General features: G+C 41.4%; 1 long non-coding RNA gene across 1 annotated transcript; it reads left to right on the forward strand.

Annotated features, from left to right (window-relative positions):
- The first annotated feature begins 9,885 nt into the window (after positions 1-9,885).
- Positions 9,886-47,872, forward strand: LOC140615224 (uncharacterized). The gene is made up of 5 exons (XR_012016018.1): positions 9,886-9,900; positions 10,594-10,720; positions 42,824-43,046; positions 44,364-44,493; positions 47,562-47,872. It is a non-coding gene; the product is annotated as an uncharacterized lncRNA (long non-coding RNA).
- The last annotated feature ends 24,217 nt before the right edge of the window (positions 47,873-72,089 follow it).

Here is a 72,089-nt window from a genome sequence, read left to right on the forward strand (position 1 = left end):
ACTACACCTGAAACTCCCAAGTCATTCCAATCGGTTTTGGTTACCAACAGCCTGCCTATACTCTGCACCCATTTCCTCCATAAGGGAGAGATTCTCTTCTCTTTTCTCCCTTCTTGCCCATGGCTTGTCAGTTTCCCTGTGCCTAGTTGCAATTCCTCTGATAGTGATGAGTCTAACCATTTTCATGGTAAAATAACCATTTCTTCAGCGAGTGAAATAGGATACTGAAATTCCAGTTTGTCCATTTGGAACTCAACATATTCCTGAGATGTGATGGTATTCTATTCCTTGGATTTCTGGGGTGGAGCTAGTAGACAGTATAGTGCACTTAATTAAGGTTTACAACTCAATGAATTTTGATGTATGTAGTGTAATGGAGATTCTTTTTTGTCTCTCCCTTTGGTTTTTTGCACATTGATTCAACGTCTATGGGTCTCCTAAGTGATCAACCTGCCCATTCAATGCCAGCGAGGTGTCTTGTCTTGGGCCCCTAGTAAGGGAAAGACCAAGTGCAGGAAGAGGTGCTTGTAACATGAGCCCAAATAACCTTCAGAGAGAAGAGTGGCTAGAAACCCTCTCAGGGCACACCTGGATGTGTCTTTGTAATACAATTGACAGTGTAAATAGATCAGTTTCCTTAGTTCCATAAATTAGTTCTGGGAAGTACTGAAACTGAGAAACTCCTGAATATATAGCCAGCCTGTCAGAGACTGTGGGGGTGGCATCCCCAAATGCATCTGGTGCCTGTTATTAGGACCATCTTCTGGGGCATTTGCCCTTATCTTCTGGGGTCTCATGCTAACACAATGTTCAACACAGAATCTACTGGAGTATGCCAAGATGGGGGGAGACAGCAGAATACTTTATGTCAGAAATCAGGGATGCTCACGGACTGGTTCATTGATGCATGTGGTTTAGAAGTAGGGATGAGACTTAGGGTAAGAGATACCTTTGATTTCTGTGTGGTCTGAATGTCTTAGATGGTACTGACAAGCAGTTGTGTCTCAGTCATTTGCATACATCCAAAGTTAAAATGAAAAGTAGAGTAAAAAAATTGGAAATGATGGGCCCAACTCGTAGGGAGCTGGGCTAGTGGAAAAGTGTAAGAAAGGTTGAATAATAAGGAAATAATAAGTATTCAATCCCTTGCTCATGATTATCGCTAGTAGCTCAAAGGACCCAGAGTGCTGGGTCAGATCTCAAAGTCAGACAAAGCTCAGATTTCCCTCATTCTCAAACCTTCCCCTCAAGGAAATAATAAACTTGGACAACATGGAGCACCTCTGAGACCTCTGGGATGCTAAAGGCATTCCAGTTTGGGGGGATGACCAAACCAAGAAATTACTGAAAGGAGGAGGTAGACTGTGATGAAGATGTTGCATTTTAAGCATGGGAATCATCAGGTCTCTGAAAACATTTATTAAAATGGGATGTGAGAGTGACTCATTTGGGGGCTGGGTCCTGAGTTTGGAAGGCTACAGTGTGGAAGGGAATCTTTGGGCTCATACATTACACACATCTCACTGCAGAACAATCACAGGTGGCTGTCAAAGATCCATACACAAGTTACTCTTAAGGAAACAACCCAGCCCGGGGACTGGACAAAAGGCACTGTTGGTTTTGTGTACTTTGAGGATACGGGGGCTGCTCTCAGGGCACCAGAGCAGACAGAAGCAGGCTATCCTCACTTCCTTCTGGGACAGGTGGAAGCTGGAAGGGCTCAAAGCAGTGGAAGCTCTCCTGCTGCTAGGCACCCTTCAGTTTGAAAAATCAGAGCCTCCACACTGGACTCCAGAAGATCTAAGCCAGTATGCACTTGGAGCCTACAGTTCGGTACACATGGAGCGCTCCTGGCTTGAGTGGCCATAGCCATTTTTTTATTTTCTTCTTTCATCTGTGAGAGTTTCAGCCTCTATGGAATTAAGGTGTCACAGGACAAACAGCTGTATGTGGAACCTGCCACCTGGCAAAGGACTGGGCATTTCACCCCAGGCACAGGCACATGAGAATCACTGCAGCAGGCCCCTCCTCAGATGGACAGCTGGAAGAACAGGGGAACAGGAAGTTTACTGAGCAGCACTGCAAAACTCCAGGGCTGAGGGAAAATAGTATAGAGACCTCAAAGATTTGTCCTTATAATTCAATTACCTGTCAGGTTAAAACTTTCCAATATTGTTTCTCTTTTCCTGCCTTAACTATAATATAATAATAAATCTTTGTTTTAAGACTTTCCTTTTTTGTGTTTCATATTTCTACAAGTACCTGTCTTAGATATATTCTTCATTTTCAAATTCCTTTCAATGTACCTAATTGATTTTTATAGATATATGAGTTATGGGTTTGGGTGGGTTGTCTTGTTTCATTTCATAATTGCTGAAGTTATTAGCTTCTAACATACTTATCAAAATACACTCAGAGCCATGTGGAGCCCCATGTTTGTTATTCTTCAGGTTTATCTTCTCTCTTCCTTTTGATTCCACCCCTCTCTTTTATTTTGGTTCTGCCTTTGTGGTTGCTGTTGTGTCTCTATGTACATTTTGCCTATTTATATAAATTTGGATTTAGCACCTACTATAATACAGAACATACACTCAAAACGGAAAGATCAACCTCTAGGTCCACTCTGTGAGATTATATTCTCTCCCACGCACCACAGCCTCCCCACCTTTTCTTTTTAAATTTATACTATCCTTGAAATTAGTTTTTCCCTCTTGTGGTCTTTCTGTTTTCTTTGGTTTTGTTTCTCTTTTTCCATTATTTTCCAGTCCTAGACATCTTCAGAATTATCTGGGTGTATTTTACTTAGGTCCTGGTTGATATTTTTGACTCTGCTCACTCATATAGCCATTCTGCACTACACAAAAGGAGGAGAAGTAGAATTGATAAAAACAGAAAGAACCAGAAGTAAAATTCTCTGACACAAACCTAAGGAATATCTATTTCAGTAACGTGTGTAACATGTCAAGGGTAAAATTCAGAGACGCAATGTTAAACCTAATGGTGGCTCTTCAAAAAAGCAAAGAGGACTCCTGGTATTTCCATACTGCAGAACTGGGAAAATCAGGCTGAAATTAAAAGTACACCCCTGACTTACAGTTTAAACTGGATGCTACCACTTAGGGATAAAGAGGTAGCAGGGACAGTGAGTGATATGGAAGACAAGTTCATGGAAAGGAAGGAAACTGGAAGAAAAAGACAATTCAGAAATCACAACGGCATATATCAGGATACAAGTGATATTTGGAGAAGGAATGATATTCATCTTACTGGGATTCCAGAAGTTATGGAGCACACGAGAGAGAAGAATAGAAAGCATATTGGAACGAATCATAGCTGAAAACTTTTCTGAACAGACATTCATATCCAAGAGACAGAGAGGAATCCCCCCAAAATCACACAAATGTGATCAACACCTGGACATATAATATTGGAGCTTGAAATTTCAAGTATTAATAGAAAGTTCTAAAAAAAATGTCGAGACAAGTGATTATAAACTTCTATGGAGAGAAGTGTCGATTAAAAGCAAACCTATTCAAAGGGATCTGGCCTGCCAGAAAGGGCCAGCGAGTTATATTTGGGTACTAAATGAGAAAAACATGCAGCCAGGAATCCTTTACCCAGCAAGTCTGGAGGGCAGAAGACATAAACAGACATTTCAGTGAAGAAGACTTACTATTGGCTCACAAGCACCTAACAAAATGCTCCACAACCCTTGCCATCAGGCACATATAACTCTAAACCACAAGGACATACCAGCTCTCACCCCCGAGAATGGCATTATTCACAAGACAGGAAACCACTAATGCTGGCAAGGATGCGGAGAAAGGCGACCACTTTTGTACTTCTGGTGGGAATGTAGGCAGGTGCAATCACTCTGGAAAACAGAGTGGAGGTTCCTGTGAAAGATAAAAATAGAGCTAATCTATGACCCAGCAATTGCACTAGTGGGTATTTATCACGAAGATACAGATGTGGTGAAACAATAGGACACCTGCCTCCCAATGATTATTTTATGGCACCAATGTGTAAAATAGCCAAACCATGGAAGGAGCCATGATGTCCTTCAACAGATGAAGGGATAAATAAGATGTGGTATATATATACACACACTAACAACTTATTATTACTCAAGCCTCATAAATGTTGTATACCTATCATTTGCTTGACATTAAAGGATGAGGAGGGTATTCTGCTGAGTGAAATAAGTCAATCAGAGAAACGACAATCATCATGGGGAGCCTGGCCTGGGACTCAATCCCAGACCCGAAATCATGCCCTGTGCTGAGGAAATTCCTCAACTGCTGAGCCACCCAGATGTCCCAAAAAAGACAAACTATAAATACCTTTTATTCAGTTATGTCAGATTAGGGATAGGTGAAAATGACAGTTAGAAATGGAAGGTACACCTGATATATTTATCCAGCTCAGATAGACAAAGAAATGGAATATGTAAATAAAGTAGTTAAACAACATGAAACCTGAATTAGAAGGTGAAAGATCTAACTTTGCTCCAAGAAGAAAATATGGAGAATGGAACAGACAAAGCATTTGAAGACAGAATAGTGGAACATTTCCTGTTTTTCAAAACCATGTATGGTTTCTCAGGATTATGGGACATTTTTTGGATGAACATTTTGGAAACCTATACTAGGAAAAGCCTAGTGAACAAGAAACATAATCGAGGCATTTAAATAAATAGTAAACTGGATATACATGGAGTCCTAAGCCGTCTTCTGACCTTAGAAGTTCAATACCACATAATAGTTTGTTCGCATAAAGGGAAGAATTCTGATTCTCACCTCCAAGAACAACTGGATGTGTGGACTCAGACAAATCACTTGCCTTCTCCAGACGTTATATTCCACATCTCTCATCGGGAATAATAACGCCACCTATCACTTGGTATGGTGTGGCCAAAAGGAGATTCAACATAGCAAGTCCTCTAGCAATTCCACCATAATGATGGGCCATATGAATTGACATGAGATCTCCCCCTGCTACCTGACACCAGTGCATTGCTCTGTGCCAGGAGGAAGTAGGTGCTCAGATTGCTGAAGGCACCAAATCCATTTCTATTGGGCTCTGGGCTCAGAGAGCCAAAGCATCTCCCAGAACTCCATCCCGGCCTGGGACGGCTATGGGGTGTTTCTCCATTCCACTTCCCGACTAGGTGCAAATGGGGCCATGACCCTGTCACAGCCTCTGTAATGAGCCTCAAGGAGGTGGGCTAGTAACTACTCCTCCAGGGATCACCTCTCCACAGAGCCTAAAAAGGAACTAGGGAAATTTGAGTGGGAGTGGAAGTACCTCCAATGAGAGAACTGTTATCCAATGGAAGGAAGCTACACAGAGAGGAGAGTGAGGCTCAGAATAGCATCACTACATCTCAGTTTATGCCTGTGGACACGTCACTCCACCGCTCTGAATAGGGGTTCCAGAACCAGGGGCTCCCTATGGCACTGGTGCCCATGAAATTGCCGAGAAGGCAATGAAGGCTGTACCATACAGTGTGCGCTGGATGAATAGACCAGGCACTGCTGTCTCAGTTATAGGAGTGAAGCTCCTACTTTCAACATAATGCACAAGCTCAGCCTGAGAGATGCCAGTGACATGTCCAAATTCTCATAGGTAGTATCTTGCTGGATCCAAGTGTGGCCTTAGCTATTCTTGCTGCTCTTCACTGAGACAACCATCAGGGCTGGGCATCCTGGTAGACCATACAGGGGTCTTCTAGGCCTGAGGAGACTCTTGGGAGGGGTGTGGATGAGAAATAGTTATAGGCTTTTACCCGGGCCTTGTTTTCTCATTAAATCCTAAGAACTCCAAGTGAGTGCTATTGTCCCCATTTAACAGCAGAGGGACACTGGGCTCAGAAAGTTGACTCTCACTTACCAAGAATACAGTGGAGAAGAGCAATTAATATCTCCAGCTTCAGAAGGCCCTTGCCCACAGCCCCACAGTAAGTTTTTGGAAGAATGTGATGAGAGGGTATAATACAGGGACATACAGTGAGTCTTTGGCCTCAGAAGATCAGTGGGCCTTCCTCAATCTGGAGATGATAAGAAGTCAAAATGCCCACATCTCTCAGCCTGGGGAGTCGTTACAAGACTCAAAGCTCTAGAGGGGAAACCTTCATGCCAAACACCCAACCAAGCCACCTCTGGTTGACAGAAGCCTTCCATGCCTTCATTCAGGTAGAGCACATTGGCTTCAGGATACCACAGGAGTTCCAGAGACAGGTTTATCTTGCACAGCCTTTCTTCCACCCACTCCACAAGGCAGCATACAGAGGCTCATCTGTCTTTCTCCCGAAGGCTACCAGTTGGGCTCCAGCAATCCACACAGGGATCTAGATAGAGCCTTAGCAGTTCATGTGGTCTTGGAGGGTCCTCTCCTCCCTTCCCGGAGGAGAGTGTGTCTCTTACTTCCCTGGATCTTCTGCACCCTGGTGCTCCAGTGTGGGTCCAGGATTTGGGGCCTGTGTGCCTCCCTCTCTCTAAGTGCACTGTCTCCATTGTGCCCCCCTGGGGAGCCTCCCATTCCCCCAGGGAGGACCTCTATTCCCAAGTTCCAACAGCAGATCCATCCTCCTCATTGGAACCATAGATTCCAGGGAAAGTTGTTTCATGGACAGAAAATTCATTCTCAGTTGTTCTGCTCTTGTGTCCTCTGACACCCGGTGAACTCCTGACCCTCTCTGACCCTCAATTTCTTTAACTCAGTTCATGTGGTCTTGGAGGGTCCTCTCCCCCCTTCCCAGAGGAGAGTGTGTCTCTCACTTCCCTGGATCTTCTGCACCCTGGTGCTCCAGTGTGGGTTCATGATTTGGGGCCTGTGTGCCTCCCTCTCTCTCTAAGTGCACTGTCTCCATTGTGCTCCCCCTAAGGAGCCTCCCATTCTCCCAGGGAGGACCTCTATTCCCAAGTTCCAACAGGTGATCCATCCTCTTCATTGGAACCACAGATGCCAGGGAAAGTTATTTCATGGACAGAAAATTCATTCTCAGTAGTTCTCCTCTTGTGTCCTCTGACACCCGGTGAACTCCTGACCCTCTCTGATCCTCGATTTCTTTAACTCTGCCATGAGTCATTGGACTTTCGCATTTTCACCCCTAAAGCTCAAAGGCAAGACTATATTTCATTGGAAGAAGGCCCTGCTGTGGAATAAGAATCAACTACCGGTCAGGGCATCTCCTCTCAAGGAAACAGGGTTTCAGAGTCCCTGCTCTGTGCTACTCCCTCCTGCTATCTGATCCCCACAGGAACTCCCAGGGAGGCGCTGTGACCTCATTTTACTGACATAAACAGTGAGAGTCCTATGTGAGCAGACTGGAGTGACAGAAATTGATACCCTCCCCCAAAGAGGTTCATCCACCATCTCATCAATAACTGGCACCATTTCCTGGGCTAGGGATGTCAGAAGGGGCCTCAGAGTAGGTTGTGGTGGACAGAGGTTGATTGTATGCTCTGTGGCTGTAGTGAAGCCTCACATTGCTCATCTGTCAAATGGGTGGTCAAGGCCATTGTGTTGGTTGTCTAATGCTGTGTAATATACCATACCAATGAGTAGTAAGTAGATGAGATCCACATTTATTTTGTTCTGCTTTTTGAGTTCTGGCTTGAGGTGGATTTCCTCCTGATTCTCTGGTCAGCTGGAAGGGAAGCTCAATGTCTAGGATGGCCTCCATCCTATACCCAGTGTTTTGGAGGTGTCAGTGTAGGTGATGGTGGTGTGGCTGGGCCCTGGGAGTCTCTTCATCCAATAGGCTAGCCTGGACTTGTCCACATGGCAGCTGGGGTGTGAGTGCTGCAAGAGAGACCAAGCTCCACAGTGAGGCACTTTTCACATGCAGGAAAAACTCTTCCATACACATGAGATTTGCTCATGTCCCAGAGGCCGGAGCAGCTCATACAAACAAGATTTTGTCATGGCATGTGGCATGGGGACAGGGCAAAAGGCATGACCATATGAACGAAAACGATTTGTGGCCATTGTATTCTACAACAGTGATGTGGAGATAGATTTTGAGTGGAGGAAATGTAAAGCGTCAGGGTTCTAAGTAGTAATAAATAGAAGGCAAACAAATATTTACACATACAAGGGATTCAAAAAGTGTAAAATTACAAATTCTCTTTCCTATCAAAGAGGTTGAGAGAGACTAAATCACTTCTCCAGATTGGCACAGCCAACTTGTGGAGGAGCTAGAACTTGCACTCAGAGTGTCTGTCAATGCCGGCGTTCATAGCTCCTGTCCGCTGCAGACCTACCAGCACATTGTAGACCAAAAGCAAATGCACGAGGTAATCAGAGCAATTAATATGCATAATGTAAAATATAGAATATATAACCCCTGGAAATAAATCGTGGAAGGAAATCAGGATCTAAGGGTCTCTTCGTGCCTTTCTCCCTTATTGCAATAGCATGGATAAACACCTTCTTTGCTTCCTTCACGTCCTCAGGTGAAAAGTTTGTCTGACCAAAGGAAACTGTAGAAGCCTCACAGTCCTTCATATTCCATTATCCTTTGTGATGATGCTCCAGTTGTCTCACGGATCATGTGCAACAGGAGGAAACCCCAGGCTCTGAGCCTGTGGTCTCATTTTTGCACTCAAAAACCATACAGGGGAATCCCTGGGTGGCTCAGCGGTTTAGTGCCTGCCTTTGGCCCAGGGCGCGATTCTGGAGTCCCAGGATTGAGTCCCACGTCAGGCTCCCAGCATGGAGCCTGCTTCTCCAACCTCCTGTGTCTCTGCCTCTCTTTCTCTCTCTCTCTCTATGTCTGTCATAAATAAATAAATCTTTAAATAAAAACCATACAGAGTTTGGAAGAGGAGAAAAGCAGAAGACATCATTTACCCAGTAAAACACTGGGTCCTTTTCTTCCTTTTCTTTTTGAGGTCCTTTTCTTCCTGAGGTTTCAAGAATCTCCCTTGTGCCATTTCACTCCATTCATTATAAGGCCCTTGTGCATCATTTAGTGTCCAATTTACCTACTGAGGGGATCCTGGGTGGCTCATTCAGTGAAGCATCTGACTCTTGATTTCAGCTCAGCATGTGCTTTCAGGAGCCTGAGATCCAGTCCCACCTGGGATTCCTCACTGGGCATTAAAGTTTTCTGATTCCCTGCCTCCCTCTCCTCAGCCTATTTCTTTGTCAATTTTTTAATTGGAGTTCAATTTGCCAGCTTATAGCATAACACCCAGTGCTCATCCCATCAAGTGCCCCCCTCAGTGCCCATCACCCAATCACCAGTCCATGACCAACATGACCAACTGCTAATGGGTACTCTGCGTCCTTCTCAAAGCACCCTATGATCCCTTATGAATTAAAGTGTTCATCAAGAACATCACAGAGGAAGATCAAATAAATATTGTCAAAGTGAGCTTGAGTATCTTTGACTGAGGAATGAATGCCACTTTCTTGGTTACTTTTTACACAAATTCTAATGAAATTCATACAGTGTCCATTTGAGGTGAAATACATCATAGTCCTCCTGGAAGAGTGCTGAGTGGTTGCCTCTTGCCACGATTACCTTATTTGAGGGATGCTATCATTGGCGACATCAAAGCTGGTTATAAAGAGTGTGATGGGGAACTTTCCCTCAACAAGAGTTTCTCCTGCTTTTTGAGGAATTTTGTAGTCACCATCCAGGACGGACCGGAGAAACACATCCTTCAGGACAAAGAACTTCATCAAGGTGTCCTTTCACTTACTTTGGCGCCATTATCTCAAACAATATGTTCCATCTGGCTTCCTACAGTCATTCAGAGTAGTAAAGATCACTTTTATTCTAGGTAATACCATCTATTGATTAAAGTTAGTGGTCAAGGAATTCGGCTTGAGATTTAAAGAGAGAACAGCTGGAATACTACAGTGAGAAGAGTTCGTGCTTCTATCAAGGTAGGAAGACGGGGGAAAAAAGAAATAAAGAAACAAAAAGCACCCATGGGGGAGGGGCCCCGCAAGGAGTTGGGCTAAAGCCACAGAGAGTGTCCCCAGGACAGGAATGCCCCATCCCGGAGAAGCAGGAGCTTCACCAATCTTCCCAGAGGGAAAGGCGCTCGCAGGGAGTTGGAGCAGGAGCCCAGGAGGGCGGGGATGCCCTCAGGCTCCCAGGGGCACTAACAGAGTTCCTGCATGCCAGGGAAAGCACTACACCCCGCGGCCGAGCTCCCTAAAGGGCTGCAGTGTGCTGGGTGGGGCGCAGGAGCAGCTTGGAGGCTGCTTGGGTAGAGGCTCTGCGTGGAGGGGGCTTCCCAGGCTCGGGAGCACAGGGTGCCAGGGAAACAGCCCAGGATCTGGTGCTCCACCCGGGACAGGCAGAGGCTGGGAGGGCCCAGGACAGCAAGGACGCTCCAGCCTCTGGGTGCCCCAAGCTAAGCAGATCAGCAGGCCACGCCCCCGGAGCATCCAGGCCCCTGCGGACTGAGAGCTCCTTAGTTACTGCAGGAGCTGACTTTAGGGCTGGAGAGCTGGCCACTACTACTGTTGCTGTTCCTCCTGGGGCCTCACAGGACAAACAACCCCCACTGAGCCTCACAGTGACCTCACTGGATAAACAGCTTAAACATCTTTCACTGATCCCTACACCAGGCAGGGGGCTGAGCAGCTCCCCCAAGTGCTAACACCTGAAAATCAGCACAGCAGGACCCTCCCTCAGAAGACCAGATAGACAGCGGAAAAACAAATTATTGACCAAGCAGCACAGGAAAGTTCCAGGGTAAGTCGAATGATTTACAGTATACAGAATCAAAGGATGCTCCCCCTTGTTTTTTTGTTTTTTGATATGTTTCTTCCCCCACTTTGTTTTCTTTTCTTCTCTTATTTTTTTCTCCCTTCTTTTTTTCCCTTTTTTTCTTTTCTTTTTATTTTCTTCTTTCTCTTCTATCTTTTTCTCCTTTTCGAATACAACTTGTTTTTGGCCACTGTGCACTGAGCAAAATGACTAGAAGGAAAACCTCACCTCAAAAGAAAGAATCAGAAACAGTCCTCTCCCACAGAGTTACAAAATTTGGATTACAATTCAATGCCAGAAAGCCAATTCAGGAGCACTATTATTAAGCTACTGGTGGCTCTAGAAAAAAAGCATAAAGGACTCAAGAGACTTCATGACTGCAGGATTTAGATCTAATCAAGGAGAAATTAAAAATCAATTGAATGAGATGCAATCCAAACTAGAGGTCCTAATAATGAGGGTTAACGAGGGGGAAGAATGAGTGGGTGACATAGAAGACAAGTTGAAGGCAAAGAGGGAAACTGAGGAAAAAAGAGACAAACGATTAAAACATCATGAGGATAGATTAAGGGAATTAATGACAGCCTCAGAAAGAAAAATTTATGTTTAATTGGGGTTCCTGAGGGCGCCGAAAGGGACACAGGGCCAGAATATGTATTTGAACAAATCATAGCTGAACACTTTCCTAATCTGGGAAGGGAAACAGGCATTCAGATCCAGGAAATAGAGAGATCCCCCCTAAAATCAATAAAAACCGCTCAACACCTTGACATTTAATAGTGAAGCTTGCAAATTCCAAAAATAAAGCGAAGATCCTTAAAGCAGCAAGAGACAAGAAATCTCTAGCGTTTATGGGGAGAAATATTAGAATAAAAGCAGACCTCTCCACAAAGATCTGGCAGGCCAGAAAGGGCTGGCAGGATATATACAGTGTCCTAAATGAGAAGAACATGCAGCCAAGAATACTTTATCCATCAAGGCTCTCATTCAGAATAGAAGGAGAGATAAAGAGCTTCCAAGATAGGCAGGAACTGAAAGAATATGTGACCACCAAACCAGATCTGCAAGAAATTTTAAGGGAGACTCTTAAAATTCCCCTTTAAGAGGAGATCCAATGGAACAATCCACAAAAACAGGGACTGAATAGATATCATGATGACACTAAGCTCATATCTTTCAATAGTAACTCTGAACGTGAATGGGCTTGATGACCCCATCAAAAGGGACAGGATTTCAGACTGTATAAAAAAGCAGGACCCATCTATTTGCTGTCGACAAGAGACTCATTTTAGACAGAAGGACACCTACAGCCTGAAAATAAAAGGTTGGAGAACCATTTACCATTCAAATGGCCCTCAAAAGAAAGCAGGGGGTAGCCATCCTTATATCAAATAAACTAAAGTTTATCCCGACAATTGTAGTGAGAGATGCAGAGGGACACTATATAATACTTAAAGGATCTATTCAAAAAGAGGACCTAACAATCATCAATATATATGCCCTGAATGTAGAAGCTGCCACATATATCAATTAATAACCAAAGTGAAGACATACTTAGATAATAATACACTTATACTTGGTGACTTCAATGTAGCACTTTCTACAATTGATAAGTCTTCCAAGCACAACATCTCCAAAGAAACAAGAGCTTTAAATGATACATTGGACAAGATGGATATCACAGATATCTACAGAACTTTACATCCAAACACAACTGAAAACACGTTCTTCTCAAGTGCACATGGAACTTTCTCCAGAATAGACCACATACTGGGTCACGAATCAGGTCTTAACTGGTACCAAAAGATTGGGATCATCCCCTGCATATTCTCAGACCATATGCTTTGAAATTAGTACTAAATCAGAAGGAGAAATTTGGAAGGATTCCAAACCCACGGAGGCTAAGGACCATCCTGCTAAAAGATGAAAGGGTCAACCAGGAAATTAGGAAAGAATTAAAAAGTTTCATGGAAACTAATGAGAATGAAGATACAACTGTTCAAAATCTTTGGGATACAGCAAAAGCAGTCCTGAGGGGGAAATAAATCACAATACAAGCATCCATCCAAACATTGGAAAGAACTCACATACAAAAGCTAACCTTGCACCTCAAGGAGCTGGAGAAAAAAACACCAAATAGATCCCACATCCAGCAGAAGAAGAGAGTTAATAAAGTTTTGAGCAGAACTCAATGAAATAGAGACCAGAACTGTGTAACAGATTATCAAAACCAGGAGTTGGTTCTTTGAAAGAATGAATAAGATAGATAAACCATTAGCCAGCCTTATTAAAAAGAAGTGAGAAAAGACTCTAATTATTAAATCACGAATGGAAAAGGAGAGATCACAGTCAAGGAAATACAACCGATTTTAAAAACTTATTTTGAGCAGCTACACATTAATCACATAGGCAGTCTAGAAGAAATGGACACATTTCTGGAAAACCACAACCTAGCAAACGGGAACAGGAAGAAATAGAAAACCTGAACAGGCCAATAAGCAGGGTGGATATTGAAGCAGTCATCAAAAAGCTTCCGTGATATAAATTCCAGGGCCAGATGGCTCTCCAGGGAAATTCTATCAAACTTGTAAAGAAGAAACAACACCTATTCTACTAAATCTGTTCAGAAAGATAGAAAGAGACGGAGTACTTCAAAACCCGTTCTACAAGGGCAGAATCACCTTAATTCCAAAACCAGACAAAGACCCCACCAAATAGGAGAATTATAGAACAATATCCCCGATGAACATGGATGCAAAAAATCTCCACAAGATACTAGCCAATAGTATATAACAATATATTAAGAAGATTATTGACCATGACCAATTGGGATTTATCCCAGGGATGCAAGGCTGGTTCAACACTCGTAAAGCAATCAATATGATAGATCGTATCAACAAGAGAAAAAACAAGACCTGTATGATCCTCTCCATAGATGCAGAGAAAGCATTAGACAAAATACAGCATCCATTCCTGAATAAAACTCTTCAGAGTGTAGGGATAGAGGGAACATTCCTCAGCATCTGTAAAGCCATCTATGAAAAGCCCTCCTCAAATATCATCCTCACTGGGGAAACACTGGGAGCCTTTTCCCTAAGATCAGGAAAAAGACAGGGATGTCCACTCTCACCACTGCTATTCAACATAGTACTAGAAGTCCTAGCCTCAGCAATCAGACAACAAAAAGAAATAAAAGGCATTCAAACTGGCAAAGAAGTCAAACTCTCCCTCTTCGCAGATGACAGGATACCATACCTAGAAAACCCAAATGACTCCACCTCAAGATTACTATAACCCATACAGAAATTCGACAGTGTGGCAGGATAAAAAATCAATGCCCAGAAATCAGTGGCATTTCTGTACACTAATAATGAGACTGAAGAAATAGAATTTAAGGAGTCAATCTCATTTACAACTGCACCCAAAAGCATAAGACACCCAGGAATAAACCTAACCAAAGAGGTAAAGGATCTATACCCTCAAAACTATAGAACACTTCTGAAAGAAATTGAGGAAGACACAAAGAGATGGAAAAATATTCCGTGCTCATGGATTGGAAGAATTAATATTGTGAAAATGTCAATGCTACCCAGGGCAATTTACACATTTAACAGAATCCCTATCAAAATACCGTGGACCTTCTTCAGTGAGTTGGAAAATATCATCTTAGGATTTGTGTGGAATCATAAAAGAATGTGTATAGCCAGGGGAATAGTAAAAATGAAAACCATAGCTGGGGACATCACAATGCCAGATTTCGGGTTGTACTACAAAGCTGTAGTTATCAAGACAGTGTGCTACTGGCACAAAGCAGACACATAGATCAATGATACGAAATAGAGAATCCAGAATGGGCCCCCAACTCTATGGTCCAGTAATATTCGACAAAGCAGGAAAGACTCTCCACTGGAAAAAGCACAGTCTCTTCACTAAATGGTGCAGGGAAGATTGGACAGCCACGTGCAGACGAAGGAAGCTAGACCATTCTCTTATTCCAAACATAAAGATAAACCCAAATTGGATGAAAGATCTAAATGTGAGACAAGATTCCATCAAAATCCTAGAGGAGAACACAGGCAACACCCTTTCTGAACTTGACCACAGCAACTTCTTGCAAGATACATCCATGAAGACAAGGGAAACAAAAGCAAAAATTAACTATTAGGATTTACTAAAGATAAAAAGCTTCTTCACAGCAAAAGAAACAGTCAACATAACTAAAAGGCAACCTACAGAATGGGAGAAGATATTTGCAAATGACCTATCAGATAAAGGGCTAGTATCCAAGATCTATAAGGAACTCATGAAAACTAACAGGAAAGAAACAAACAATCCAATCATCAAATGGGCAAAAGACATGAACAGAAATCTCACAGAGGAAGAGATAGTCGTGGCCAACAAGCACATGAGAAAATGCACACCATCACTGGCCATCAGGGAAATGAAAATCAAAACCACAATGAAATACCTCCTGACACCAGTGAAAATGGGGAAAATTAACAAGAAAGGAAACAAAAAATGTTGGAGAGGATGTGGAGAAAGGGGAACCCTCTTGGACTGTTGGTCAGAATGTTGAACTCCTGCAGTCACTCTGGAAAACTGTGTGGAGGTTCCTCAAAGAGTTAAAAATATAACTGCCCTTCGACCCAGCAATTGCACTTCTGGGCATTGACCCCAAAGATACAGATGCAGTGAAACGCCGGAACACCTGCACCCCAATGTTTATAGCAGCAATGTCCACAATAGCCGAACTGTGGAAGGAGCCTTGGTGTCCATCGAATGATGAATGGATAAAGAAGATATGGTATATACCCAGAGGCAAGGAGCTATGTCTTATTGACCTTTTTTCCTGGTACCTTACCTAGTGACTGATACAAATCGAGGTGTTCAATACATGTATGAGCGAATCAATGTGAAAATACCCAGCACGCATTAGAAATAAGAGTCAACAATGACTAATATGTATACAATGGAATATTACTCAGCCATTAGAAATGACAAATACCCACCATTTGCTTCGACGTGGAGGGACCTGCAGAGTATTATGCTGAGTGAAGTAAGTCAATCAAAAATAGACAAACCTTATATGGTCTCATTCATTTGAAGAACATAAAAAATAGTGAAAGGGAAAAAGGGGGAAAGGAAAGAAAATGAGTGAAAATATCAGTGAGGGTGACAGAACATGAGAGACTCCTAACTCTGGGAAACGAACAAGGGGTATTGTAAAGGGAGGTGGGAGGGGGTTTGTGTGATTGGGTGATGGGCACTGAGGGGGGCACTTGGTGGGATGAGCAGTGGGTGTTATGTATGCTATGTGTTGGCAAGTGGAACTCCAATAAAAAAGAGAGAGAGAGAGAGAATTCATTCTCAAAGAGGAGTTTTTGGCTGGGGTCAAGATATTCAGAAACCTTTCCATAGTCTCAGGTTGAAAGTAAGTCCCTTTGTGTAAAAAAAAACACGTGAGAGGGAAGCAGCAGAGAAACTAAACCATCTTTTGTGTAAAGGAGACTGAACAGGACTGTGCTCACTAGCGGCACTCTGGCTCCGGGCTGTGTGGGTTGGAAGGAGAATTGAACACGGACTCTGGCTCAGGCTTGAGTCCTGTCTCGGCCGGACATTGCGGTCCTGAAGGTGAGGACCCTGAAGGGGACAGGCCCTGGAAGACCATGGTTCTATGAGACATCTCTGTGTAGTTGCCTGGAAAGTTTCTACAAACAGGGACTTTAGAGAAAGTATCAGGTACTAACTAAGCAGGTTTTCCAACCACACCAACAAGGCTGGTAACTCCAAAATTGTCAGAGAAGGGTCCTGTAGTAAAAGACAGTAACCTGGTAAAACATTCTTTAAAATTTGAGAAAAACTGTTAACTGGGATCCTTTTCCCCACACAAAGTTGAGGGGCCCCATGGTTTATGGCGCTTACCTTTAGGAGTCCGGTGTGCACAGAGTTCTCATCCATAACATATCCACATCGCACAGTGAGGAGCCCAGGTGCCTCCTGGACACTCACCCCACCACACACACAGGGACACACACTCCAGAGCTACTGCAGTCAGAACAGGTACTCCTGACTCCGCCGACACACCTCATCTTCCCTCCTTCCTTCCTCAAGAATGAGGCTGCTCTAGGGGTGATTCACCCTCACCCTGAGGCCTAGGGTTCCTCTCCTGCAGCCTCACAAGGTCTGAGTGATGACATCCATGGGTTCACAGAGACTAAAGCTTCTCTTCAAAAGGGGAAGCCTTGGGATTCCTGGGTGGCCCAGCAGTTTTGTGCCTGCTTTTGGCCCAGGGTGCGATCCTGGAGACCCGGGATCGAATCCCACGTCTGGCTCCTGATGCATGGAGCCTGCTTCTTCCTCTGTGTCTCTGCCTCTCTCTCTCTCTTTCTCTATCATAAATAAATAAAAATTTAAAAAAAGGGGTAGCCTTTCCCAGAACTAGTCCTGTACCCTACCTCAGTCACCAAATGGATGTAGGACTATCCTGGCCACTGTAGGATGCTCCAGCTATCCACAGGACTGGCGCCTGCCGGCACCTCCCTCATTTCATTTTCAACCCTGCTAGCCCAGCCCCTTCCTGCACTGCCTCCATCCTGGCCCAAATGAGGCCAATCTTGATGTGCACCTGGCAGGTTCATAGGTGCTCTGAGTTTCAGTGGGATGGGAGTGGGTGCTTCCACCTGCTGTCTTGTCCCACCTTAACCCATCAACCAATCCTCAGATTAACCTGCCAGGTGACTTTAGCAAATGAGGTGCCCTTGGAACTGAAACTTGGGCCCTTACCCCTTAATAGTTTAACCAATTCCCTGCTGTTGCCAATACAACTAAATTGTAATTAATGTGATTATCCTTGGATCCAAACCTAGGTTCCTCCCATCATCATCTCCTTGGCCAAGATCACTATAAATGGATATCCAGTGATATGTAAGCTATAAGTATTAGGAGTCATTTTTTATTTATTTTTATTTTTTTATTTATTTTATTTTTTAGTCACTTAACCATTTTAAATAATAAATTTATTTTTTATTGGTGTTCAATTTATCAACATATAGAATAACACCCAGTGCTCATCCCTTCAAGTGCCCACCTCAGTGCCCATCACCCAGTCACCCCCACCCCCCGCCTGCCTCCCCTTCCACCACCCCTAGTTTGTTTCCCAGGGTTAGGAGTCTTTCATGTTCTGTCTCCCTTTCTGATATTTCCCACTCATTTTTTCTCCTTTCCCCTTTATTCCCTTTCACTATTTTTAGATGAATGGAAAAAGAAGATGTGGTTTATGTATACAAAGGAGTCATTTTTTAAAAATGATATTTATTGTCTGTATTTTCTGTTGATCGCTTCCAAGTTTCTGTCATTCTTTGAAATTTTTTAAATCATCAATTCGTTAGTTTTTATAATTGCATTTTGTGTATTTATATCTTTGATGCACACACTGGATACGCATTTCATTTTTAATTTTTTTTATTTTAATTCCAGTTAGTTAGCATACAGTGTTATAGTAGATTTCACTGGACACTCATTTTAATTAAGAAAGCTTTTCTTGAATAATCCTAAGCTTGCCTGCTGCTTTGAAGTCCTATCATAATTCTACAGAAAACTGTGTGCTCCCTTAGCCATAATTCCAAACTCAATTCTTCATTGTCTAGTGTGCCAACAACACAATGTTTTGTTTGCTCTATCTGGAAAATATTCTAAAGACTAGAAAAGCCAAATGAAAAAGCATGTGAAAATCCATGGCTATTTATTCAAGTGAATTTTAGAGTTATTGCGTTAAGATCCACAATATAATAGATCCTATTGACCTGTTACTTTGAGGTTGGATTGAATTTAGACAATAATTTACTTCTTCTGAGTTGCAGAGCCCTCACTAAGATTTTCTTGTAAAACCCTTGTGCTCATAAGTGCTTCCAAGGATGATGTTTGTGTGTGTCCAGGTTGCTGTATAGATATCACAGTAGAAAATGGCCAAGGTGCCTGCTGGATAGTGGCCATAACTAGTGAGTATTCTGGTTTGTTTAAGATTTTGGTTTCCCTGGACACCTGGGTGGCTCAGCAGTTGAGTGCCAACCTTCTGCCCGGGGCGTGATTCTGGAGTCCTGGGATCAAGTCCCTCATCAGGGTCCCTGCATAGATTGTGTCAGGCTTAATCTGTTTGATAGTGAAATAAAATAGAGAGGCCAGGCAAAAGTTGGTCTAAACAGGCTTTTAATGGAATGCACTGTTTGTCAAGGTTCCATAACCTGCAAGGGAGGGAGAGAGCATGGACATCGCGGTCAGGGGACTGCAAGCGGGCTTTTTAAGAGAGGAGGGGGAAGGGGTTGTCTGTCTGTAGGGGATGATAGATATTAGTGTCTGTTACGGGTGGAATCAGTATCCTTATGCTTTTTTAAGGGGTCTGGGTAAGGTACAGTTTCGGTTGCTTGCATAGGTCCTGTCTCCCACTGATGACCTGTCCTCAGGTGATCTGCTGGTGATTGGAGAGTTCTGAGGTGGGGGCATCAAGGTCAGGAATCCAATGCCATTTTTCTGGTGGCTCCCAATCCCCCTTGATCCTGCCGGCCCAACAGATCCTGCTTCTCTCTCTGCCTGTATCTCTACCTCTTTCTGTGTGTTTCTCTCATGGATGGATAGATAAAGTCTTTAAGAAACAAGATTTAGGTTTGCTTGTTGGAGGGCAACCCAGATGAAAGGATGTAGGGAGAAGAGTAGGAGGTCAGAGGAGAAAATTCTGGAATACTAAATCAGATGAGTTGCTCCAAGAGATCACTTGTGAGCTTGTTGAATGTCCTGCCCTGAGGCTAACCCAGTATTCAGATATAGAAGGCTCTTCGTAAAGATTTCCTGAAGATGCATTAAGCAGACCTGGAATACATCTTTGGTAAGTACCTACCCCTTCATGGCACTTGGAACTCTTTCTGGTAGGTCTTTCATGTGTTGAAAAAAGTTGTACCACTTCCTGCTCACTGGTGTTCCAGGACACGCAATGGATTTGTTCCTGAGCAACATAAAGTCTACATCACTGTTTATGGTTGTTCTTCACCAGCAGAATGTAAGGGCCTTAAGGAAAGGGACTTAGGTCTATTCTTTCCCTGATCCTTCTCCAGAAGATACGATAGTGTCTGGCCAAAACTATTGCTCAATTCACATGTCAAAAGAGAATAGATGGATGCAATGAATGGTTCAATTTGATGATGAATCCAATGGGAAATATGACTGATTTATAACTCTTATAAACACCCCAAAATGCCAGAGTGGATATGATTATCATGAGGTTCCTGATGACTAGCAGGAATATCCCAGTGTTCTCTCTGGGAAAAAAAAGGAAGGGGAGGCGCACCTACCTGGCTCAGTTGGTCAAACATTGGACTCTTGGTTTGGGAATTGGGACGGAGCTGTGCATCAGACTCTGAGCTCAGCATGGACTCCTTTGAGATTCCGTCTCCCTCTCACTTATCTTTTCGTTTGCCCCTCCCCCTGCACTCACTATTTCTCTCTCTCTCTCTCTCTCTCTCTCTCTCTCTCTCTCTCTCTTTAAAATAAATATATAGGGCACCCTGGGTGGCTCAGGTGCTTTAGCGCCGCCTTTAGCCCAGGGTGTGATCTTGGAGATTTCAGGCTACCTGCATTGAGCTTGCTTCTCACTCTGCCTGTGTCTCTGCCTCTCTCTCTCTGTCTCTCTCTCTCTCTCTCTCTGTCTTTCTCTCTGTGTGTGTGTCTCTCTTGTGAATAAATAAATGAAATGTTTTTTAAAAAGATAAATATTAAAAAAAAACGGAGGGGAGGACAGTGGGAGAGAAGGTGGTAACTTTTAGCTGTAAAATTGGGGATACACAGGCAAAACGCGGAGGATAACTAAATGTAATTTGGAAAATATTTTGTAAATATCTTGGATCTACACACACATTTATATGAATTTACGTATGTATGTATTTACACTTGCTTTGAGAAAACACAATCACGCGATAAATAAACCTAATGAAAGCCAGACGATGAAAGAGATCAATGAATCTGGAGGTGAAAAAAATACAGACTAAAAAAAGAGGTTTTTATTTTTTAAGAAAGCAAGGTACTTGTTTTCTTGCCAAACCACACTGCATCGTAATTAAGACAAAAGGAAAGTGCAGAGAACCTTTGAGAGAATGAAAAAATGATCAAAGAGAGGGAAAAGGGATGATGAGAACATAATTAGCATGCGTCTGCATATTAATGGCGAAACTTGGGTAAAAGGAATGGTATTCTACATCACCTTGCATAAAATCACCTTGACAACTAACTTTTTTTATTATAAATTTATTTTTAATGGTATTCACTTTGCCACCATATACAATAACACCCAGGGCTCATCTGCTCAAGTGCCCAACTCAGTGCCCATCACCCAGTCACCCCCACCCACTGCCCCTTCCACCACCCCTACTTCGTTTCCCAGAGATAGAAGTCTCTCATGTTCTGTATCCCTTTCTGATATTTCCCACTCATTTTTTCACCTTTCCCCTTTATTTCCTTTCACAATTTTTTATATTCCCCAAATGAATGAGATCATATAATGTTTGTCCTACTCCGATTAACTTATTTTATTCAGCAAAATACCTTACAATTCCATCCACGTAGAAGGAAATGGTGGGTATTTATCGTTTCTAATGGCTGAGTAATATTCCATTGTATACATAAACCACATCTTCTTCCAGTCATTCGATGGACACCGAGGCTCCTTCCACAGTTTGGCGATTGTGGACATTGCTGCTATGAACATCGGGGTGCAGGTGTCCCGACGTTTCATTACGTCTGTATCTTTGGAGTCAATCCCCAGCAGTGCAATTGCTGGCTCAGAGGGCAGATCTACTTTTAACTCTTTGAGGAACCTCCACACAGTTTTCCGGAGTGGCTACACCAGTTCACATTCCCACCAACAGTGCAAGACAGTTCCCCTTCCTGCATATCCTCTCCAACAGTTGTGGTTTCCTGCCTTGTTAATTTTTCCCATTCTCACTGGTTTGAGGTGGGATCTCATTGTGGTTTTGATTTGTATTTCCCTGATGGAAAGTGATGCAGAGCATTTTATCATGTGCTTGTTGACCACATCTATGTATTCCTCTGTGAGATTTCTGTTCATGTCATTTGCCCATTTCATGATTGGATTGTATGTTTCTTTCCTGTTGAGTTTCATGAGTTCCTTATAGATCTTGGATACTAGCCCTTTATCTCATAGGTCATTTGCAAATATCTTCTCCCATTCTGTAGGTTGCCTTTAGTTCTCTTGACTGTATCCTTTGCTGTGCAAAAGCTTCTTATCTTGATGAAGTCCCAATAGTTCATTTTTGCTTTTGTTTCTCTTGCCTTCATGGATGTATCTTGCAAGAAGTTACAGTGCCAAATTAAAAAAGGGTGTTGCCTGTGTTCTTCTCTAGGATTTTGATGGAATCTTGTCTCACATTTAGATCCTTCATCCAACTTGGGTTTATCTTTATGTTTGGTGTAAGAGAATGATCCAGCTTCCTTCTTCTACACGTGGCTGATCAATCTTCCCTGCACCATTTAGTGAAGAGACTGTGCTTTTTCCAGTGGAGAGTCTTTCCTGCTTTGTCGAATATTACTGGACCATAGAGTTGAGGGCCCATTTCTGGATTCTCTATTTCGTTTCATTGATCTATGTGTCTGTTTTGTGCCAGTAGCACACTGTCTTGATAAATACAGCTTTGCAGTACAGCCCGAAATCTGGCATTGTGATGCCCCCAGCTATGGTTTTCATTTTTACTATTCCCCTGGCTATACACATTGTTTTATGATTCCACACAAATCCTAAGATGAAATTTTCCAACTGACTGAAGAAGGTCCAGTGTACATTGATAGGGATTGCATTAAATGTGTAAATTGCCCTGGGTAGAATTGAAATTTTCACAATATTAATTCTTCCAATCCATGAGCACTGAATATTTTTCCATCTCTTTGTGTCTTCCTCAATTTCTTTCAGAAGTGTTCTATAGTTTTTAGGGTATAGATCCTTTACCTCTTTGGTTAGGTTTATTCCTAGGTATCTTATGCTTTTGGGTGCAGTTGTAAATGGGATTCACTCCTTAAATTCTATTTCTTCAGTCTCCTTATTGGTGTACAGAAATGCCACTGATTTCTGGGCATTGATTTTGTATTCTGCCACACTGTCGAATTTCTGTATGGGTTATAGTAATCTTGAGGTGGAGTCAAGGTTTTGGGTTTTCTAGGTATGGTATCCTGTCATCTGCGAAGAGGGAGAGTTTGACTTCTTCTTTGCCAGTTTGAATGCCTTTTATTTCTTTTTGTTGTCTGATTGCTGAGGCTAGGACTTCTAGTACTATGTTGAATAGCAGTGGTGAGAGTGGACATCCCTGTCTTGTTCCTGATCTTAGGGAAAGGCTCCCAGTGTTTCCCCAATGGGAATGATATTTGAGGAGGGCTTTTCATAGATGGCTTTACAGATGCTGAGAAATGCTCCCTCTATCACTACACTCTGAAGAGTTTTACTCCGGAATGGATGCTGTATTTTGTCTAATGCTTTCTCTGCACCTATGGAGAGGATCATACAGGTCTTGTTTTTTCTCTTGTTGAAATTATCTATCATATTGATTGCTTCACGAGTGTAGAACCAGCGTTGCATCCTGGGGCTAAATCCCAACTCATCATGGTGAATAATCTTCTTAATATATGGTTATATACTATTGGCTAGTATGTTGAGAATTTTGCATCCATGTTCATCAGGAATATTATTCTATAATTCTGCTATTAGGTGGGGTCTTTGTCTGGTTTTAGAATTAATGTGATTCTGCCCTCATAGAACGATTTTTTTTATAATAAATTTATTTTTTATTGGTGTTCAATTTAACAACATACAGAATAACACCCAGTGCTCATCTGGTCAAGTGCCCCTCAGTACCTGTCACCCATTCACCCCCACACCCCGCCCTCCTCACCTTCCACCACCCCTAGTTCATTTCCCAGAGTTAGGAGTCTTTATGTTCTGTCTCCCTTTCTAATATTTCCCACACATTTCTTCTCCCTTCCCTTATATTCCCTTTCACTATTATTTATATTCCCCAAATGAATGAGAACATACACTGTCCTTCTCCGATTGACTTACTTCACTCAGCATAATACCCTCCAGTTCCATCCACGTTGAAGTAAATGGTGGGTATTTGTCGTTTCTAATGGCTGAGTAATATTCCATTGTATACATAGACCACATCTTCTTTATCCATTCATCTTTCAATGCACACCGAGGCTCCTTCCACAGTTTGGCTATTGTGGACATCGCTGCTAGAAACATCGGGGTGCAGGAGTCCCGGCATTTCATTGCATCTGTATGTTTGGGGTAAATCCCCAACAGTGCAATTGCTGGGTCAACGGGCAAGTCTATTTTTAACTCTTTGAGGAACCTCCACACAGTTTTCCAGAGTGGCTGCACCAGTTCACATTCCCACCAACAGTGTAAGAGGGTTCCCTTTTCTCCGAATACTCTCCAACATTTCTGGTTTCCTCCTTGTTAATTTTCCCCAATCTCACTGGTGTGAGGTGGTATCTCATATGGTTTTGATTTGTATTTCCCTGATGGCCAGTGATGCGGAGCATTTTCTCATGTGCATGTTGGCCATGTCTATGTCTTTCTCTGTGAGATTTCTGTTCATGTCATTTGCCCATTTGATGATTGGATTTTTTGTTTCTTTGGTGTTGAGTTTAATAAGTTCTTTATAGATCTTGGAAACTAGCACTTTATCTGATACATAATTTGCAAATATCTTCTCCCATTCTGTAGGTTGTCTTTGAGTTTTGTTGACTGTATCCTTTGCTGTGCAAAAGCTTCTTATCTTGATGAAGTCCCAATAGTTCATTTTTGCTTCTGTTTCTTTTGCCTTCGTGGATGTATCTTGCAAGAAGTTACTATGGCCGAGTTCAAAAAGGGTGTTGCCTGTGTTCTCCTCTAGGATTTTGATGGAATCTTGTCTCACATTTAGATCTTTCATCCATTTTGAGTTTATCTTTGTGTATGGTGCAAGAGAGTGGTCTAGTTTCATTCTTCTGCATGTGGATGTCCAATTTTCCCAGCACCATCTATTGAAGAGACTGTCTTTCTTCCAATGGATAGTCTTTCCACCTTTATCGAATATTAGTTGACCATAAAGATCAGGGTCCACTTCTGGGTTCTATATTCTGTTCCATTGATCTATGTGTCTGTTTCTGTGCCAGTACCACACTGTCTGGATGACCACAGCTTTGTAGTACAACCAGAAATCTGGCATTGTGATGCCCCCAGATATGGTTTTCTTTTTTAAAATTCCCCTGGCTATTCAGGGTCTTTTTTTAATTTATTTTTTATTGGTGTTCAATTTACCAACATACAGAATAACCCCCAGTGCCCGTCACCCATTCACTCCCACCTCCTGCCCTCCTCCCCTTCTACCACCCCTAGTTCGTTTCCCTGAGTTAGCAGTCTTTACGTTCTGTCTCCTTTTCTGATATTTCCCACACATTTCTTCTCCCTTCCCTTATATTCCCTTTCACTATTATTTATATTCCCCATATGAATGAGAACATATAATGTTTGTCCTTCTCCGACTTACTGACTTCACTCAGCATAATACCCGGTGTCCATCAGGGTGTTTTCTGATTCCACACAAATCTTAAAATAATTTGTTCTAACTCCCTTAAGAAATTCTGTGGTATTTTGATAGGGATTGCATTAAACGTGTAAATTGCCCTGTGAAACATTGACATTTTCACAATATTAATTCTGTCAATCCATGAGCATGGAATATTTTTCCATCTCTTTGTGTCTTCCCCAATTTCTTTCAGAAGTCTTCTATAGTTTTTAGGGTATAGATCCTTTAGCTCTTTGGTGAGGTTTATTCCTAGGTATCTTTTGCTTTTGGGTGCAATTGTCAATGGGATTGACTCCTTAATTTCTCTTTCTTCAGTCTCATTGTTAGTGTATAGAAATGCCATTGATTTCTGGGCATCGATTTTGTATCCTGCCACACTACCAAATTGCTGTATGAGTTCTAGCAATCTTGGGGTGGAGGCTTTTGGGTTTTCTACGTAGAGTATCATGTCATCAGCGAAGAGGGAGAGTATGACTTCTTCTTTGCCAATTTGAATGCCTTTAATGTCTCTTTGTTGTCTGATTGCTGAGGCTAGGACTTCCAGTACTATGCTGAATTACAGTGGTAAGAGTAGACATCCCTGTCTTGTTCCTGATCTTAGGGGAAAGGCTCCCAGTGCTTCCCCATTGAGAATGATATTTGCTGTGGGCTTTTCGTAGATGGCTTTTAAGATGTTGAGGAATGTTCCCTCTATCCCTACACTCTGAAGAGTTTTGATCAGGAATGGATGCTGAATTTTGTCAAATGCTTTCTCTGCATCTAATGAGAGGATCATATGGTTCTTGGTTTTTCTCTTGCTGATATGATGAATCACATTGATTGTTTTACGAGTGTTGAACCAGCCTTGTGTCCCGGGAATAAATCCTACTTGGTCATGGTGAATAATTTTCTTAATGTGTTGTTGGATCCTATTGGCTAGTATCTTGTTGAGAATTTTTGCATCCATATTCATCAGGGATATTGGTCTGTAATTCTCCTTTTTGGTGGGGCATTTGTCTGGTTTTGGAATTAAGGTGATGCTGGCTTCATAGAACGAATTTGGAAGTGCTCCATCTCTTCCTATCTTTCCAAACAGCTTTAGTAGTATAGGTATGATTTCTTCTTTAAACGTTTGATAGAATTCCCCTGGGAAGCCATCTGGCCCTGGACTCTTGTGTCTTGGGAGATTTTTGATGACTGCTTCAATTTCCTCCCTGGTTATTGGCCTGTTCAGGTTTTCTATTTCTTCCTGTTCCAGTTTTGGTAGTTTGTGGCTTTCCAGCAATGCGTCCATTTCTTCTAGATTGCCTAATTTATTGGCGTATAGCTGTTCATAATATGTGTTTAAAATCGTTTGTATTTCCTTGGTGTTGGTAGTGATCTCTCCTTTCTCATTCATGATTTTATTAATTCGAGTCTCCTCTCTCTTCTTTTTAATAAGGTTGGCTAAGGTTTATTTATCTCATTAATTCTTTCAAAGAACCAACTCCTGGTTCTGTTGATCTGTTCCACAGTTCTTCTGGTCTCGATTTCGTTGAGTTCTGCTCGAATTTTAATTAACTCTCTTCTTCTGCTGGGCGTGGGGTCCATCTACTGTTTTTTCTCTAGCTACTTTATGTGTAGGGTTAGCTTTTGTATCTGAGTTCTTTCCAGTTTTTGAATGGATGATTGTATTGTGATGTATTTCCCCCTCAGGACTGCTTTTGCTGCATCCCAAAGATTTTGAACGGTTGTGTCTTCATTCTCATTAGTTTCCATGAATCTTTTTAATTTTTCCTTAATTTCCTGGTTGACCCTGTCATCTTTTATCAGGATGATCCTTAACCTCCACGTGTTTGAGGTCCTTCCAAACTTCTTGTTGTGATTTAGTTCTAATTTAAAGGCATTATGGTCTGAGAATATGCAGGGGACGATCCCAATCTTTTGGTAACTGTTCAGACCCGATTTGTGACCCAGTATGTGGTCTATTCTGGAGAAAGTTCCATGTGAACTTGAGAAGAATGTGTATTCAGTTGAGTCAGGATGAAAAGTTCTGTAGATATCTGTGAAATCCGTCTGGTCCAGTGCATCATGTAAAGCTCCTGTTTCTTTGGAGATGTTGTGCTTAGAAGACCTATCGAGGGTAGAAAGAGCTAGATTGAAGTCACCAAGTATATGTGTAATATTATCTAAGTATTTCTTCACTTTGGTTATTAATTGGTTTAAATATTTGTCAGCTCCCACAGTCAAGGCATATATATTGAGGATTGTTAATCCTCTTGTTGGATAGATCCTTTAAGTATGAGATAGTGTCCCTCTTCATCTCTCACTACAGTCTTCGGGGTAAATTTTAGTTTATCTGATATAAGGATGGCTACCCCTGCTTTCTTTTGAGGACCATTTGAATGGTAAATTGTTCTCCAACCTTTTATTTTCAGGCTGTAGGTGTCCTTCTGTGTAAAATGAGTCTCTTGTAGACAGCAAATAGATGGGTCCTGCTTTTTTATCCAGTCTGAAACCCTGCACCTTTTGATGGGGTCATTAAGCCCATTCACGTTCAGAGTTACTATCGAAAGATATGAGTTTAGTGTCATCATGATATCTATTCAGTCCTTGTTTTTGTGGATTGTTGCACTGAACTTCTTCTTAAAGGGGAATTTTAAGAATCTCCCTTAAAATTTCTTGCAGATCTGGTTTGGTTGTCACATATTGTTTCAGTTCCTGCCTATCTTGGAAGCTCTTTTTCTCTCCTTCTATTCTGAATGAGAGCCTTGCTGGATAAAGAATTCTTGGCTGCATGTTCTTCTCATTTAGGATCCTGAATCTATCCTGCCAGCCCTTTCTGGCCTGCCAGGTCTCTGTGGAGGGGTCTGCTGTTAATCTAATAGTTCTCCCCATAAACGTTAGAGGTTTCTTGTCTCTGCTGCTTTAAGGACCTTCTCTTTATCTTTGGGATTTGCAACCTTCACTATTAAATATCGAGATGTTGAGCGGTTTTTATTGATTTTAGGTGGGGGGGATCTCTCTATTTCCTGGATCTGAATTCCTGGTTCCCTCTCCAGATTAGGAAAGTTTTCAGCTATGATTTGTTCAAATACATATTCTGGACCTCTGTCCCTTTCGGCGCCCTTGGGAACCCCAATGAAACGTAAATTTTTCTTTCTGAGGCTGTCATTAATTCCCTTAATCTATCCTCATGATGTTTTGTCTTTTTTTTCCTCAGTTTCCCTCTTTGCCATCAACTTGTCTCGTATGTCACTTAGTCATTCTTCCACCTTGTTAACCCTTGTCTTTAGGACGTCTAGTTTGGATTGCATCTCATTTAATTGATTTTTAATTTCTTCCTGGTTAGATTAAATTCTGCAGTCATGAAGTCTCTTGAGTCCTTTATGCTTTTTTCCAGAGCCACCAGTAGCTTTATAATATTGCTTCTGAATTGGCTTTCTGACCTTGACCTGTAATCCAAATTTTGTAACTCTGTGGGAGAGAGGACTGTCTCTGATTCTTTCTTTTGAGGTGAAGTTTTCCTTCTAGTCATTTTGCTCAGTGCACAGTGGCCAAAAACAAGTTGTATTCGGAAAAGAGAAAAAGAGAGAAAAGAAAGAAGAAAGGAACGTAAAAGAAAAGAAAAAAAAAAGAAGGAAAAAATGGTGGAAGAGAAGAAAAACTGGTGGGGGAAGCCAACAGAAATAATAAAAAAAAAAAACAAGGGGAAGTATCCTCTGTATCTGTATACTATAAATCCCTCAACTACCCCTGGAACTTTCCAGTGCTTCTTGGTCAGTAATTTGTTTTTCCACTGTCTGTCTAGCTGGTCTTCTAGGGGAGGGGCTTGCTGTGCTGATTTTCAGGTGTTAGCACTTGGGGGAGCTGCTCAGCCCCCTGCTTGGTGTAGGGCCCAGTGAAAGTTGTTTTACCCTGTTTATCCTTTGAGGCCCCAGGAGGTACAGCAACAGTGGTAGCGGCCAGCTCTCCAGCCCTGAATTCAGGTCCCGCAGTAACTACCACAGCTTCCATTCTGCAGGGGCCTGGATGCTCCAGGGATGGGTGCCGCTGATCTGCTCAGCTTGGGGCCGCCTGGCGGCAGGAGTGTCCTTGCTTTCCTGTGCCCTCCTGGCTTCTGCCTGTCCCGGGGGGACTCCGGATCCTGGGCTGTGTCCCCGGCGCCCTGGGCTCCGGGGCTTGTGCTGTTGGATTTGCGCTCCCGGCTGCGCAGCCCCCTCTGCGCGGAGCTTCTGCAGGAGCCGCCCACGAGCTGCTCCCGGGCCGTCGTGTGTGCTGCAGCCCTTTAGGGAGCTCGGCCGCGGGGTGTGGCGCTCTCCCCCGCGGCGCAGGTGTCTGTTAGTGTCCCAGGGAGCCTGAGGGCATCCCTGCCCTGCTGGGGTCCTGCTCTAACTCCCTGCGAGTGCCTTTCTACCCGGGAAGATTGGTGAAGCTCCTGCTTCTCCAGGACGAGGCTTTCCTTTCCTGTGGACACTCGCCCCAGTTTTAGCCCAGCTCCTCGCGGGGCCCCTCTCCCTTGGATGCCTTTTGTTTCTTTATTTCTCCCCCCCATCCCCATCTTCCTACCTTGATAGAAGTGCGAACTCTTCTCTCTGTAGCATTCCCACTGTTCTTTATTTCTCAAGCCGAATTCTTAGGTTTTCAGGATGATTTGAAAGTTATCTAGGTAACTTGGTGGGGACAGGTGACTTGGGGACCCTGCTCTTCTGCCATCTTGCCCCGCCTCTAATTGGAAGATCTTCTTGACAATTAATGTCCTGCAAGCACATCTGTATAGAAGCTTTTAAGGCTCCAGATAGAAGGCAAAGGACCAGTAATATGACCAGTAATATGACTACTACTACTATGAAAGCAAACAAACAAACAAAGAAAGAACAAGTTAAGATTCCAGAAAAACTCCTCAAACTGAGGAACCCCATTTGTCCAACCCAGACCAAGAGAACAAATCTTGGAAGCCATGAGAATCAACCTGAAAGCCAGACAGGTTCTCCTCATGACACCTCACTTCCTGTTCTGCCCTATGTTTTTATTGGTCCAAGCATATAAGGTGCTAGCAATGACACACATGACACTACTCCCACCCGTTAAGAAATCTAGGGCAATGTGACTGTCCGTCACTTTTCATGCCAATAGGATTTGACAGAATTTTTATTCCATATAAGACATACATTGTATCATCAGTAACATGCGACCAGGTACCAAAATTGGAGATCTCTGTTATACAGGCTTTCTGATTTGTGCAATCTCCACCCATGGGAACATTTTTCTAAACTTTGGCATAATGAGTAATTCCTCTGAGTACCATGCCTGAACTAACAAAAGTGTTCCTATTTGGGAACTCACATAGGTTGGAAATTCCAGCCTTGGTGATTCACTTCATTGGATGAAATCCACATTTCCCCGAGGGATTTACCAGGAGCTTCAGTGATGGATGGCATATCCAGCAGTCAGAGAGATAGGGAGTCATGGCACCTGTTTGGCTATGTTCTGACCTAAGAATGATTATAATTTGTATAAAAAGTGTAATAAGAAGAAAAGGGGTGAAAGGGGTCATTCTGGATGAAGGGCCACAAGGGGTCTGTGGAAAGTGAGAAGAATTATTTTTACTGAGAGGATAGAAAATGAGAAAGATTCAGATGAGAATCTTGGCCCATTATCTTTGGTGGAAGTTGCCCACTATCTATCATTATTTGCCTGTTTTAAAAGTCTTGGATCAACTGCCTTTTCCTAAGACTAGCTGCTTCCAAAAGATCTCTGAGGAGGCTATTTGAGAACCTTCTTATTTTGTCCAATTATGAATTAAAAAATAACTTAAGGTTTAACTTCCTAGAGTTTCTTTTCTTTGCTTTTGTATCAGTCTTTTAAAGCTCTTTATTATTTCATATTTCTATTTCTTTATATTTTTATTGGAGTTTGGTTTGCCAACATATAGCATCACACCTAGTGCTCATCCCTCAAATGCTCCCCTCAGCGCCCATCACTCAGTCACCCCAACCCCTGCCCATCTCCCTTTCCACCACCCCTTGTTCGTTTACCAGAGTTAGGAGTCTCTCATGTTCTGTCATCCTCACTGATATTTCCCACTCATTTCTCTCCTTTCCCCTTTATTACGACCCAGCAATTGCACTCCAAAGATATAGTTGCATTCCTTTGTTTTTAAAAATACCCAATAAGTTCCCTTTCAGTGATGTGTCAGGGCCGTTTTTCACATTTGTCTCTTCCTTCAGAAACATCTCCTGTTGAAGAGCAGGAAGAAGCAGCCAGGACTATTTGTAGAACATTTGCCTTAATTTCTTGTTGAAAACATGGGTAATATCCTAAGAGTTCTTTAAGATGTTACCATCTGGGCAGCCCGGGTGGCTTAGTGGGTTAGCGCCACCTGCAGCCCAGGGCGTTATCCTGGAGACCCGGGATCGAGTTCCATGTCAGGCTCCCTGCATGGAGCCTGCTTCTCCCTCTGCCTGTGTCTCTGCCTCTCTCTCTCTCTCTCTCTCTCTCTCTCTCTCCATGTCTTTCATGAATAAATAAATTAAAAAATTAAAAGAAAAAGATGTTACCATCTCTGCATGTAGTAAGGTAGTGCCCTGTAGTCTGGGTGATGAAAGTCCTAGACTTACGGATCTTCCAGCTCCTAATTTACAGTGAAAGAACCAGCATGTACCAAAGGGAATGGACTGGATATTCATCCTTGCTAGTGTCTATTTGCACCAAGGGAACTCACAGGATTCTGAAAGTTTTACCTATTTTAATGGATGGATGAAAATAATTTCCCCTCTTTAAATAGGTTATATGGTAAATGATGAAATTACTTAGGAAAACAGTAATTTTCTTTGAATCTATATATTTATTTCTTCAATGTTTGGAAGCAAGTACTTGGATCCTTATTTACTTTTTTTTAATGTGGAAGAATTGGAAGATCGTGCACTTATTGTAAACAGAGGATTAACAGGGACACCTCGGTGGCTCAGTGGTTGAGCATCTGCCTTTGGCTCAGTTCACGATCATGGTGTCCCACATCAGGCTCCTTACAGGGACCCGGCACCCCTCCTTTGCCTATGTCTCTGCGTCTCTCTCTCTCTCACATATACATAAATAAAATCTTAAAAAATGAAAAGAACTGAATTACAAGGTAACTTTAAATTAAGTCTTGATTAGGCACAGAGGAAAACCAAAGTGGCCTTGGGTGAACTCCTAGGCAATGATCGCCCTGGAATACCATTGTACTGTCCTGGAGAGAGGGAAATGGATTAACCCTCTGATCTCGGCACACTGAGAAAGGAGACCAAAAATCCAGTATAGTACAGCAAGTACCTTTGGAAGAATTGATAACATTTCAGCATTTGGGCGAAGTCCTACCAGGAAGAAGAAAAAATAATTTTGTTGATGACCCTGAGGTCTTGAACAAATCAATATTTTCCTTTATTTGGTGACTTTTCTGGCAGTACAGGGATACTACTAGCACTAGTGGAGGGTATATGAAGTCATTTGAATAAAAGGCTTTTATTTATAAGTATGACCCTTTTTCCCACCTCAAAAGATATTGGGGAAGCTTAGGTAATTGTCTTGTTGGCTCCCACTTATCATTACTAGTTTGTGCTTTGTGCTCTGATTCTTTTACCTATGTCAATAGGATTTGTTGCCTGGGAATGTCAAGTGCACAATCAAAATCCTTGTGGAAGGTATGTGTTCCCTCCAATGGAGGAGGCAAAAATCATATCCAGAGCAGATATATCTGTTATGAATAGACACATGGGACCTCAAGGCATTGTCCTTGTGGTGTACATTCAATATTACAATTAAATTTGCAAAGTCTCTCCCAAGTAAAACTGCTAGGCTGGAATCACATAGAAGCAAAATAGTGTTTTCAGTTAAGGGGTCACAGGTTGAGGTTAAGGGTGGGGACTCATGGAAAATCTGTAGGCTATTTGATACCTACAGCACATAGGATATGTCTCCTCCAAGAATGAGCAGGAGCAACACGGATAGCATTTCAGTAACAACTAGGACCACCAGGTTGTACCAGGAATTGATGATAATGACCATGTCTAATTCATGATAATTCATCTTAAATCCATGATCCTACAGAGGAATCTTAGTGCTTCCTATTTCCTTGCAACACCTTCATTTCTTTAAACTGGAGGATTTTTCTAGGTCTTGATATTCTTTTGCCAAAAAGATTTACCTTTTCTGCAGTGTTGATTCTGTTTACACTGTTTACAGATGTCCTGGGTGCTTCAATTAGGGGGTGGTCCACCAAGGTGTGACACCTGCTGGCCCTCCCACTGCTCCTTTTGTCTCCTTTTAGTATTAAAGCCCTTTGCAGGGCATCCCAGCTGGCTCAGCGGTTTAGAACTGCCTCAGTCCAGGGCGTGATCCTGGGGACCCAGGATTGAGTCCCACGTCGGGCTCCCTGCATGGAGCCTGCTTCTCCCTTTGCTTCTATCTCTTCCTCTCTCTCTGTGTGTCTCATGAGTGAATAAATAAATAAATAATTTTTTTAAAAAGCCCTTTGGAAAAGATCTACCAGTTTGTTATGTTCCACGTAAGAGCTTCATTTCCATTTTTATATATGTTTATGAGTGAAGTCTCCAGTTTTGGGTTCAGCTTGGTTGACTGCAGGAGATGAAAGAATTACTATTCCAACAGCACTTCTTTCAACCTATGAATGAAATGGAAAGTCATATCCTAGTCTGCCTGGATCTTTTAATTGCCTGATTATTTAATTAGTTTGCTTTGTATTTATTTCTTTTTAATGACTGTATGATGGTACTGCCTTTCTTTACGGTAGTGCATTTTCAGGATATCTCCATGTGGAAATAAAAAAAGGTAGTTTTATATTCTAATGGTGGAGTTTATAACCCATTCTTACCCCTTCCTCTATGTCGTCTTCTTCCTTTATATAAGATTCTAATTTTGTTTTAGGAAAGCAATGTGGTCACCTAAAATACCGACCAACACATGAGTACATTTACTAAGTGCTGGGGTTAATTTAGTCTTTAGATGATGGCAAGAGTGAATAATTTGCTTGGATTTTCCCTCTGCTTAAAGATGTCCCAATATGAGTGGGCACATCTATTCCTAATTGTGTGTGGTTCCAATTCAGGACTGGATCCCAGAACCTGAGTTGACGTACTGAGATAGAGTCATATGCTTAATTTCCTGAGACACCCAAGCCTCCAGGAAGGGTCCTAAGCAAAGTAATTGGACTTAGTATCCTGCCACAGTAGGGTCTACAGAAGGATGAGAAGACTGTAGCGACTGGATCTGGGGGAGCAAGGATGGAGCAGGAAAGGGCCCACTCAGATCTAGTGCAGCCCATACTCACAGCCTGGCAGGCCTTATCCCCAGCTGCTCACACAGTCACTGAGACCCAGTCAGTGGAACCTTGTGTGGCTTAGATTTCATCCATTAAGCCACCCAATATATAGCCCAAGTGAGCACTTTTCTAGTTAATTCACAGTAAGTGCTCATCAAGAGTTGGTCAATTGAAGGAAATCAAACTGCAGGTAGAGCTGCCATTTGACAGTTGCTTTGGAATGTCATGGATTCTGAGTCAGGCTGGGAGATGGGCAGACCACTCACTGGTCACTGAGGGTGGTCAGCTGTTCCCTGGGAGAACTCTAAGTGAAACAGCTGGTAGTGTGAATCCTGGGTTAGAAGGCCACAGTTGGGCTTCTCAGGCTGTTCTAAGAGGCTTTACTTGGGGAAGTGCATTGTGGCTGGGTTCAGGGTGGGAGGTGGGAGGCTGAGTTAGGATTTTCACTTTTCTCCTTTGGCAGGGACCTCTTCGAGGGTATGGAATATCCCCTGTAGTGAACCTAGTGCAGGAGGATTTGAGGAAGATACTGACAGAGCTCCAGGTTCAGGTGTATTTGTCCTGAACTCGGGTGCCTTAGGGACATCTCAGATGTTATGAGAACCTTCTCCAAACCGAAACAACTCCATTCTTATTCTGGACCCAACACACTCATCAGTTTGGTAACTCTTGATAAGTCATCAACATCATGCTGTCAATGAATGTTTTGTTCCATCATTCTCTGTTGTGTCACATAAAGAAGGATTTGAGAGCTCGTCATCTTCATGACTTTAGGCCCCGTCTTTGGAAATATAATCCCAGTGACATTCAGAAATATAATACAACTTGTTTAATCAAGGGCTCTATTTTGTCAAAAGGACTTCCAGAGCACATTTAATGTCCTATCACCAACATTTCCTCATCTGTCCTTTCCCCTAGAGACTGTTTGGCATTTTCCTTCATTGTCTTTGGCTATTTAGGTTTCAAATGTACGTTTCATCATGCAGTATTTGTCTTACAGCTCCTAGCTCATTTTGCTTAACACAATGACTTGCAGGGCCATCCATGTTTTCAACAATGTTACCATTTCCTTCCTCTGAAGGTGAGAGAATATGCCATTTCCTGGGTAGACTCAATTTTCTTTATCCATCTGATCAGAGTAGACATGAATTTTTTTCTATAAACTTGCCTGTTGTGATTAGTGCAGAACATGCATAGATATCTCTCTGAAGTTCAGATTTCAATCTTTGAGATATGTTTCCCAAGGTAATGCTGCTGTATATTGTATTTTTAAAAATTTTTTGAGAGACTTCCGTATTGTTTGTTATACTGACTGCATCATTTTACATTCTCTCTTGAATCTTTTAAGTATACAGCAATTCCATGTCCTATTTAAAGTTCCAGTGAATCAGAACCCCTGAATCAGGTTGCTCTTCTAGACAAACGATTAGGAATGGAATCAAAATTTTGAACTCCGAAAAAGTTATCAGTCACTCTGTATGGTCTTCCGAGAGTAGGATATTAACATATCAGTGTATTTCATTGCATTTCGCAGTCTATGTTCAAGAGCCTCTAAGACTAATACATAGCAAGGGTTGTAAATCTGTGAGCCTCCTGAAGTGAGCCAGAAATTTCCATCTAGTGAAGGAAAAAATGACATCATATAAATGGCTCAATTGAAGGTACCATGGAAATTCATTCATGGATTTAAATATAACTATTCTAGGGACTCCTGGTTGACTCAGTCATGTAAGTATCAACTTATTTTTTTCTTGGAGTTCAATTTGGCAACATATAGCATAACACCAATTTCTCATCCCATCAGGTGCCTCCCTCAGTGCCCGTCACCCAGTCACGGCCCCGCCCACCTCCATTTCCACCACCCATTGTTCGTTTCCCCAAGTTAGGAGTCTCTCATGTTCTGTCTCTCTTTCTGATGTTTCCCACTCATTTTTCTCCTTTCCCCTTTATTCCCTTTCACTATTTTTTATATTCCCCAAATGAATGAGACCATATAATGTTTGTGCTTCTCTGATTGACTTGTTTCACTCAGCATATATACAGTATCATGTCATCTGCGAGGAGGGAGAATTTAACTTCTTCTTTGACAATTTGAATGCCTTTTATTTTGTTATGTTGTCTGATTGCTGAGGCTAGGACTTCTACTACTATATTGGACAGCACTTGTGAGCCTGGACATCCCTGTCTTCAGTTCCTGATCTTAGGGAAAAGGCTCCCAAGGTTTACACATTGAGAATGATATTTGCTGTGGCCTTTTTGTAGATAGCTTTTAAGATGCTGAGGAATGTTCCCTCTACCACTACAATCTGAAGAGTTTAGATCAGGAATGGATGCTGTATTTTGTCCAAAGCTTTCTCTGCATCTATTGAGAGGATCAATATGTTTATTGTTTGTTCTCTTGGTGATATGATTAATCTCATGGATTGCTTTACGAGTGTTGAACCATCCTTGCATTCTGGGGATAAATCCCACTTCGTCATGGTGAATAATCTTCTTAATGTATTGTTGGATCCTATTGGCTAGTATCTTGTTGAGAATTTTTGCATTCATGTTCATCAGGGATATTGGTCTATAATTCTCTTTTTTTTTGTGGGATCTTTGGTTTAGGAATTAAGGTGATGCTGGCCTCATAGAACAAGTTTGGAAGTATTCCATCTCTTTGTATCTTTCTGAACAGCTTTAGTAGAATAGGTATGGTTTCTTCTTTAAACGTTTGATAGAATTCCCCTGGGAAGCCATCTGGCCCTGGACTCTTGTGTCTTGGGAGGTTTATGATGACTGCTTCAATTTCCTCCCTGGTTATTGGCCTCTTCAGGTTTTCTATTTCTTCCTATTCCAGTTTTGGTAGTTTGTGTTTTCCAGAAATGCATCCATTTTCTCGAGATTACCTAATTTATTGGCATATAGCTTTTCATAATATGTTTTAAAATCGTTTGTATTTCCTTGGTGTTGGTAGTGATCTCTCCTTTCTCATTCATGATTTTATTAATTTGAGTCTTCTCTCTCTTCTTTTTAATAAGGCTGGCTAATGGTTGATCTATCTTATTAATTCTTTCAAAGAACCAACTCCTGGTTCTGTTGATCTGTTCCACAGTTCTTCTGGTCTCGATTTCGCTGAGTTCTGCTCAAATTTTAATTAACTCTCTTCTTCTGCTGGGTGTAGGGTCCATCTGCTGTTTTTTCTCTAGCTCCTTTATGTGTAGGGTTAGCTTTTGTATCTGAGTTCTTTCCAGTTTCTGAATGGATGCTTGTATTGCGATGTATTTCCCCCTTAGGACTGCTTTTTCTGCATCCCAAAGATTTTGAACGGTTGTGTCTTCATTCTCGTTAGTTTCCATGAATCTTTTAAATTCTTCCTTAATTTCCTGGTTGACCCTTTCATCTTTTAGCAGGATGGTCCTTAACCTCCACGTGTTTGAGGTCCTTCCAAACTTCTTGTTGTGATTTAGTTCTAATTTCAAGGCATTATGGTCTGAGAATATGCAGGGGACGATCCTAATCTTTTGGTATCTGTTCAGACCCGATTTGTGACCCAGTATGTGGTCTATTCTGGAGAAAGTTCCATGTGCACTTGAGAAGAATGTGTATTCAGTTGAGTTTGGATGAAAAGTTCTGTAGATATCTGTGAAAACCATCTGGTCCAGTGTATCATTTAAAGCTCTCATTTCTTTGGAGATGTTGTGCTTAGAAGACCTATTGAGGGTAGAAAGCGCTAGATTGAAGTCACCAAGATTAAGTGTATTATTATCTAAGTATGTCTTAACTTTGGTTATTAATTGGTTTAAATATTTGGCAGCTCCCATATTCGGGGCATATATATTGAGGATTGTTAATCCTCTTGTTGGATAGATCCTTTAAGTATGAGATAGTATCCCTCTTCATCTCTCACTACAGTCTTCGGGGTAAATTTTAGTTTATCTGATATAAGGATGGCCACCCCTGCTTTCTTTTGAGGGCCATTTGAATGGTAAATTGTTCTCCAACCTTTTATTTTCAGAATGTAGGTGTCCTTCTGTGTAAAATGAGTCTCTTGTAGACAGCAAATAGATGGGTCCTGCTTTTATATCCAGTCTGAAACCCTGCGCCTTTTGATGGGGTCATTAAGCCCGTTCACATTCAGAGTTACTATTGAGAGATATGAGTTTAGTGTCATCATGATATCTATTCAGTCCTTGTTTTTGTGGATTGTTCCACTGGACTTCTTCTTAAAGGGGAATTTTAAGAGTCCCGCTTAAAATTTCTTGCAGAGCTGGTTTGGAGGTCACATATTCTTTCAGTTCCTGCCTGTCTTGGAAGCTCTTTATCTCTCCTTCCGTTCTGAATGAGAGCCTTGCTGGATAAAGTATTCTTGGTTGCATGTTCTTCTCATTTAGGACCCTGAATACATCCTGCCAGCCCTTTCTGGCCTGCCAGGTCTCTGTGGAGAGGTCTGCTGTTACCCTAATATTCCTCCCCATAAAAGTCAGGGATTTCTTTTCTCTTGCTGCTTTACGGATCTTCTCTTTATCTTTGGAATTTGCAAGCTTCACTATTAAATGTCGAGGTGTTGGACGGTTTTTGTTCATTTTAGGGGGCGATCTCTCTATTTCCTGGATCTGAATGCCTGTTTCCCTTCCCAGATTAGGAAAGTTTTCAGCTAGGATTTGTTGAAGTACATATTCTGGCCCTCTGTCCCTTTCGGTGCCCTTGGGAACCCCAATTAAACGTAGGTTTTTCTTCCTCAGGCTGTCGTTTATTTCCCTTAATCTGTCTTCATGGTCTTTTAATTGTCTATTTTTTCCTCAGTTTCCCTCTTTGCCATGAACTTTTCTTCTATGTCACTCACTCGTTCTTCCACCTCGTTAACCCTCATCATTAGGACTTCTAGTTTGGATTGCATCTCATTCAATTGATTTCTAATTTCTGCCTGATTGGATCTAAATTCTGCAGTCATGAAGTCTATTGAGTCCTTTATGCTCTTTTCTAGAGCCACCAGTAGCTGTATAATAGTGCTTCTGAATTGGCTTTCTGACATTGAATTGTAATCCAAATTTTGGAACTGTATGGGAGAGAGGACTGTTTCTGATTCTTTCTTTTGAGGTGAGGTTTTCCTTCTAGTCATTTTGCTCAGTGCAGAGTGGCCAAAAACAAGTTGTATTGGGAAAAGGAGAAAAAGAGAGGAGAGAAAGATGGAAAGAAAAGAGAAAAAGAAAAAAGGAAGAAAAAAAGGAAAAAAGAGAAGAAAAAGAGAAAGAGAAAGAAAAAGAAAGAGAAAAAAAGGGTGGGGGAAGCAATCAGAAATAAAAACAAAAAACAAAAAACCACGGGGGAGTATCTTCTGTTTCTGTATACTTTAAGTCCCTTGACTTCCCCCTGGAACTTGTCCGTCCTGCTGGTCTTCTGGGGGAGGGGCCTGTTGTGCTGATTTTCAGGTGTTAGCACTTGGGGAGCTGCTCTGTCCCCTGCCTGGTGCAGGGCTCAGTGGGGGTTGTTTACCCCGTGAGGCCCCAGGAGGAACAACCCCAGTGGCTATGGCAGCTCTGGAAACCTGGATTCAGCCCCCGCAGTAACTCCGGAGCTCTCCGTCTGCAGGGCCTGGAGGCTCCGGGGTGGGGCCGCTGATCTGCTCAGCTGGGGCAGGAGCGTCCTTGCTGTCGTGGGCCCTCCCGGCCTCTGCCTGTCCCGGGGGGAGGCCGGATCATGGCCTGTGTCCCGGCGCCCTGTGCTCCCGGCCTGCACTGTTGGATTCACGCTCCCGGCCCTGCAGCCCCCTCTGCGGAGCCGCCGCCCGAGCCCCTCCAAGCTGCTCCGGGTCCGCCTTGCGCACTGCAGCCCTTCAGGGAGCTTGGTGCACTCTCCCCCGGGCGCAGGTGTCTGTTAGTGTCCCAGGGAGCCTGAGGGCATCCCTGCCCTCCTGGGTCCTGTTCTAACTCCCTGCGGGTGCCTTTCCACCCAGGAAGATTGGTGCAGCTCCTGCTTCTCCGGGATGGGGCTCTCCTGTCCTGGGGGCACTCGCCCCGGCCTTAGCCCAGCTCCTCGCGGGGCCCCTCCCCCTTGGAGGCCTTTTGTTTCTTTATTTCTTTTTTCCCCGTCTTCCTACCTTGATAGAAGCGCGAACTCTTCCCACTGTAGCATTCCAGCTGTTCTCTCTTTAAATCTCAGGCTGAATTCGTAGATTTTCAGGATGATTTGAAGGTTATCTAGGTAATTTGGTGGGGACAGGTGACTTGGGGACCCTTCTCTTCTGCCACCTTGCCCCTCCTCCCCGGAGAGAAAATCTTAAGCAGGCTCCAGGCACAGCACGTTGCTGTTGCTGGCTTGAACTAAGATCCTGAGGTCATGATCTGTGGAAAAATCCAGAGTCAGAAGCTTAACCGACTGAGACACAGAGGCTCCTTAAGAGCGCAATCACTCTGTTACAAAATAGTATTTCCATGTATGGGTTGAATTGAAGTTTCTCTTTCATTCGTTTATAGAGGGACAGCCTAGTTGTCTCTAGTTTGTATGATCCTAAATAAAGCTGAATTTATTTGAAAAACAAACTTGAATTTCTTGGGAAAAGACAGGTTTCATGGACTAATCATCTGAATCAGTTTGGATTAGACCCATTAGAAAACAAATTTCAAATGGATTTAAGATGGTGGGGTAGAGGTCCTCATGTCAGCTAGTCCCCTAAATTTAGCTACATAACTTTCAAGCCATCCTAAACACCAGTGAATTCAAGCTGAAATCTAAACAAGAATGGCTGACTCTATAAATAAAAAGTGAAAAAACTATGCACAGTGGAGTGTGGAGAAATAAAATGGAATGGATTTATCAGAGGATAATGGGCAGAGTGGGGGTGGGAGCACGTGTAAGCCAGCTTCAGGAAAGTGAAAGAGCCTTGAAATTCAAAATCTGGACCTTTAGAAATCTGCTCCTCAAGAGACTTTCCTCCCTAAAATGGGCTCATTGGTGAAATGGTGCAGAACCACAAGTAAGTTAGTGGGATCTCTATATTCCCGGAGGCCAGAAAGTACCCATGTGCCTGAGCCAGCAGAGTTCCCAAGTATTGGTTCAAGAAAATGAATTTAAATCAGCAAGCCTGGGAGAATGTTTAAGTTGTGGAGCCACCAACCAAGGTCACCGGCTGGGCCAGATGACCGTGGTCCATGTTGGGCCCATACAGGGGACTGGAATACATCCTCCCCATTCATCTGGGAGACGCAGAGTGGGTGACCATTGGAGAAGTTGAATCTTCTCCTTGCAGGGGGGCAGCAACCACAAAAAGGGACAAACCTCCACTTCCTCCAGGAAGAGGGGATGAAAGCAAAAGCAGCAAAGACTCTGCCTGAGGAAACCTAAACTTTGCATATTTCGGTGTCTCCCCCCCCCCATGTCTACGAGGGGGTAATTGGAGTAGGCAGGCAATTTGGCATCTCCAGATTTGTCAATCATCGCATCACTCATCTCTGGGGCTGGAGATCGATGTGTGGTCTTTTTTCCTCTCACCCCCAAAAGAGGCATGAAAGGTTCTAGGGAACAAAATGCTCATAGAGCAAACAGCTTACAGTGAGACTGGCTCCCTGACAAGGTCGGTGAAGCTACCCAGGCAGAGACACCTGAGAATATGTGCAGCAGGCTATTCCAGGGACAATCACCTGGAAGAACAGGTGACCTGCACATTTCCTGACCAACAGAACTGGAACTTCCACAACTGGGGGAACATAGCATAGCTATTCAAGGTTTTTCTTTTATGATTCATTTTTCTTTCAAGATAAAATTGTACTCTATTTTTTCATATATTCCCAATTCACCTAATTTCTTATTTAATCAACTCTTCTTTTTGAAATCTTTCCTTTTTAACTTTTATATTTTAATGACATAATTTAATATCACTTGTGAAATGGAGAGCATAGGAAAAGACATTTCTCCAAAGAGGACCTACTTGTGGCCAAAAGGCACGTGATAGAATGCTCCACATCACTTGTGAACAGGAAAATACAAATCAAACCCACAATGAGATACCAAATTACAGTGGTGAGAATGGCTAAATTTAACAACTACTGTTGGCGAGGATTTGGAGAAAAGGGTACCCTCTGACACTGACGATGGGAATGAGACGTGGAACAGCCACTCTGGAAAACAGTGTGTAGGGTCCTCAGGAAGCTCAAAATAGAGATTCTGTTACAAAGTGTTTCCTCTCAAATACCACCCTTGTCTCCCCAGATATACTCCCGTCTAGACAGCAGAAGTTGGTTGCTGTGCAGCTGCATTCACTGTGAAAGGACTATGATGTCACACGTTCCCATGGTGATGAGAAATATACCTCTGCCTTTCTTCCCAACTCTACTCTTTGAGCTGAGCAGTTCAAAGTTGATATTGAGTGAGTTCTCAGCTCTCTATCTAGCATCTTTGATGATGGGCAATCTCAATTGTTGCTCCTGCGAAGGTATGTTTATAAGGATCTTCTGAAGATGTCTTTGTTACCAACTGGATAGTTAACTGTTTTTCAAACTATTTTTCTTATTGTTTAATGTTTCCTCTCCCCGAATTGTCATGCGGAGTCGTACCTATGTGTTTTCGTTAGTTCTAGTCCTCCATTTCTATTTTTTGGTTATTCTACCAAACTAGCTGTCTTAATATTGTGCCTCCATTTCGAAAACATGTCTTACTTCCTATTATATCCTGCATCCCTCATGATCACTTGGAAGAACAGGTGACCCACACCCCTCACCTTTGTCACCACAAAGGTCCTCACAGGGGGAAATATGGCCACATCTATTTCCAGGTTTTGGTACTGTCCCAAATTATATACTCAAATTATTCATTTCAGAAATTAAGTGTGAATCCAGAAAGGTTGATATGGAGGATATTTGACATTGTTTTATCAATGGTTTACAATGTCTTCCTTATTGTTTCTCCCAAAATGGGTATGTAGTTCTGTATTTGCGGGGACATGTTGCCACCTTCATCTAAATGGTTGCCCAAAGGTCACCCTGTGAATATGAGTGTCTATGTTTCAATTAATGTCACAAACACACATTACTTTTTACACTTTGGGCATTTTCCAAAGTTACACTTTTTATAGATACTAGCTTTATTCTAACCCTCATCCCATTTCTCCCCATGTAAGGTGTAAGCATGGTGAAAATATGTTATTTTTCTCAACTATGTAACAAATAGCCAGTCTACTTGCATTGAAACATGTATATATAATTAGTTAATTATACCCGATCCCGGGTCTCTATGATCAGGTCCTGGGCTGAAGGCAGGCACTAAACCGCTGAGCCACCCAGGCTGCCCAAGATTTCCTTCCTCTTAACGTGGGATAGTATTTCATTGTAGAGATTAATTTTTTCCTTTTGTTAATCAATAAACATGAAGTCTTTTCCTTTATCTTGGGTGTTGTGAAAGGTGCTGTAGAATATGTGAAGATATCTCTGTGAAATTCAGAATTCAATTATTTTTGATCTATTTGCCAAAACTCAGATTGCTAAATTATATGACAGATCTTTTTAAATATGGGGGGGGGGGGACTCCATGTTGTTTTTCGTCATGCTTTTTCAGTTTATATTCTCTGTTGGCTTCTTTAAGAATACGGCAACTCCAAGGCCTTTCTACAGCCCACTATGACTCAGGTTTCTCTGCAAGTCAATGATGTGTAATGGGGTCAAAAGTTTGAACTCTGATAATGTTATCACTCATTTGGGATGGTCTTCTAACATAAAGATGTCAACAGCTCTTTCTATGGTCATCCATTTCCCAGGATCTACAGTCAGAAACCCAAAACAAAAACTATTTTGAAACCAATTGTGTACACCTGGACTGAAAAGTGGGCGAAAATATTTCAAGTTTGCAGAAAAGAATAATTCATCCATCAAAGGAGTCAATGGAAGGTAACATGAAAATTCATTCATTAAATTGACTCAAGAAATATTGTTCTAGGGGCACCTGGCTGTTTCTGTCAGCTAAGTTTCTGCCTCCTAGTTTCAGCTCTGGTCATGACCTGAAAGTCATCAGATTCACCCATATTCAGCATGGAGCCTGCATAGTACCTTCTTTTCTTTTCCCTCTGCTCCTCTCCTCCTTACACTTTCCCTTTTGCTCTCTATACAATAAAAAAATCAAAGAATCATTATTCAATTTTGCTCAGGGTGCCATACTAAAGACAAATATACTAAGCCATATTCTTTATTTTTCATGTATGAAAATCTTAATTTAAATGGCCAGTCATTAGTTTATACCAAAATAGTAAAATCGCATTGAGAACTCTTATTTGGTCAGATTTAATGGTAGGTGTTGTTAAGCTAACATTTGGACATATTAGTCCATGTTAAATATTAGCAAATAAACCTCTTATGTTTTAATAAATAGAACATATACTGACTTTAGAGTTAGGGGGTGTCACAATGCAGCATATAATATAAAATATCCCTATCACCCTATTCTTTGGGGCACAATTTCGAGAATTATTCACAACTACATCAACGTGAAACATTTATCACAAAGTACAGAGCGATGTAGAGATATTATTATCATTGATGTAGACAACTTATATTAAGGACTGCTCTGCATTAGGGTGTGTTTTGCATATGCATAATATTAGTATCCCACGACCTAGGGATGATGACCTGAGCCAAAGGGAGACACTCAACCAAAGAAACCACTCTGGTGCCCACATTATTATGGCTTTTAAAATCAGGACAAGATAACCCACAAGGTTACATTAGTTTCAGGTGTACCACACTTGATTGAACTTATGGTTATTGAAACTGTGCTCACCCCAAGCATAGATACTATGTGTCCCGATAGAGCACTATTACCATTCCATTGATCATATTCCTTATGCTGTACCTTTCACCCTGTGACTTTTTTAATGAATATGTTGAAGCCTGTCCCCTCCGCTCTTTCTCATAACTATGGCTATTTGTAAATGGTATACATTCAGTATTTAAATCTCTCCCACAATGGATGATTTTAAAGATAACAGATTAGTGAAAAAATGCAGTAGAGTAATAGACTGAATAGAACAGAATATTATGATTGCCTAACATTGAAAACACCTACCAAAAGACGGTTGAAATCAAGTGCAAAACCGTACAAAAGAGATGACAGCATATGTGGATCTACAGAGGCAGAAATGGTTTTGGAAGACATCAAGAAGGTAGCAACATTTAGCTGGGCTTCAAAACAAGCTCTATAAGCGAAGGTAACCTATCTTTGGATTCGCTGTGCACATAAGTTGTATTTTACATTGATTATTTCATGTTACTTAAAGTTGTCATTGCTTTTTTTAAAAAAAGTTTTTATTTATTTGAAAGAGAGAGACAGTGAGACAGCAAGAGAGAGCATGTGCAAGGGTAGGGCAGAGGGAAATGTGGAATCACAACCCCACTGAACAGGGTGCCCAAAAAGGAGATGGATCCCAGGCCTTTGGATCTTGGCCTAAGCTGAAGGTTTTTCCTCATCCAGCAATGATGATGGCCTAGCAGTAGCTTCCTTTATGGTTATTATCCAGCCATTACCATCCAGTCTTCCCCTGTATCCATATAAACACTGATCTCACTAATACCTGAGCACCACAAACAAAGCACTGATAGTTATCCTGTGTACTCCTAGATGTTGCCTAGGCTGTGGTACCAGGTGTTGTCCACCAAAACTCAGTGAATAACTCTCCACCCACTTCTGTGCTAAGTCTGCCCCATTTTGCCTGAATTAGAAATGCTGCTCTCTTGGTTTTCCTCTTTTTGATGTGAATACACATATAATAAGGAACAGTGTATTTTTTGGTGTAAAGACTATTTTGGTGGTGTGTTGGAAGGGGAGGATGTTAACTCTGGGGTAGGGGATATTTACTCAGAAGCACTTTCTCCACCTTGAATTCTGAATTTGGAAATTCTTCTTCAGTCAACTTGAGGGATCAATCCCCCAGAAAAAGCTCATGCTTTCTCCATGGGTGTAATCTGTCTTCATTTGGGGGCCCATGGCATTACTACTGTTGTTCATTTGGAGTTCAATACTCACCAGGAGTACCTATGACAAAGTACACACATGAACCGACCCCCACCTTATCCTCTTATGTGTAACTGCAGATCATCTCAGAAAACATCTAAATCGGTATGTATTCTGGGATCAATCTCTTTCTTGGAAAAATCTCAAATAGTAAGGCAGATAGGGCAACCTTGTTGTACTCAGTCTGGACAGACACCCAGATTCCATGTTCTGAAGCTTGGGGTGTGTGAGATAGGCAGCTTTTCTAGCTAAGAAAACAGGCCCATGTTTCTACAATCCTAGAGAGCCAAAGTATTATCTCTGTGTGGAGTGGGTATGAGTAAAATAGGATTGGGGAGGTGACTTGTTGACTCTATAGAGTGTGTGAGAGTGCGAGTGTATGTGTGTATGAGAAAAAGAAGATCAGGACAGAGGAAAATAAAGACATAGAGACACAGAGAAATGCAGAGATAGGGAGAAGGAGAGTGAAAGAGTGAGGTAGATTCTGCAGCAGATATGTCCCACTGACACCACTCGATGGACTTAGTCAATATTCTCAAAAGAAAAAAAAAACAGAAGAAAAAAACCTCATTACACAGCATATTTTAGAGTCATAAGACCATGGGTGGCCAAACTGTGCATATCAGCCCATTCTGGGTAACCAATTTCTTCATATTCTCCAGTCCTCTATTTATAATGAGCAAGAGTCCCCAAATCACTCTCTAATTTTCATCAAGCTTTAGTATTTGAGAGAAAGAGAGCAGAACAGGGTGAGAGGGGCAGAGAGAGAGAGAGAGAGAGAAACACACCCTTTGCTGAGCAGGGAGCCCCACAGTAGGCTTGATTTCAGGTGCCAGAAGGCTGACCTGAGCTGAAGGCAGACTCTTAAATGACTGAGCAACTCAGGCACCCCTCCCTGAGTTATTCTTGAGTGGCATGAAAATGTACTGATGGGTACTCTGTGTCCTTCTAGATGCATCCTATGATTCTTTGGTCATTACACTCTTCCAGAAGATCAGAGTGGAAGTGAAATTAATTTTGTCAAGGCGAGCTTGAGGATCTTTAACCGAGGAACGAATGTCACTTTCTTGGTTTCTTTCCACACAAATTCCAATGAAAATCAGACAGTGTCCATTTGGGATGATATACATAATCTTCCAGCTTGGAAGAGTGTGGAGTGGTTGCCTCTTGTCAAGCATTACCTTATTTGAGAAGATGTTTATGTTGGCGACACCAAAGCTGGAAATAAACAGCATGATGGGGTAAATTACCTCAGCAACAGTTTCTCATGATTGGTTCAGGTTTGTTCAGGAACCAGTCTCTTCCTCTCTTTAGTCAGGAGAACCAATGTGATTCTGGGTTCTCACTGGAATTAGGATCACAGATGTAGAGAAAAAAAAAACAAAAAAAATGGTGTGAAAAATCACAGATGATGACAAAGCATGAGAGACTCCTACCATGGGAAACAAATAGGGGGTTGTGGAAGGGGAGTTGGGCGGGAGGATGGGGTGACTGGGTGATGCACAGAGAGGGGCACTTGGGATGAGTGCTGGGTGTTATATGTTGGCAAATCAAACTCCAATTAAAAAAATATACAAAAAAGAAACCACCGGAAAACCAATCGTCCAGGTGGAGACCCATGGTCAAGTTTTTAGAAGCAAACATGTGGCATTCAGGTAAGGAGTTTGTGTCCATGGAGATAGGAGGAAGGGCAGGGACATGGACTCCAGTGCTCAGTGAGTTCGGCAAAGGGATGGAGGCTGATTCCAGAGTCAAGGTGCTCTTTGCAGCTCCCTTTAAAAGGCCCACAGGACATCATTTTGAGGGTTACCCTGAAATGGTCTTCGATTTCTCAGGTCCAAACTCTATCTGTGTCCTCACACTCAAGGTAATAGGACCACTGCCCCTGATGGTCACTGCAAAGTCATCAACAAAACCTCCCTCATTCCTGTCTCCACAGAATTCAGCCCTGAGCAGCCCCTGTTCTAAGACCCCTGGCCTGGGATCCAGGTCCATTTTGGAAAGTTCCCTGCTCAATTTGTCTGGGATAAGGGAGTCCCACACTAAACTAGGCACCTACCCAGGCTCTAGCCTGCATCAGGAAGGAAAGGAGTATGCTCCTGAAGAGACTAAGGTGCCCCCCCTCTGCTTCGTTCATCTGAATACAACCAGAACATATGTGTGGAGTCAGAGTCTTCTCCTCTGCTTACAAGCAGCACCTGCTGGGATTCCTCTAGGACCTGAATGTGGAGCTTCCTGTCTGAGTGATGCCAGGACCTCACCGAGTGCCTGCCACATGATAGGAGCCCACAGACCAATGGAAATGAACAGTCCTATCAGGCCAGCAAATTCCACTGCAGGAATCCCCAGGGCAGGGAGGTCACAGCTTCCTCATTTTTGGATCCTAGACCTGAGCTATCCAAGGAGACGGCCAATAGACAGACCGTGGATGCTGACACAGGCCCAATCCTAGGATCCGCTCCCAGGGCCGCGCAGCCCCCTGTGCAGGGAGCCGCCGCGGAGCTGCTCCCGGGGCCCCCCCTGCGCACGCTGCAGCTTTTACCGTGCTTGGCCCACGGGGCGCGGCGCGCTCTCCCCCGGGCGCACCTCCTCTGTGAGTGCCCCTGGGAACCGGGGGCTCCACTGCCCCTCCTGGCATCCTGCCCAAGTTGCCTGCGAGAGCCTTTCCTTCTTGTAAGATTGGTAAGGTTCTCGCTTCTCCAGACTGGGCTTTCCTGTCCTGGAGGCTCTTGCCGCCTGGCCTCCCGGACTTAGCCCGGCTCCTCACGGGCCCCTCCCCCACTGGATTCTTTTTCATTTTTTTTTTCTGTCCTACCTTGATAGAAGCGCGAACTCTTCTCATGTAACATTCCAGCTGATCTCTCTTTAAATCTCAGGCCGAATTCGTAGGTTTTGGGGATGATTTGAAAATTATCTAGGTAAATTGGTGGGGACAGGTGACTTGGGGACCCTACTCTTCTGCCATCTTGCCACACCCCCCCAGTTTTTTATAAATTAAATGAGATTCTAAATAAGTATTTATGGAGTTCTAACCATGGATGAAGCACTTTGCCTGTGGTTTCTCTTAACTTTACAACAAAGAAAATAGAGCATATTATTAACGTATTCTCAGTATAAAACTGAGCATTACAAAATTTAATGAAATTGCCACAAGAATTGTAAGTATTATACTGAGAATCGTAGCCTCCCTCTAACTTCAAAATCTATAGTTTTATAATAGACTGATTTTCTATCTAAATTTTAATAACGTTCATAAATTTGTTTCCCACCCCTTCCTGTATATGTTCTCAATAAATAACTCTTTTCATGAAGAGGATAAAACAATTACCCATTTATCTGAAGGTCAAAGTTGTCAGCCATATCAGTCTCCTTTTCTTCTGATTTAAAAGAAGACTTTATCAAGCCAACTGAAAAGACTGATCCCAATTATCAAGGTGTACAAGCATTAGAGTAACTCAAGAGGGTAGGGAACTCATGTATGAGACTCAAATGATTCTCTGTGGTGCCTTGCAATATTTGTTTACCAAGTAATAAACGTAAATGAAAATGTTTTCCACAGTGACTGCATCCATTTACCTTCCCAAGAGCAGTGCACGAAGATAATATTGTGCGGTGACTAGGGGTGGCTACATATATTGTGATGAACACTAAGTAATGTATAGTTCTGCTGGATCAATATGTTGTACACCAGAAAATAATATAACATTGTTTATTATAGTTCAATAAAAAGGTAAATGATAAGAGCATGAGCCAATAAAATTTTAAATTTAATTCACTCCATCAAGAAACATCATCATTGGAGATAATAGATGAAGACAAAAGAAGAAAGCAACTGGTAGTAAAGAAAACCACCATAGACAACTGAGTCTCATGACTTATTAATAGGAAAATGATGATTATAGTAACTAAGAATGTTTTCCTCCTGAGTTGTGTGTTATGGCAATTTTGTGTTTATGATATCTATTAAGAAAATTCAAATTCCTTTTTTTCTTTTATTTTTTCCTCACCAAGGAGATGTGATTAATTTTACCATTTAGTCTTGAGGTTACATAATATTCCTGAGGGATTATGACTAAAGTAGAGGAAATCCCAACACTACACTGAGATGGATACGGTAATCTATGAGAATGTTTAGCTTTCTGCTTGGACAAAAAGGGTAGAATGTCTTAATTAGCATGCAGGATAAATGAATCTTTAGATTGAAGTAACAGTCATTGATTTGAAGTTTAAATAAAAGGGACTCCTGGGTGGCTCAGTGATTAAGCGTCTGCCTTTGACTCAGGGCGTAATACCAGAGTCCCAGGATCGAGTCCCACATGGGCACCCTGCATGTAGCCTGCTTCTCCCTCTGCCTGTGTCTCTGACTCTCTTTCTCCTTCTGTCTCTCATGAAGAAATAAAATCTTAAATAAATAAATAAATTAATAAATAAATAAATTGATAAATAAATAAATAAAAATTTAAAAAAGGAAGTTTAAATAAAGGTGGAGTGTTATGCATGGATGCTGAGTAACCAAATGGAAAAATGATTCTGAATGTTTCTCTTATGACTCTCAGCCCCATATTAGCTCTCCTACAGTCCTCTCTCTAAAGGATGGACTCCCTTGCAAACTTACTCCTATCAGGTTCTATCAGTGGCAGGCTCTAAGATGATATTGGACAACAGGAAAAAAGGAGAAACTTTACATTCCTCTGATTCAGGCTCAGGCAGCAGCGGTATTGACAACATGTACTCCAGAAATACATTGGGAAGCTCAGGAGCATCAGTAAGTTTAAAAGGTCCAAGGCTCCTAAAGTGTCACCAAGTGCATGAGCTCTTATCTTCTTACCTGGTAATAGGATAGAGGTTTCAACATCAGTGATGGTGACACTGACCTGGTAACATTGATGGGTTCTGGGTAATCTCTTCCTCTTGCTCACCCAGCCTTCAAGGTAGTAGTTGTTTCTACATACAGTCAGCAGAATTATTTTCTCCTTTCTCCTCTTCATTTCTAAGCTGGAAATTTTTATTTTTAACTTTCTATTGAGCCATTCCTTGAGTATCTCGAAGTCATCTTTTTTTAAAAAAAAATTTTTATTTATTTATGATAGTCACAGAGAGAGAGAGAGAGGCAGAGACACAGGCAGAGGGAGAAGCAGGCTCCATGCACCGGGAGCCTGATGTGGGATTCGATCCCGGGTCTCCAGGATCGCGCCCTGGGCCAAAGGCAGGCGCCAAACCGCTGCGCCACCCAGGGATCCCCTCTCGAAGTCATCTTAAGCCCAAAATGTAAAAACTAAATTAGTTACCTACCTTCCCAAACCTGTTATTTTTCCTCATTTCCTACTTGAATTAATAAGATCTTGATCAGATTAATGGTCCAATCCAGAAGCCAAAACGTACATCGTTTTACATATATAGGTGCACTTAATGGTGTCATTCTTCTGATGCTCTGTTCACTTTTACTCATTTCCTGTTTTACATCTCTTGAGATTGCAGAATTGCTACAGATGTATGTTCAAGTTCACTGGTTCTTGCTTCAGAATGTTCCCATCAATGGGTGAGCTCCTCTAATGACTTCCACATTTGAGTTACTATACTTTGCAACTCTGGAATCTCCATTTTTAGAAACTATTTCTATCTTTTTTGATACCTTCTTCTTGATAAGATAGTGTCATATCTTCCTCTATTTCTTTTGGCATGCTTTCATTTAATTCTCAGAATATATTTATAATAGCTACTTTGAAGGTTTTTTATCCTGCCAAGTGCAACATTGGAGTCCCCACAAAAGCAGTTTCTACTAACCTTTAATTTCATATGTGAGATATAACTTTGTATTTCTTCATGTCTCATCAGTTTTGGTTCAAAATGGACATTTTTTAAAGTTTTATTTTTTAAAGATTTATTTATTTATGATAGAGAGAGAGAGAGAGAGAGGCAGAGGGAGAAGCAGGCTCCATGCTGGGAGCCCGACACGGGACTCGATCCCAGGACTCCAGGATCGTGCTCTGAGCCAAAGGCAGGCGCCAAACCGCTGACCCACCCAGGGATCCCCTCAAAATGGACATTTTTAGAAGATTTCATTTATTTATTTTTGAGAGAGAAATAAAGAAAGTGCACGAGAATAGGGGAGCAGCAGAGGGAGATGGAGCTCCCCACTGAGCAGGGAGCCCTACACAGGGCTCAATCTCAGGACCCTGGGATTATGATCTGAGCTGAAGGCAGACAATTAACTGACTGAACCACCAAGACACTCCAAAACTGGACATTTTAAATAATATATTATAGCACTTCTGGTTACTGATCCCTCTTCTTATATTGATGTTAGTGGAATTTTTGATTGATTGATTGATTGATTGATGATTGATTGATTGATTAGTTCTTTGGCTGAATGAACTCAAGTGTATTGCCCCTCCTGTGTGTAGCCTATCATGTCCCTGCTCAGATTTTTTTCTTGTTTACAATCAACTTGGTTACTGTTGGGATATTGTAAGCTACTTACTGATCAGTGGTTTTGCTTAACTCTCCTAGGCCAAGTAGAATTTTATCCAAAACTAGTAGACATATGTGTGGCTTAGAGGCTGATAACACAGTTCAGAGTTTACAATTTTTGCCCCATATTTATTCAGGGACTAATAGCTGGATGCTCTCTCTCTAATGTTTCCTGAGAGGTGCACAGACTTCGGCATTCACAGTGTCTTCCAGACTAAGAAGATTTTATATAACTTTTTTTTTTAAGTTGGCTTCCTAGAAATTGCCCGTGGTTTGGTGTTGCTTATTTTTTAGACAATATTTGGCTAGAAGTTGTCCTTAATATTTTTGTGTCATCAAGGCTTCCACCCTTTGTTGATAAAACTATGTGTGGCTTGAAGAATCTTTTCATTTCTGCTCCATGACTCTCTGATTTCTCCTAAGTGGGTGCAGCCACTGCATGCACACAGCCTGACTTATGGGGATAAGGTTGTCTGTGATCCCAGTAGTATTTCTCTTGAGCCCATCACTGTTTCTATCTTTTAAACTTCTGTTTGCTACGCAGTGTGGTTTGTTGATACCTGCATAACACTGCTATGAGTGTTTTCTTAACTGCCCTTCACCAAGAGCTCCACTGTTTCTGAAATACACTGTTACATGGAACTCTCAAAGCTCTGTTCTAAAAAAAGACATCCTCCATCAGATCCATCAGATAGAGCTATGGAGTTCTTCATCCTTAAATTGTGCCTGTTCTTCTATGTGGGGCCTGTGTACCTCTACACAGGAGCTGAGGGCAGGGGAAGCAGCCTATTTCTCCCTAAGTGACACCCCCCTGTCTGAGTGGGCACTAAAGAAAGTAAAGGTCCTGGTCATCTCAACTCACTCCTTCTGGCATGAACTTCCAGTCTAAGTAAGCTGGATGATCGGGGTGCTGAGAGAGGCCATTACATTCTCAGCCTGCCATGTCTAGCATAGAGGTGCCATCATCATTATTATTTATTGCTGTGCTAAGTACATTTAACATTAGAACCACCCTCTCAATAAATTTTTAAACACTGGCAGCCTGGGTGGCTCAGCGGTTTAGCACTGTCTTCAGCCCAGGGCATGATCCTGGAGACCTGGGATCAAGTCCCACATTAGGTTCCCTGCATGGGACCCTGCATGGGACCTCTGCCTGTGTCTTTGCCTCTGTGTGTGTGTGTGTGTGTGTGTCTCATGAATAAATAAATTTAAAAATCTAAAAATAGGGGATCCCTGGGTGGCTCAGCGGTTTGGTGCCTGTCTTTGGCCAAGGGCACGATCCTGGAGTCCCTGGATCGAGTCCCACGTCAGGCTCCCGGCATGGAGCCTGCTTCTCCCTCCTCCTGTGTCTCTGTCTCTCTCTCTCTCTCTCTCTTTTTCTCTCTCTCTCTCTCTCTCTATGTCTATCATGGATAAATAAATCAATCTTTTAAAAATCTAAAAATAAATTTAAACACAAAATATAGTATTTTTACCTATAGGGACACTGTTGTAAAGCAGAAAATCCAGAGATAATTATTCTTGCATAGATGAAATTATATACCCATTGAGCAGCAACTCCCCATTTACTCCTCTGCCCTGCCTTTGGCCACCACCATTCTACTTTCTGTTTCCATTAGTTTGGCTGATTTAAATACCTTATATAAGTGAAATCTCTGTCCTATAAGTAGTTGTGAAATAGGTAAAGATAGGCTCATTATTTGCTATGTACACCTAGAATAGAACATCTTCAACACTTACCGTTCCAGGGTAAAACCTAAGAGCACATGCTAGACTGGATCATGAAGAGGAGGAATCATTTTCTTCACCACACTTGCCTAGAGCAGAGAACTCTGAGTAGAGCAGAAAAGGGCTTCTACAATATGGAACTGAGAAAGGAGACATGGGGTGGGATGGGGGGGCTTAATGTCAGACTCACTGTTTTTAAGATTTAGATTTTCTTAAATGATTGTTTCTATATTTTCTGTATGACTTGGAAAATTTCTGGAGACTCTACATTATTATTTTCTGTAAGTTTCCTTAGTGAAGTGTTTGTTTTGTTGGAGAGAGAGTTCACCAGGTTCCTCACTCTGCCAGTACAGAAATTCTTACCTCATTTAATTCTAATGTAGAGAATCTACATACAGTATTATGGAACTCACCGCTTACTCTGTTCAACGTGTCATTATTCGTGCAAACTCTGTTACCAAATTTTTACATTTCTACCTGAAAATTTAATCAGAACCTCTTCTCCATTACCCTCCATGACCTTAGGTTAGACTTTCAACATTTTTCACCTAGATTATTAAAATAGCACAGTAATTACTTTACAGTGCTACTTTGAATACTTGATTATTTTCAGTCTCTATTTTATCATTTTGAAATCTCCTCATTAACTACAGAATATGTTCAAACTACTTTGATATTTAAGACCCTTCAAAGTTCTTATTCTAACCTTTCTCTCCTCATCGAAAACTCTCCTTTTTCATCACCCAAGTTATCACATACTTCAAATGTATTAATTATTTTCTGTTCACTATGTCAGAATACTCTATGCTTCCATACCTCCCTGCATATAATTATATCTGCCTAGAATTTTCTTCTTGTTTCTCTGTACAGCTAATCAATGCCTATCATTAAAGACACAGTTGCTTCTTTGAGGAAAGGTAGCCTCTTTTAGGAGATAGTTGCAAACTCTATAAAACAAGGTTTGCCTTATGTCATACCTGTATCATCACGCTTAGAAATGGGTTATTTGGGGTCAGTATTGAAAAACTAGATTCTAATATCCTTCAAGACAGGTTCCTGACATACAAGTCACAAGAAAGTTTGAGACTTGCTGAGTTCAATACCTATTTCAAGGCCTCACTTTAGCCACTTGCGATCTAGTTGTAAAGAGATTCCTTATATCTTAGAGCAATATCTGCACTATAATAATTTATGCTGCTAGAAAACAAATTTAAATTTAGAACACCAAAATTTTGTCTCCAGAATTTTCTTTAGAGGAAATCAAAGGATGGTATATTCAACACTAGTGAGTTGAAATACTTTAGAGAATAGGAGGCAAACTCACTCAATAAATTAACCAAAAGTAAGAAATTAAATAAAGAGTGAATGCTAAATACAAATCCTACCACTAAGGAATATACAGTAATGTAATAGAAATTGGGAATATTAAGCATGTGAGGACAGGAGAGGAATGCTTGAGACATCACAGAATTTTACTTTGACCAATAATAGAGGGTGCATATTCATTCAAGGGAAGAACTATCACTGTGGAGAGTACAGGACCTGGAGGAGTATTAATTGGGTCAATATTTATTGTTGAACCAAAAGAGAAAACTGAATTAAACAGTCATTACAATTTATTTTAACCCATTGCCCCAGAGGAGGATGAATACATTTTAAGCTGAATGTAACCAATTCATGAGGTTGAGGAGGGAAATGTGAATGAGTAGATATTTATGTGTCTTTATTTGAAAAGATAAGTAAGCTTCATTAATATTTAATAATCAGCCTATTTTTAGCACTCTAAATTAATCTGTGTAATACCTGCTCATATTACATATGATACTTAAATTTGTCTGAAAAAGTATGAGTTAACCAAAAGACAGAGGGATTTAGAAGACTTCTCTTTGCAGTTATTTGCTTTGAACATATTTCTATGTATCATAGCTTATGTGTGCCAAAATTGGGAGAACTGTATGCTGAAGGACTATGTTAGCTTATTTTAACCTGATTTATTCTCCAGAAATTTTTATAAGGAGCTTAAATAGATTTGTGTTAATAAGCATTGCACTGAATATAATATAGTTATTAAAACTCATATGTGATTATAAAATGATAGAGCTGACAATTTTACCATAACATGAACTCCTTGTCAGCTAAATCACAAAGTAAAAGTACAAGTTACCAGACTGACAATAAGCTGGCTGAAAATATTCAAAATTATTAAGAAACGTTATTTTACAATATGGATTTTTTCCACTATTATTAACATTGAACATAACAATTTATACTGTACCTTGATATATTATATGGTCATTATGAAAAGCAAACCATTCAAAGGGTAAATATAAAAATATAAAATAAAACTATAAATCTTTTGCAGTATTAAAACCCACCAGTTAATAAATGAAGGGTTTAAATTTTTCACTAAATGTAATAAAATGTTCTCAGATGTTTCTTAATAGCAAAAGCACAAGAACCACATTCTATTGCAAGAATACTTCTGTTCTCAGCCACTATAAAAATGGCTTACATAAGCGATGTGGCAATATATAAAATGCACCTCTTATAGCAAACAATATCAAAAAGTACACAGAAAATTATTTCTTTTTTTAAAAGATTTTATTTATTTATGATACACAGAGAGAGAAAGAGACAGAGAGAGAGAGGCACAGAGACACAGGCAGAGGGAGAAGCAGGCTCCATGCAGGGACCCCGATGTGGGACTCAATCCCGGGTCTCCAGGATCAGGCCCTGGGGTGAAGGTGGCGCTGAACCACTGAGCCACCTGGGCCGCCCAGAAAATTATTTCTAATGATTTGCAAATTTAAGGTAGAATCAGATTTGTCTTATGGGAAGGAATTTTGCATTATACAAAAGTATGGAATGATTTTAACATCTATATATAATAATTTTTCACCCATTGTATTGACTGCAGTAATAAATGTGATGTCTATGACTAAAACCACATTAAGCCCTGGGTTAAGTAGTGAATTTGACTGGAATTAAATAAGAACTTCATATAAGTGACAGCAATATAAGCCAATGTGAAATTCATTCATGACATTCTTTATTGGCAAGTTATTCAAACAAACTTTGAAGTCAATGGTGAAAAGTACACCAAGATCCTCAATTATGATTAAGTTTTTAAAAGCAATATCTCATAGAACAACAGGTGATGATAACTGATAGTAAAAGGGGCAATGTTTATGAAACCATTTTGTGCCTTATAGATATTTGAAAATTACATAAATAAAAGCAGTTATTAAGTATTACTGAGCATAAAACAGTTGTACTATCAATGTATAATTTGAAATTTTAAATAAAAAAAAGAAATTTTAAATCATTTATCATAATTTATTTTAACTTTGTCTTTTAACATTTCTACTCCTGAATATATTAATATTGTACATAATTCACGCTGTCAGTAGTAAATTTATTACATATGGATATCTGTGTTTATGTTGAGGATGTTATGTTCAGAGAAGTCTGGAGATAATGTATCTACAAAATTACTCAAAGCTGTTCAAAGGAAGGTAAAAGGATAGTTTGGAGTAATAAAAGGGAAAAGAAGTGTCCATTAATTCAAATATCTCTACAATTCCTATAGCACAACCAACCAACCAACCAACACTCTCATGTCTATTGTAATCAAGACAATGCTCAGAGAGAACCAGAGCATGTCCAGGGTCAGAAATAAAGTGTAAACACCTCTCCTGGTCATGCTTGGGCAGCAGCCTCTGTGCTCTAACAACTCCCACTGCAATTTGGATTCCCAGAGCTCCAACTCATCTGCCACCAAAGTGACTCACATTTTTATATAAAAAATCAGAAGATGGTATATATATTCATATACAGAGAATCACAGAGAGTGAAAAGCAGATTTTCAATTTTGATTAACCACTTGAACATATCTCTCTTCATACTGTGCCTTTAGAACAGGTAAGTGGAAACATCATCAAGAGCTCATTCATTAGAGGTTTAAAAAACTGAAGACACTATTTGAATTAATTTTGTGTTGGCTGGAAGGAAAAGGCTGTTGCTTTTGAAACATCAAGTCCTCTCTCATTGGGAGATCACATTATTATTTCACAACGACCCAGATCCAAGAATTTTTATACAAATTTAAAGGATATATGCTCTCAAAATGATATTGAAGAGTAAAACTTGGCAGTAGATAATCAGTGATTAAAATTGATGAATAAAATTAGGAAAAGCAAATTATGGGCATTCAGTTAACTCATACTAGCATTGAAAACAATGTAATCACTAGAAACTCAATTCTTTCTTTTCATCATTTCAGGTGCTGACAGCACATGTTATTAAACACATCATAATGAGAGCTCAAGGAGGAGCAGGAAAGGGAAAATTAATGACCAGAACTAGATAGATAAAAAAATCTCTGTATAAAACTATTACACCATAAATATAAATGAGATCTTAAATAAATAAAAAAGAGAAGTGCTGGGGCAACTGGGTGGCACAATTAGTCAAGTATTCATCTCCTGATTTGGCTCAGGTCATTATCTCCAGGTCGTAAGATTGAGCCTTGCACAGAGTCCCACATGGGGCTCCATGCTAGAGGCACGGTCTGCTTGGGACTCTCCTTCTGCCCCTCCTGCTGCCCTCCCTCCCTCTCTCTCTCTCTCTCTTAAATAAAGAAAGAAACCAATCTTTTGTAAACAAATGGAGAAGTTCCTACAAGATGCTCATATGCAAAGGAATGAATGAAAATGTGAATAATTCAGAAGACCCAAAGATGAGTATTTAAAATAGTACAGAGGAGGAGGAGGGGCAAGATTGCAGAAGAGTCGGTCCTTGGAGAAGGTAGGACGACGGAAAAATAAATAAATAAAAAGCATCCAAAGGGGAGGGGCCACATGAGGAGCAGGCTAAGGCCACACGGCGAGAGCCCCCAGGACAGGAAAGCCCCGTCTGGGAGAAGCAGGAGCTTGACCAATCTTCCCGGACGGAAAGGCGCTCACAGGGAGTTGGAGCAGGACCCCAAAAGGGGCGGGGATGCCCTCAGGCTCCCAGGGGCACTAACAGACACCTGCACCCGGGGAAGAGCACCACACCCCACAGGCGAGCTCCCTAAAGGGCTGCAGCACCGCGGCGGGGCCTGGGAGCAGCTCAGAGGGGCTCGGGCGGAGGCTCCGTGGAGGGGACTGTGGTCCTGGCAGCGCGATTCCAGCGGTGCAGGCCCTGGAGCCAAGGGCGCTGGGGACACAGACAAGGATCCGGCGCTCCCCCCAGGAAAGGCGGAGGCCAGGAGGGCCCAGGACAGCCAGGATGCTCCTGCGGCTGGGCAGTCCCGAGCTGTGCAGATTGGCAGCCCCTGCCCCCGGAGCATCCAGGCCCCTGCAGACTGAGAGCTCTGTAATTACTGCAGGAGCTGACTCCAGGGCGAGAGCTGGCTGCCGCCACTGTGGTTGTTCCTCCTGGGGCCTCACAGGGTAAACAACCCCCACTGAGCCCTGCACCATGCAGGGGGCTGAGCAGCTCCCGCAAGTGCTCACACCTGAGACTCAGCACAGCTGGCCCCTCCCCTAGAAGACCAGCCAGACGGACAGGGGACAAATAAGTTATTGACCAAGCACTGCTGCAAGGGAATTACAGTATATAGAATCAGAGGATACTACCCCTTGTTTTCTGTTTCTGTTTGTTTCCCTCCCCCTTTTTTTCTCTTCTTCTTTTTTTTCTTCTTCTTTTTTTTCTGTTCTTTTTTCCCTCCTCTCGTTTTCTCCTTTTCCTACTGCAACTTGTTTTTGGCAACACTGCACTGAGCAAAATGACTAGAAGGAAAAATTCACCTCAAAAGAAGAATCAGAAACAGCCCTCTTTCCCACAGAGTTACAAAATTTGGATTACAATTCAATGTCAGAAAGCCAATTCAAAACCACAAGTATAAAGCTACTGGTGGCTCTAGAAAAATCAGAAAGGATTCAAGAGACTTCATGACTGTAGAATTTAGATCTAATCAGGCAGAATTTAAAAATCAATTAAATGAGATGCAATCCAAACTAGAGGTTTTAACGACGAGGGTTAACGAGGTAGAAGAGCGAGTAGGTGACATAGAAGACAAGTTAATGGCAAGGGGTAAAACTGAGGAAAAAACAGAAAAACAATGAAAAGATTATGAGGTTATGTTAATGGAAATAAATGACCGCCTCAGAAGGAAAAATCTACGTTTACTTTTGGTTCCCAAGGGCGCCAAAAGGGATAGAGGTCCAGAATATGTATTTGAACAAATCATAGCTGACAACTTCCCTATTTTGGAGAAGGGAACAGGCATTCAGATCCAGGAAATAAAGAGATAGATCCCCCCTAAAATCAATAAAAACCACTCACAACCTCGAGATTTCATAGCGAAACTTGCGAATTCCAAAGATAAAGAGAAGATCCTTAAAACAACAAGAGAGAAGAAACCTCTAACGTTTATGGGGAGAAATATTAGATTAACAGCAGAACTCTCCAAAGAGACCTGGCAGGCCAGACAGGGCTGGCAGGATATATTCAGCGTCCTAAACGAGAAGAACCTGCAGCCAAGAATACTTTATCCAGCAAGACTCTCATTCAGAATAGAAGAGATAAAGGGCTTCCAAGATAGGCAGACACTGAAAGAATATATGACCACGAAGCCAGCTCTGCAAGAAATAGTAAGGGGTACTCTGTAATAGACGAAGTCCAAGGGAACAATCCACAAAAACAGGGACTGAATAGGTATCATGATGACACTAAACTCATATCTTTCAATAGTAACTGTGAATGTGAATGGGCTTAATGACCCCATCAAAAGGCACAGAGTGTCAGACTGGATATAAAACCAAGACCCATCTATTTGCTGTCTACAAGAGACTCATTTTAGACATAAGGACAACTACAGCCTGAAAATAAAAAGTCGGAGAACCATTTAACATGCAAATGGTCCTCAAAAGAAAGCAGGGGGGATCCCTGGGTGGCGCAGCCGTTTGGCGCCTGCCTTTGGCCCAGGACGCGATCCCGGAGACCCGGGATCAAATCCCACGTCGGGCTCCCGGTGCATGGAGCCTGTTTCTCCCTCTGCCTGTGTCTTTGCCTCACTCTCTCTCTCTCTGTGACTATCATAAATAAATAAAAATTAAAAAAAAAGAAAGCAGGGGTAGCCATCCTTTCTTTATAATAAATTTATTTTTTATTGGTGTTCAATTTACCAACATACAGAATAACACCCAGTGCTCATCCCGTCAAGTGCCCCCCTCAGTGCCCGTCACCCATTAACCCCCACCCCCCGCACTCCTCCCCTTCCACCACCCCTAGTTCGTTTCCAAGAGTAAGGACTTTTTATGTTCTGTCTCCCTTTCTGATATTTCCCACACATTTCTTCTCCCTTCCCTTATATTCCCTTTCACTATTATTTATATTCCCCAAACGAATGAGAACATACACTGTTTGTCCTTCTCCGATTGACTTACTTCACTAAGCATAATACCCTCCAGTTCCATCCACGTTGAAGCAAATGGTGGGTATTTGTCGTTTCTAATGGCTGAGTATATTCCATTGTATACATAAACCACATCCTCTTTATCCATTCATCTATCAATGGACACCGAGGCTCCTTCCACAGTTTGGCTATTGTGGACATTGCTGCTAGAAACATCGGGGTGTAGGTGTCCCAGCATTTCATTGCATCTGTATCTTTGGGATAAATCCCCAACAGTGCAATTGCTGGGTCATCGGGCAGGTCTATTTTTAACTCTTTGAGGAACCTCCACACAGTTTTCCAGAGTGGCTGCATCACTTCACATTCCCACCAACAGTGTAAGAGGGTTCCCTTTTATCCGCATCCTCTCCAACATTTGTGGTTTCATGCCTTGTTAATTTTCCCCATTCTCACTGGTGTGAGGTGGTATCTCATTGTGGTTTTGATTTGTATTTCCCTGATGGCAAGTGATGTGGAGCATTTTCTCATGTGCGTGTTGGCCATGTGTATGTCTTCCTCTGTGAGATTTCTGTTCATGTCTTTTGCCCATTTCATGATTGGATTGTTTATTTGTTTGCTGTTGAGTTTAATAAGTTGTTTATAGATCTTGGAAACTAGCCCTTTATCTGATATGTCCTTTGCAAATATCTTCTCCCATTCTGTAGGTTGTCTTTTAGTTTTGTTGACTGTATCCTTTGCTGTGCAAAAGCTTCTTATCTTGATGAAGTCCCAATGTTCATTTTTGCTTTTGTTTCTTTTGCCTTCGTGGATGTATCTTGCAATAAATTACTGTGGCTGAGTTCAGAAAGGGTGTGGCCTGTGTTCTCCTCTACGATTTTGATGCAATCTTGTCTCACATTTAGATCTTTCATCCATTTTGAATTAATTTTGTGTATGGTGCAAGAGAGTGGTCTAGTTTCATTCTTCTGCATGTGGATGTCCAATTTTCCCAGCAACATTTATTGAAGAGACTATCTTTTGTCCAGTGGATAGTCTTTCCTGCTTTGTTGAATATTAGTTGACCATAAAGTTGAGGGTCCACTTCTGGGTTCTCTATTCTGTTCCATTGATCTATGTGTCTGTTTTTGTGCCAATACCGCAGTGTCTTGATGACCACAGCTTTGTAGTACAACCTGAAATCTGGCATTGTGATGCCCCCAGATATGGTTTTCTTTTTTAAAATTCCCCTGGCTATTCGGGGTCTTTTCTGATTCCACAAAAATCTTAAAATAATTTATTCTAATTCTCTGAAGAAAGTCCATGGTATTTTGATAGGGATTGCATTAAACGTGTAATTTTCCCTGGGTAACATTGACATTTTCACAATATTAATGCTGCCAATCCATGAGCATGGAATATTTTTCCATCTCTTTGTGTCTTCCTCAATTTCTTTCAGAAGTGTTCTATAGTTCTTAGGGTATAGATCCTTTACCTCTTTGGTTAGCTTTATACCTAGGTATCTTATGCTTTTGGGTGCAATTGTAAATGGGACTGACTCCTTAATTCTCTTTCTTCAATCTCATTGTTAGTGTATAGAAATGCCATTGATTTCTGGGCATTGATTTTGTATCCTGCCACGCTACCAAATTGCTATATGAGTTCTAGCAATCTTGGGGTGGAGGCTTTTGGGTTTTCTATGTAGAGTATCATGTCATCGGTGAAGAGGGAGAGTTTGACTTCTTTGCCAATTTGAATGCCTTTAATGTCTTTTTGTTGTCTGATTGCTGAGGCTAGGACTTCCAGTACTATGTTGAACAGCAGTGGTGAGAGTGGACCATCCCTGCCTTGTTCCTGATCCTAGGGGAAAGGTTCCCAGTGCTTCCACATTGAGAATGATATTTGCTGTGGGCTTTTCATAGATGGCTTTTCAGATGTTGAGGAATGTTCCCTCTATCCCTACACTCTGAAGAGTTTTGATCAGGAATGGATGCTGTATTTTGTCAAATGCCTTCTCTGCATCTAATGAGAGGATCATATGGTTCTTGGTTTTTCTCTTGCTGATATGATGAATCACGTTTTTTGTTTTATGAGTGTTGAACCAGCCTTGTGTCCCGGGGATAAATCCTACTTGGTCATGGTGAATAATTTTCTTAATATACTGTTGGATCCTATTGGCTAGTATCTTGTTGAGAATATTTGCATCCATGTTCATCAGGGATATTGGCTGTAATTCTCCTTTTTGGTGGGGTCTTTGTCTGGTTTTGGAATGAAGGTGATGCTGGCCTCATAGAACGAATTTGGAAGTACTCCATCTCTCTCTCTCTCTTTCCAAACAGCTTTAGGAGAATAGGTATGGTTTCTTCTTTACGTTTGATAGAATTCCCCTGGGAAGCCATCTGGCCCTGGACTTTTGTGTCTTGGGAGGTTTTTGATGACTGCTTCATTTTTCTCCCTGGTTATTGGCCTGTTAAGGTTTTCTATTTCTTCCTGTTCCAGTTTTGGTAGTTTGTGGCTCTCCAGAAATTCACCCATTTCTTCTAGATTGCCTAATATATTGGTGTATAGCTTTCATAATATGTTTTTTAATCTTTTGCATTTCCGTGGTGTTTGTAGTGATCTCTCCTTTCTCATTCATGATTTTATTAATTTGAGTCTTCTCTCTCTTCTTTTTAATAAGGCTGGCTAATGGTTTATCTATGTTATTAATTCTTTCAAAGATCCAACTCCTGGTTTTGTTGATCTGTTCCACAGTTCTTCTGGTCTCAATTTCATTGAGTTCTGCTTTAATCTTTAACTCTCTTCTTCTCCTGGGTGATGGTTCTATTTGCTGTTTTTTCTCTAGCTCCTTTAGGTGGAAGGTTAGCTTTTGTATTTGAGTTTTTTCCATTTTTTGGATGGATGCTTGTATTGCAATGTATTTCCCCCTCAGGACTGCTTTTGCTGTATCCCAAATATTTTGAATGGTTGTATCTTCATTCTCAGTAGTTTCCATGAATCTTTTTAATTCCTCTTTCATTTCCTGGTTGACCCTTTCATCTTTTAGCAAGATGGTCCTTAACCTCCACGTGTTTGAAGTCCTTCCAAACTTTCTGTAGTGAAGCCCCATGTAGGGTTCTCTGTTCAAAAGGGAGTCTGCTTCTCTCTATCTCTCTCTGTCTCTCTCTCTCAAGTAAATAAGTAATATATTTCAAAAAAGAATTAAGCAAATACCTTAGGCAGACTAACCTACTTTACATTGGCACTAAATGGTTGATGTATTTTAATGGCAATATTTAAAATGTGACTGGCCTTGGGGAAATGATTCCAGGGACATTAGAAGGAACTACTGTTAATTAAACAATCCTTTTATCTCATAGAGGAGAATACAGAATTTTCATGGAACTGTTTATATTTTCTTTACGTTATAATGACTGCAATTCAATATGTATTTCTCAATAATAGAAAATTTGTGGTGGGTCTATTGGGCACACTGGTCTCTCTCCCTCTCTGATTTTGTCTTATTTTATTGTTCTTTCCATTCCCCTATGTTCATTTTTTTTTGTTTCTTAAATTCCACATATGACTGAAATCATATGATATTTGTCTTGTATTTGATCTATCTTAATTCATACCTGTACCAAATAAATAACTATGCATCACATAAAGGAGATAGCTATAAAATGGTTAAGGTAATCAGTGGAAAAGGTGCATTGCTGAATTCATGCATCAGGCTTTTGTTGTTTTTTTAAAATGCTATTTATTTATTTAGTTTTAAATTTAATATTATTTAAATTCAATTTGCCAAATATAGTATAACACCCAGTGCTCATCTCATCACATGCCCTCCTTAATGCCCACCACTCAGTTACCCTATCCTCCCACCTATCTCCCCTTCTGCAACCCTTTGTTTCCCAGAGTTAGGAATCTCTCATGCTTTTCTTCCTCTCTAATTTTTCCCACTTAGTTTCCCCCCTTCTTTTATCATCCCTTTCACTATTTCTTAATTCCACATATGAGTGAAACCATATATGATAGTTGTCTTTCTTTGATTGACTTACTTCACTCAGCATAATACCCTCCAGTTCCATCCACGTCAATGTAAATGGTAGGTATTCATTCTTTCTGATGGGTGAATAATATTCCATTGTATAAATAGACCACATCTTATTATATGTTAATGATTTATTTATTTCTTTGAGAGACAGAGAGCGAGAGAAAAAGGGAGGGGCACCATGCTGAGCATGACCCTAAGATCATGACCTGAGCCAAGTCAAGAATTGGATGCTTAACCCACTGAGCCGCCCAGGAGCCCATCTTTAAAAAATATAAATAAATAAATAAATAAATAAATAAATAAATAAATAATCTCAATTAGAAAACTGAAAATCAGTTTGTCCAACCATATGGTGAATTTCAATGGAATTATTTCTAAATTATCTGTTCCTAAATGAGTAACACTGTCTCAACGCAAACAAAATTCAGGTAAAATACACTATGTAAGCTCATTGTATGTGTCCAAATGCCACTTTACAATAGTTTAAGTTCTTAACAATTTCTAAAGTCACATTGTACAATGCATTCCCTGAGTATATATTACTGCCATCTTGTGGATAGTTCATCATACTATTTTGACCAAAATTTTTCCAGTAACTTGTCTGAAAACAAATCAATGATTTTTGGATTTGCCTGAAAACAAATCAATGATTTTTTCCTATATATATATTTTTGTTCACCTATGAAGCAGCAGGCACTGTGCTAAGTAGCAGTTTGAAAGTTAGACACAGATTCCCATTTCAAAGAGATTACATAGTAATTCTCATTTGATGAAACTAATTTTGAAAGTGTGAAGAATGAAGATATGTGAGAAAGAAAGAGTGTCTAGTACCTCTTGAATAAAGTTAAAATATGACCTTACTTTTGTCTAAGATTTGATACATAGATTTCAATTTCAGGGATGCATGGGTGGCTCAAGCAGTTGACCATCTGCCTTCAGCCCAGGGCGTGATCCTGGAGTCCCGGGATCAAGTCCCATGTCGGGCTCCCTGCAAGGAGCCTGCTTCTCCCTCTGCCTGTGTCTCTGCCTCTCTATGTATGTGTCTCTCATGAATAAATAAATAAATAAAAACTTTTAAAAAGATTTCATTTTCAGATTTTAATGTATGACTTAATTCAGAGAATATCAAGCTCTTAGAGGATGACAAACACAAATTAAACTCATTTGAAAGTGCTGTGTAAATGTGAAAATTATGTAAACACCAAAGGTGTGTAAAATACTATTCATGTGCTTTAAAGTGAGGGATATAGCTTTTACTTTTTTTTAAATTTGAGTATAGTTGACATACATGTTTTATTTTTTTCCAAGAGTCATTTCTAAGGATTTACATGATTAGATTGAGCTAACTCAGATTGCTCATAATAATCTCTCCATCTTAAAGTCTCTAGCATTTTTATACCTACAAGATTACTTTTTTCCATATAAGATAACATATTCACAGATTTTGAGTATTAGAGTATGGACATCTTTGGGGAGCCATTATTCTTCCTGACTATTGATTTGTCAAAAAGTAATCCAGAATTCATAAAATGTCTAGTTAAAGTGCAATTGAGTATTATTTTTAATAACATCAAAAAATAATGAATTAACTATTCATCCCTAGAATTAAAAAGAAAACTAGCAAATTAAACCAAATGAAAACGGAAGGAAATAACCTACAAAGAAAACATCAGAGATTAATGAAATGCACAGAGGAGAGTATTAGTGGAGCCAACAGCGATTCTTTGAAAAGAATTAAAATTTGGCAGTACTCCGTCAAGATATACTCAGAAAATTAACTGAATAATATTCTAAAAAGCATGATGAATAATACATTACAAAAATAAATAATAGGGATCCCTGGGTGGCGCAGCGGTTTGGCGCCTGCCTTTGGCCCAGGGTGTGATCCTGGAGTCCCGGGATCGAGTCCTGTGTTGGGCTCCTGGCATGGAGCCTGTTTCTCCCTCTACCTGTGTCTCTGCCTCTCTCTCTCTCTCTCTCTCTCACGAATGAATAAATAAAATCTTTTTAAAAATAAAAAAATAAAATCGTTTGTATTTCCTTGGTGGTTCTAGTGATCTCTCCTTTTTCATTCGTGATTTTATTAATTTGAGTCTTCTCTCTCTTCTTTTTAATAAGGCTGGCTAATGGTTTATCTGTCTTATTAATTCTTTCAAGGATCTAACTCCCAGTTTTGATGATCTGTTCCACAGTTCTTCTGGTCTCGATTTCATTGAGTTCTGCTCGAATCTTTATTAACTCTCTTCTCTAAGATCTATTTGCTGTTTTTTCTCTAGCTCCTTTAGGTTTAAGGTTAGCTTTTGTATTTGAGATCTTTCCAGTTTTTGGATGGCTGCTTGTATTGCGATGTATTTCCCCCTTAGGACTGCTTTTGCTGCATCCCAAAGAGTTTGAATGGTTGTATCTTCATTCTCATTAATTTCCATGAATTTTTAAAATTCTTCTCTAATTTCCTGGTTGATCCTTTTATCTTTTAGCAGGATTATCCTTAACCTCCATGTGTTTGAAATCTTTCCAAACTTCTTGTTATTTAGTTCTAATTTCAAAACTTTATGGTCTGAGAATATGCAGGGGACGATCCCAATCTTTTGGTATCAGTTCAGACCCGATTTGTGACCCAGTATGTGGTCTATTCTGGAGAAAGTTCCATGTGCACTTGAGAAGAATGTGTATTCAGTTGCGTTTTTATGTAAAGTTTTGTAAATATCTGTGAAATCCATCTGGTCCATTGTATCATTTAAAGCTCTTGTTGCTTTCGAGATGTTTTGCTTAGAAGACCTATCGATTGTAGAAAGCACTACACTGAAGTCACCAAGTATAAATGTATTATTATCTAAGTGTGTCTTAACTTTGGTTATTAATTGATTGATATACTAGGCATCTCCCACATCCGTGGCATGTATATTGGGGATTGTTAAGTCCTCTTATTGGATAGATCCTTTAAGTATGATATAGTGTCCCTCTTCATCTCTTACTACAGTCTTTGGGATAAACTTTACTTCATGTGATATAAGGATGGCTACCTCTGCTTTCTTTTGAGGACCATTTGAAGGTAGATGGTTCTCCAGCCCTTTTTTGTCAGGCTGTAGGTGTACTTATGTTTAAAGTGAATCTCTTGTAGACAGCAAATAGATGGGTCATGCTTTTTTATCCAGTCCGAAACCCTGCACCTTTTAATGGGGTCATTAAGCCCGTTCACATTCAGAGTTACTATTGAAAAATATGGGTTTAGAGTGATCATGATACCTATTCCGTCCCTGTTTTTGTGTATTGTTTCCTTGGACTTCCTCTTTCTTTTACAGGGTCCCCCTTAATATTTCTTGCAGAGCTGGTTTGGTGGTCACATATTCTTTCAGTTTATGCTTATCTTGGAAGATCTTTATCTCTCCTATTCTGAATGAGAGCCTTGCTGGATAAAGTATTCTTGGTTGCATGTTTTACTCATTTAGGACCCTGAATATATCCTTCCAGCCCTTTCTGGCCTGCCAGGTCTCTGTGGAGAAGTCTGCTGTTAATCTAATATTTCACCACATAATAATTAGAGATTTCTTGTCTCTTGCTGCATTAAGGATCCTCTCTCTATCTTTGGAGTCTGCAAGCTTCACCATTAAATATAAAGTTGTTGAGTGGTTTTTATTGACTTCTGGGGGGGATCTCTCTATTTCCTGGATCTGAATGCCTGCTTCCCTTCCCATATTAGGAAAGTTTTCAGCTTTGATTTGTTCAAATACATATTCGGGACCTCTTTCCCTTTTGGCGCCCTCGGGAAACCCAATTAAACGTAGATTTTTCTCCCTAGGCTGTCATTTATTTCCCATAATCTATCCTCATGATCTTTTGTTTATGTCTTTTTTCCTCAGTTTCCCTCTTTGCCATGAACTTGTCTTCTATGTCACTCACTCATTCTTCCACCTCGTTAACCCTCGTTGTTAGGACTTCTAGTTTGGATTGCATCTCATTCAATTGATTTTTAATTTTGCCTGATTAGATCTAAATTCTGCAGTCATGAAGTATCTTGAGTTCTTTATGCTTTCTTCTAGAGCCACCAGTAGCTTTATAATTGTGCTTCTGAATTGGCTTTCTGACATTGAATTGTAATCCAAATTTTGTAAGTCTGTGGGAGTGATTACTGTTTCTGGTTCTTTCTTTTGAGGTGAGGTTTTCCTTCTCATCATTTTGCTCAGTGCAGAGTGGCCAAAAACAAGCTGTATTGGGAAAAGCAGAAAAAGAGAGAAGAGAAAGAAGAAAAGAAAAAGAAAAAAGAGAAGGAAAGAAAAAAGGGGGAGGGCAAAAAGAAAACAAAAAACAAGGGGGAGTGTCCTCTGATTTTGTATACTGTAAATCCCTCGACTTCCCCCAGAACTTTCTGGTGCCGCTTGGTCAATAATTTGCTTTTCCCCTGACCTTCTAGCTGGTCTTCTGGGGGAGGGGCCTGCTGTGCTGATTCTCAGGTGTTAGCACTTGGAGGAGCTGCTCAGTTCCTGCCTTGTGCAGGGCTCAGTGAAAGTTGTTAACCTGTTTATCCCTTGAGGCCCGTTTATCCCGTGAAGCTCAGTGGGGGTTGTTTATCCTGTGAGGCCCCAGGAGGTAAAACAACAGTAGTAGTGAGCAGCTCTTCAGCCCTGGAGTCACCTCCTGCAGGAACTATGGAACTCTCAGTCCACAGGGGCCTAGATGCTCCGGGGGCGGGGCCGCTGATCTGCTCAGCTCTGGGCAGAAGCGTCCTTGCTGTCCTGTGCCCTCCCGGCCTCTGCCTGTCCCGGGGGGTGCGCCGGATCTTGAGCTGTATCCCCAGCGCCCTGTGCTCCCTGGTCTGTGCTGTTGGAATCGCGGTCCCGGCTGCACAGCTCCCTCTGCCCAGAGCCTCTGCCCGAGCTGCCCCGGAACTGCTCCCAGGTCCAGCCGTGGACACGCTGCAGCCTTTTAGGGAGCTCGGCCGCAGGGTTTGGCATGCTCTCCCCGGGACGCAGGTCCTCTGTTAGTGTCCCAGGGAGCCTGAGCGCATCCCCGCCCCTCCTGGGATCCTGCTCCAACTCCCTGCGAGCGCCTTTCCATCCAGGGGATTGTTGAAGCTCCTGCTTCTCCGGGACAGGGCTTTCCTGTCCTGGGTGCACTCACTGCAGCCTTAGTCTGGCTCCTTGAGGGACCCCTCCCCCTTGGATGCCTTTTGTTTCTTTATTTCTTTTTTCCCCGTCTTCCTGCCTTGATAGAAGCGTGCACTCTACTCTGTAGCATTCCAGCTGTTCTCTTTAAATCTCAGGCTGAATTCGTAGGTTTTCAGGATGAAATGAAGGTTATCTAGGTAATTTTGTGGGGACAAGTGACTTGGGAACCCTATCTTCTGCCATCTTTCCCCGCCTTTATAATGTCTTCCTGACCTTTCTTTTGGGGCAAATCCCTCCATCGTGTCAACTTGGCTAAGTTTTTATCTTTTGTATGTTATTAAGGGTTGTTCTGTTTCTTGCACCTCGGAGTAGTACTAAATTAAAAAAAAAGTCATACAGTATCCAGGGCCTGGCACTTAAGGAAGTGTTTTTGGTGTATGCTGTGTGAATTCTGCTGTTGGGTTTGACAGCTCTTTCCCACACATCCATCCTCTGTAGAGTTCCTCCTTCGTGGCAGTGTGGAGTTTTAGGGCCTTTATTGACGTGTGGTTTGATTTGTTTGTTAAAAAATGCCTGGAATAAAAGGAAAGAAAGAAAAAGAAAAAAATGGAGTGGGTGGGAGAAGCCTACTCCAAAAAGAAAAGGAAAGGGAACCAACACAACATAAAAAACAATAAAAAACTATAGTCTGATTTCAAAGAAAAAGAAAAAAAAAGATTCCTGAGTCAAAAAATAAAAATAATAAAAGAGAAGAGAGAAAAG

The sequence above is a fragment of the Canis lupus genome, chromosome 2, assembly GCF_048164855.1.
Source record: "Canis lupus baileyi chromosome 2, mCanLup2.hap1, whole genome shotgun sequence".
Taxonomy (NCBI): Eukaryota; Metazoa; Chordata; class Mammalia; order Carnivora; family Canidae; genus Canis; species Canis lupus.